General features: G+C 40.9%; 2 protein-coding genes across 3 annotated transcripts; both read left to right on the top strand.

Moving 5' to 3' along the window:
- Positions 1-7,243: 7,243 nt before the first annotated feature.
- On the top strand, positions 7,244-44,914 carry LOC124141622 (G-protein coupled receptor dmsr-1-like). 2 transcript variants are annotated; one of them, XM_048383248.1, is made up of 2 exons: positions 7,244-7,343; positions 42,983-44,914. In XM_048383248.1, the coding sequence occupies exon 2, from the start codon at positions 43,013-43,015 to the stop codon at positions 44,111-44,113; it is 1,101 nt and encodes a 366-aa protein (XP_048239205.1). In that variant the 5' UTR covers positions 7,244-7,343; positions 42,983-43,012; the 3' UTR covers positions 44,114-44,914. The 2 variants fall into 2 exon arrangements, with proteins under 2 accessions (XP_048239205.1, XP_046365609.1); XM_046509653.2 differs by lacking the exon at positions 7,244-7,343 and adding an exon at positions 36,416-36,499.
- Positions 44,915-49,330: 4,416 nt separating this feature from the next.
- Positions 49,331-60,578, top strand: LOC124141607. The gene is made up of 6 exons (XM_048383249.1): positions 49,331-49,405; positions 54,853-55,072; positions 55,393-55,420; positions 56,716-56,916; positions 58,771-58,889; positions 60,337-60,578. The coding sequence occupies exons 2-6, from the start codon at positions 54,869-54,871 to the stop codon at positions 60,469-60,471; spliced, it is 687 nt and encodes a 228-aa protein (XP_048239206.1). The 5' UTR covers positions 49,331-49,405; positions 54,853-54,868; the 3' UTR covers positions 60,472-60,578.
- Positions 60,579-67,603: the final 7,025 nt, after the last annotated feature.

A 67,603-nucleotide genomic window follows, 5' to 3' on the forward strand; every position in this document is an offset into this window, starting at 1 on the left:
TTCCCAGAAGGTCATTTTGACGAGTGTAGACATAATATGATATCTAGTCCTTTTAAAATATCACTTATGGGCTATTAGCTCTGTTGGAAATGTCCACTGAGATTAGCGATGATCTGTCAGCAATGAAATGGACATGTCAGACTGACTTAGCAATGAACATTCATGCGTTAGCATTGTGGTATCCTGTGTTTTTGGCCACCGGTGGGGCAGGATACGCTTTCCTTTTACGAACACCTGACATCACCTGACAGGGATTTATAAACAGGTTCATGATAGTCGAAATCATAAATTGACTCTGCCTTTAGAAGAGATGTTAAAAAAAGGGAGAGCTTAAATTTACGTAAAACCTACTCTGAAATGGTTCAGCATCCATGGTCTGGTGGTAGAGCGTCCGCACGGAGAGTGGAAGGTCAGGAGTCGATCCCCGGCCGCGTCATACCAAAAGACGTTTAAAGATGGTACTTGTTGTTACCCTGTCTGTCGCTCGGCATTAAGGGGCTAAAACAAGGACTGGTCGGCTCGGAGTCAGTATACTGTGTTTGAGTGGGGTATTCATGTTAAACTGCGGCATGGTATCTTACTGAGCTAGCACTATAAATCGGCATCAGTCCGGACTAGTACAAGCAGCCACACACACACGTGCATGCACGTCGCTATATAAGTGCAATAATTTTGGACGCGACGTTAAACCCAATTTCACCTCACCTCACCTCAAATGGTTCGTAAGTTAGCCTTCGATGACTACCTATAAATATTAGTGGTTCACGATCTGTCTTCAGTCCCGGCCTTGACTGGTAGCGCTGTCCTGCGTGACACTGAGCCATAAATAATCCTACACGAGTACCTGTCAGGAACCATTTATCTCACGACTGAAAGCGATTTGGATACGTTCTTAAACAACGAGTTGTACGATAAATGGTATATGACAAGCTCGAGTTTAGTAATCTGTTTCTTACACCCCCTAAAATCGAACTATTTTAGCATCGAAATGTCTGTTTTCATGATCGCAGTGGCGCATTGATACATAACATATGTGTGACGTCATCCAGCTTAATACCCTCCAAATAAATGTTTAAGTCATATCTCTGGATTATCAAGACTATGATGATAATGAAAACGAGATATTATCAAATACTCTAAAACCATAACGTTTCGACACAGACGATTTTGAATTCCACCGAATCATGAAAAACTTATCAATGAATTACAATCAGCCAGATCATAATCTGAGTAGCCAATCACGAACCTGGAATTCGATCTCACACATATGTGTGATACCAGTTATCAAAGATAGGTTTCTCACCAACAGACGTGTAAGAAATTGCGTTCATAGGCTCAACATTAGCATGTTATACATCATAAACTTTGAGTTAGCAGACAACCCCAGCAGTGTTTGAGCGAATTGAATTAAAGGAGTCAGCATCATGAGTGCCATGGAACAGGAATCCGATTCTCAATTCCAAAGAATTATTCTGCTCAGTGTGGTAAATGTATTCTATTAGACCCCAGTGTGTGACACATATCCTTTGTATGTGTTATTTCCTGTCCCCAGCGCTTTGAAATCTAATGTTCTTGACACCAAAAGTGTAGCGATACTATACTAGCGGTGGTATAACGACCCTGTGCACCATCAAAATTCATTGCTGTTGGTCTTTTTCAGAATCATGCATGATAATCACATATACAAACACTTTGTAATGATTAGCAATGATAACCCTGAAATTGTACCTGTCTCCCGGGCATTGCATGCATTCTATCACATGAGAAAGACATTCGTCAAACATCCATAGTGCACGTGGGGCCGAATCAGTTCAAACATAGTGAGTGAGTGAGTGAGTGAGTTGGGTTTAACGCCGCAGTATTCCAGTTATGTCACGACGTGTCAGTTTAATGTGGGAGGAAAGCCCGAAGTGATGCAGGTCTCAGACGTTTACCACCCACGAGCATGGGTATGGTGCTGACAAACCTAGAAACCTAATCGGGGCGAACCGGGATTCGAACCCACAATCATTGCTTTCTGGCGTGCTCAAGGGACGCAACTCTGCACAACGAATCGCAGCGACTTAGACGACTGGGCCACCCGATAATACTCGTAGAGGATAAGACAAATATATAACGTCAACGACAGAGAATAACCAGTCTCGATTATCCGACGAAACAGATTCATTGGGCGTAAAATGAAAAAAGATATGAATGGATCACTGAAAATCAGTGATGACATCAGGTTTAAAAACAACGACAAAGCAAAAAGTAAGGGCGTGAGTGAGTGAGTTGGTGAATGAGTGAGTGAGGGAGCATCAGGGTCAATCTGTGGTTCAAATTCCCGATCATCGGTTTCTGGTGAGGCCAGGGGCCTTAACTCTGCAAAGAGAAGACCACGAGACAGAAACAAACACCTCCACGCTCACTAAATCTCTTCTCCATCGTATCTCAATTGCGTAGATCGATGCTCATGATGTCAATCACTGGATGGTCTGGTCCATACTCGATTATTTACAGACCGCCGTCATATAGCTGGAATATTGCTGAGTGCGGCGTTAAACAACAAACAGACACACAAATAAATCTCTCTAACACTATTACCTACCAAAACGGTACAATTCCATAAATGTTGTCAAAAAAAATTTTCGAATTGTTTTTTGATAGTGGTAAACACAAAACGTTAACGCCAGGGGATGACCAGACTTAACTACCTGCAGACTCCACCGAGCGCAAAAGGTACACACGCGGTGAAAAACGTTTTCAAACATGCCTTGTTTTTCTTTTCATCTTTTTTAAATAGTTGCAATAGATCCATACCTTCACAGTGAACAATCAAGGGCATGATCATACGTTTTTCAATTCCTCAAAAAGTCTAAAAATGAAGCTGACAAATATTTCCACGACTTGTGTGACGACTTATTAAGACATTTTGAACACTTTGTAATACATTGTCGGTATGTAAGCCTCTTTCAATCCCACTTGTCATTGTAACGACACTAGTAAAAATCACCTATTGATCTCGTGAAAGGCTTTGCGAAAAGCTTTGTGAAACGCTTTGTCAGAACAGTATTGAATGATTACAAGCTTCGATAAAGAAACAAATCTCTCAAAGGTTGAGTTCAAACTTCAATGAAAATAGCACAAATTAAATGTTTCAATTATAGCAAAGGCACAAATTCATCACTTGGCTGACGTAAGTTCTGTTTATTTAACAATCCCTGCTTGTCGGACAGACAGACGAACATCTGAAATACTTGCAGCTAAATGTTTTTTTAAATTTTTAATTATTCTGTTGGTGATGTATTTCGCCCACAGCAGATATTAATATTCGTTTGTGTCAAAGTTTGTTTGTTGGATTACTTTGTATATTTGTTGTTTATGGCTGCATTCAGTAATAGTCATCACATACAGTGATGGAAAAAGGCTGACCGTAACCCCCCCCCCCAAAAAAAAAATAAAAAAAAAATATAATAATCATAAAAAAAAAATAAAAAAAATAAAAAATAAAAATAAATAAATAATAAAATATATAAAATAAATAAAGATAAATAAATAAATAATTAAATAAAAAAAATAAAAAATTGTTCAAGAAGGATATATGTCTTCTCCGTATATAAGATATACCTGACTGAAATGATCCTACCCGGCTTTTGGATTGACTGAGTGATCGACAAGAGCTACTTAGAGACGGTCGGCGATTCAGAGGTTGGGATTGGCATTCCCAGATTTGATAACAGAGACTGATGATCTAGAGACCGCGGGGAGATGGTGGTCACAGATATTGCTGGTCGGGGAACCACAAACCAATGTACGCTGAAATACATTACTGTCCCCTCATACCAAGCTCTATTCAAATGCTGGTATTATCAAAGAATAAGCCGCCTGTTACAGGCATGGATTCCTGGGGACTCGTATTCATTCTGTTATTTCCTCTGGGTACCATTCAGTAACACGATTTAGAGCCATTTCAATTTCAGAGAATCAAATAACAGCTGCCTGATTAATAATCAACATTTTGCAAATTATACACAGACGTCGAAATATACTCAACAACAAAAGTTCCTGTGACACCAATATTTTTGTGTATTTTCCAAACAAGTAAAGTTTGGTTTTCAATATTGGAGTCCATGTATGGAATCAAGTCACAAAAACGCAACTGCTACAGAAAATCATGCATTCCATGCAAAAGTTGGCTTTTATGCAAGCCCCACGCATTTCACTACCCAGGAATGGGTATAAAAACATGTGCGTTAACGGGATTCCATATGCATTGTTTAGCATCGTGCTGACAACCAGTCAGAAAAACTACAAAATTACGCAATTATTCAACATTACGAAATGCCACGCCTGTCCGAAAATGAGCGTCTGCGAGCCATTGGTATGTAGGGCTGCAACGATACACCTAGGTCACGATACGATACGAATCTCGATATTTACATCACTATTCGATACGTATCTCGATACGCTACGATACACATAGTGACAAGAGAAGACAAGAGATAAATGAATAAAACCTTATTTATTAAAATGAAAAATTAATGAAAGTGAATGAATGTTCATGAGTCATAAAATATATACTGTAATGAGTATTTTAACTTAATGAATCATCTGCTATTTCCATGTAATGGCTAGCAAACACAAAAGTAACAGTCCTACATATTTGTGAGTTCTGACTAGATGGTAGGAGTAAATACTAAATGTACCAGTGTCCAGTAACTAATGATTTGCCATTTTCATGTATAAAGGCAAAAAAAAACAATTAAAAACAATTATCTATATAGCAACAGCTATGTTATACACCATTTGAAAGGTCTAATCCTGGTGTTTATAAACATGAAAGTTATGTTTATCACATTATTTAAATAATGCATTGACAACGTAATTAAGTTAGTTGTAAATTAAAAAATGTGAGCTAACACATTCATAACGTCCAAATTAAGGACCAAGGAAGCGAAAATTTGACGATTTTGGGCAAATATGAGATTTTGAAAGATCTACTTATCATTTATTTTTTATTTTCATTGTTTACGTAATTGGAAAATTATTGTAAAAAGAATTATGAATAGTACCTGGTTTCACTCATTTCCAGATAACAGCAGCTGTCCGCTCAGTTACATGAAGAAATACCTCCGTTTTCGAAAGCTTCGTATGAATAACACGTTCGTCGAAGACTGACATATGACACATCGCTAGAAAGTTTGTTTTTTCATCTACACGCACGTAACATTGTCTGGAGTCTTTTCGTAGCTATAACATAAGATTTCATTGGATAACAAATGGTTTCTAATGACGCTTTCTTGCCAAAATCTGCTACAAGGTTCATGATTGGTCAAATTTGAGCACGTGACCTGAGGCAGGCAATCAAATTACAAATTTCTCGTGTGCGATGAATTTCAGATTTTTACGAAATATTTTGGTTAAATCGTGTTATTTTGAACGTTTTAAGCAGGAAATAGCGATCTATATTAAAAATATGGAGCTTCGTGGATGTATATATCATGTTAGGTTACAAGCTGTGACAAAGAATTTTCATGCATATATTTTGGCATTGAACATCGTGTCCGAGCCGAGAATTCGATGCGACGAAAGCCGAGATGTCATTTGACTAACATTACACGCGATCGCACGAAAAGATGGGAATAATAACTTAGCTGTAAGTTTGACAACCTTTAGATATATTTTTGTTGATTTTATTTATCACTTTGTATAATGTATTTAAAGATTTGCTTGAAACGTCTTTGTTTTGCTCTTTGACATGTTCGATGTGCACCCGTTGTCGAAGTATGTTTCCCAGAATTATATTTTCAATGACATTGCGGGAAATAGTGAATAACTTTTTAATATATCGATAAAAAATAATCAATTGATAGATTTAATAAATGAATGGTATGACAGGTAGGTTCCCTACGGACCCTGGGGACTCGATGCTTCTTGGCCGGTTTACCGGCCTACGGTGTTGAAAGAGTTAAAACACATTTAAAACGTATCTGTGATAAAAGTTTATTTACAAAAAAAAGAAAAGACGTACGTATATACGTCTTTGAAAAAACGTATCGTGAAAAAATCGAGATACAGCACCTCACAAATCGCACACCGTATCGTATGGAGTGAATCGCGATGCATCGGTGTCCCGGATATCGTTTCAGCCCTATTGGTATGCTTGAAGCATGATCGAGTCAACGTGATGTTGCAAGACAATTTAACGTCCACAGAAACACCATTTAGTGTTTATGGCAACGTTGGCAACAGACGAAAGTAGTCAGAGACCATCCTCGGAGTGGCAGGCCACGCGTAACCAATAATCGACAAGACTGGATTCGAACAACACACCTACGAAATCGATTCCAGCCAGCAACAGTGACTGCAAGAAGCATCCATGGCCTTCGATGAATATCTTCACAAACAGTAGGTCGTCGCCTCAGATGTACAGGGATTGTCGCCAGAAGACCCGCCAGACGACCCATTTTGACAGGAAACTACCTTGTCCATTCCATGAGACGAAGATATGTTGCTTGCATCGCAACCAGAGGTGGACACACACGCTATTGATTTGTAAATTGACATTTTTGCATGTTCATTTTTGTTTTTATGAAATCACGCATTTTCTGAAGTCAGTACGGCAAATTTACTTACAAGAGTCGTTTATCTGTTTCCGAAATTGTTTCAGATTTGGTAAAAAACATAACTTTGCATTAAATCTTAAATCAACAAGCACCATTTTAGCGTCTTCTGGTATGAAGAAAAACACGTAACCCAATTTATACTCAAGTATTTATCCTACCTCAGTGTGAGTATGTACGAAATAATCAAGTGATTGACATCATGGTCATCAATTTACTCAATTGGGATACAATGGCATGAGAAGTATAGGTCAGCGAGCCTAACCACCCGAGCCCTAACGACAAGCATAGTCGCCTTTTACTCCCTGTATCTAAACCATCGGCATTTCATTAATGACATCACGTTAATTCATGCTGAGGGTTTCTTTGAGTGTCGAGAAGAATATTCTCTGCAACCGAACCCGTTCACCTACATTTCTTAAGTGGATAACCTGACTTCTTGTCTCCTAACTAATAAGTTCCACCAAACACGGTTATACAATACAGTACATCTCACTCTTAACACCAAACCCAATTTCCGTCTTGGCTGACAACGCGCGTCTCAGTAATTATGGACCAAGGGCGTGTGCAAAGACGGCCTCCGGAGCCTGTGTAAGGAGACGCCCGAGGTATACGTGCAGTGACAGTGTGGGAGGCCAGCGGTGGGATGTATCTGCTTGAGAGATGCTGATAGCGCAGCAAGCAGGCCGAACGGACTTACCACCACAACAGCAGACCTCCATGCTTACTGTCCCCATCCAGGTGAGTGATGCCTTGAAACACGCGTAACACGTACACTGACGACATAACTGAAAACTTCTTAAGTGATTCAATGCGACGTTTCGGTACCTTTATCAAGCAAGTGATTCACAAAGTGTTCTCCTTTGCTTAAGTGTTTAAAAAGTCGACTTCTGCCTCAGCAACTTCGGCTGACCTGCCCCTTGTGTGTGAGCAGGATGGAACATATCTATTGGTATTTTTTAGAATTGATAAAATTTTTATACCTGGAACGCCAAAGTTGTAGGTAGAATGGGTTGTTGTTATACTGACGCCATGTGATGCTTGTTGATATGCAGGAAGTGGCATCTTGTCTTTTACGCTTAATTTTATATAGAAACAGATTTTAAAGAAATATATTGTTGCTTAAAGTACATTGTAGGCTGACAATTATCTTAGATCTGTAAACTCATCAGAAGACATATCTTGAAGAGGTCTTCATGACCATTGAAATTTGGAGTTAAAGATGTGGTGGACGGGGTATTTTACACACAAAAAAAACTCCTGTAAAAAAAGCTAAATACTTCGTAGGACAAGTTGGATGTCCTGAAAAAATTGTTTTGGGTTTAAAATTTAATTTCCGACTTCTTCCTGCATGTTTTGGAGCAGTGGCCGAAGAATGTATCATGTGCAGGAATGTGTATAGTCATTAAGTAGTTATTGTTAACAAAAAAGCGGAACATAAATCCTAAATGTCGAGATTCGATTTCAGAAATTAACAAAATATCAACAGTACGAAATTCATTTATTGAAGTAATGACTTGTTACGCGTGTCACTAACCACTTAAACACAATCTGAATTTTCAAACTACTTTCATGGTGTGTGTTTGTTTGTTTGTTTTTCAAAGCCGCACTCAGCAATATTCCAGCTTTATGAAGACGGTCTGTAAATAATCGAATCTGGACCAGAAAATCCAGTGATTGATATCATTTGCCTCGATCCATGCAATTCGGATACGATGATATGCATCAAGCCTGACCATCCGATCCCGTTAGTCAGCTCTCGCGACAAGCATAATCGCCTTTTACGGCAAGCATGGGTTGGTGAAGACCTATTCTACCCCGGATCTTCACGGGTCTCATGTGTGAGTTCCTTGGAGGACGAACCTTAAAAGAATAACGACCCAAAGTAAATGAACATCATGAACACAATTATTCACTAAGTATAGATTTTGACAGGTAGGCGCCACGTTCGCCACGAAGCGAATTTGCACATGTGTCTAAATGACACCTGAATTGTCATACTACATTTGTCTATCTGCCAATTAGTGAAAACTTAGTTTGAGTTAAAGGGCTACAAGGAAATCGTTACTTTAATCAAAAGTGTACATCATATAATTTCTCATCAGATTAAATGTTACGGGATTCATTGACGCTATTTCTCCGAGAGAATTTAAAATCAATTTAAATCAATTTTCTCTCACACAACAAGCAATTATCTAGATTTGAACTTCGGAAGTAGATTTTGTCAAATTATTCATTGTCACCTCCGGCTTGGTTGCAGCGAGCACAACGCTTATAAATGAAATCGATATGCATTACACAGATCGGGCTCATATTATTATGGATGTCGTTTGAAGATGCTCTGCATTTTCTATTGATATGGAAACACCAGGCAATTATCAGACATAATGTGTATTTTAACACCCATGGTTAGAATGAGACGCTTTATTCGGTGATTCGACCAGCATGGGCATTCTTAAACCAGTCCACAACTTTATTGGCAAGAGCAAAAGATTTGACAGGAAAATTAGGAAAAAATGTTTTGTATAAAAGAAACAGCAAGTTCTTTCCAAGGCACCACAAATTACAACTCACGTTTACGGATTTAATTCCAGGCATTGTACATTTTTTTACATTTTTTTACATTTTTTTTGTTTAGCATTAACTTGTGTACTTTACCAGCTGTTGCAAGTTGTGCTCCTGTAGCGGTATTTGCACAAGCAATGTTGCCGGTTTACAACTCCAAATTTCAGTTGTACGAAATACAAAATATCTTAAAGTTGGACTTTCGACGGACAACGCGTAGTTTTAACAGTACCATAATTTAAAGGAATTCAAACAGTTCTAAATAACAATGCATGTTTGAAGGAGTGAAAACATGCTTGGTATTATCCGTCATTGTTAGCAAGTCTTGTCAAGAACGAAAACCACAAGTGATCATCATTGTACAAAGAGGTCTAATCACATAACTAAGTGTCAGCCAGGCTCACTAAACGCACCGTGATGCCATTCTTGTCCCAGTCTTCAACGCTCACTCATCTAATTGGGAAAATTACGTACTTATGTGTTTACATACAACGTTACAAAACAAATTACATCCGGTGATAGTCTGACAAAGCCAAAGGGAAAGGTCACAAAGGGTGATATGTTTGCTAATGCGATGTAACTTCAATACTAAAAGTAATGGAAACATCCTGTCTTTTATCGATGCGACCGCTTTATCCCCGACCGTTCTATGCGACATTCGGATGTCATTGTAGTACATTTATAAACCTCCTGTGACCTTGTCCACTGTTCGCCTAGCGGGTTAAATCTCATAAGCGGGGATTATAAATAATTGAATATGACAGGCATCAAGTTGACAATCTCATTAAAATCAGATCTTAGTTCTCGCTACCGACAATAAGTTGACATAAGCCAATCAGATAACAGCTTTCTCGCGTACACGTACAGTGTATATGGCACAAGTTTCAAACTGGCGACTTCTATTTCAGACTACGCCTCGAAAACTATTTTGACTTCTTGATTCAAAATTTGAAAACTGAACAAAAGAACATTCTGGAATGTCTAATAGCTTGCCCAGATTGTATGGCAGTTCTTCCAACGGGCTATGCAAAGTTTCTTCCGTTTATTTATTATATGTTTATCCCATGGAACTACGAGGTTGACGATGATGTTGACGATGATGTTGACGATGATGTTGACGTACAGCCCGTAAGGGACCGAACATATCAAATATCAAATGGTCGGTCTCCAGCTGTCGTTCAGAATATCTCGTGCTAACCTTTTCGAGGCTCCATGATCAGAAAACACATTCCGATTGTCACTTTCTTTCTGATCCTATAAGGGACGTTCTGATTGAGCGGATAGAAGGTGACGTGAAACGTAATGGGATGGCCTAAGGTCTTTGCTTAGCGGAAGCGAGGAGTAAGATCTTATATTAATGAGGTTGGCAGACAAAACCGTTGTGTTAGAACAAATTCATTATTATCTGATCTGCTACTGCGATACGATACCTCTCGGGGGTAAGATCGCACGACGCCGCCACGGGAGGACGCGTCAGGTGAACGGCTGTCAGCATCATGGCTGATAATTCTCGGTACGAGTGAACGGGGCATTCAAACCAGCGTATCTGACTTGTGTGTCTCGTAAACGAAATGAACACGACAGTTCCGAATGTAAATAATTAAGAACGCGACAACACATCGCTGTGGATATTTCATACATCAGGTCGTTTCTGAGCGTCATGGTATCTACACTCAAACTGGAGTTCCATGTAAGGAATATTTGACTTATGTTTATGGTTTTCTTTTGTTAAAATCGATTTTTTTCGAATCGCGGTAATAAAGAAACGAAAACGAATAGTTTTAGAAAGCTGACATCTGATTGGTGTAAGAACCAACGCAACCCTTTGTAGTTGGACGGTCAAAGCTCGCTGAGGTTGGTTTGGTTGGTTGGTTTGTTGTTTTACGCAGCACTCAGCAATATTCCAGCTATATGACGGCGGTCTGTAAATAATCGAGTCTGGACCAGACAGTCCAGTGATTAATATCATGAGCATCGATCCACGCAATTGGGATCGATGACATGCATCAAACAAGTCAGCGAGCCTGGCCTCCCGATCCCGTTAGTCGCCTTTTACGACAAGCATAGTCGCCTTTTACGGCAAGCATGGGTTGCTGAAGACCCGGAATCTTCACGTGAGGAATCACCTTATACCATCTCCTATGGAGGTATCGTCATACCTTGATAAGGTATTCGTTAATAATGTTATTGTAATTGTAACAAATATAACCTGTGTACGAGGCCCTCGTATACTAATTGTTGAGGCTGTCCGTGAAAAAAATGTTTTAAATAACTATTCAAGCAAAGAAAAGACAAAATCAAAATTTCTAACTGCCTATGCATTATTGAATTAAAAATCGTCTTTTTATGTCAGCTTTTTGCCATCTAATTTCAAAATGTTATTGTTTATACTCTGACAAGGAATACTTCGAGAAGGGCAGGAGTCTCTGTTCTGTCTGTCACGAAGTTGGTCACGAAGTACGAATGGCAGACATGTATCGCATCGGAGTAAAAGATCTGGTTGTAATGAGATTTGTGTTGGAACGACTTGACAAATCAGTTGGTTTCAGATTGACGCACACTTTGTTCCCATGACCTTCCTCAGACCGCATTTTGTTCCTCAAGGATTACCGGACAATACCCGTCCTTGTAAATCACTGTAATATACGCATTTGTGTAATCGCCTATGGTAATTTGTATGCCAGGGCCCGCTGGGATTCAGAATCAGATTAACGTTTATGCCTGTGCTGCTTTGAAAGCTGTCGGAGATACGGAGATAAGGAACGGGTGAATATACTGTGTTTCGAGGATGCCTCAGAGATTACAAGCGTTTTCGAATTATCTGCCCCAAGTAATGTTTTTTGGTAAAACTTTATATTATTTTACGAGATTAGTGATTTACATTTGCGGTTGAATATTCCATATTCCCCAGTAATTATTTCTGACAAAATGAAGAAACACTTGGTTTTCCCATATTACGAGTTAAACATTATCCATCGATCCATTCTATTGTTAGGACGAGGTCACTTTAACCGACTGTGACGTCATCAACAATAACAACGTCGCTATTTGCATTTTGCAAACAATGTAAAGAATGGAACAATTAAATTATATGTGTTATTTAGTAATTGTAGTAATTTAGTCCTATTGGACAATATCTGTATTTGAAAATAAGAAAGATAAAAAATTTAACCAATGGAACAATTGGCATGAATTAGCCATTCATTATGAAGCAGTACTCATCATGTTCAGGAGATGGAATAAATTACCCCTGCTAGAGCGCAAATATACTCTTTGTATCCAATATTGCCAATGAATATCATTACATTTTTATGTTTCGATATTTTTAACGAAATCTCTATCTTCCTAAATGCTATTCAGTTCAAACGAATATTTTAGTTTTCAGTCTCTTTTTCAATGTACAAAACTCGAAATCATGTAAGAAATATGATGAAATGTGTTAAATCTTCCAGGAAACCCCTTCCGTCATCATGTAATTTGTATTTGTTGTGCGTTCGTATAATACAATTCCGTAATAAAGATCTAGATGTGTTCTGTTCTCAGTGAGAGCGATTGAACAGTATTACACCGATACCCTTGCGTAACGATAATGGCAATTATATTTGTATCTATTTTAATTAAAAAAAGAACACAATAAAAAATAGTTGGAAGGTTCGAATTCAGAGCTTTTGTCTCCACATACATACGTAGTATTAAATGAATTAGCTGCCATAAGCTAAACTTGGGCCTGTTTATGAATGTCACCGTGATCTGAGGCGCTGTAATTAGTTGTGTCCCTAAATGGTACCAGAACCGCTAATTATGGATTGGAATCCCAAGTTTCACTCTGATTATGATCTTTGGTACTCGTGATTTTAACAATGGATAAACGTCCAAGACCCGAGTCACCTCGGACCTTCGATATTAAAAAAATTCGAGTCATTGTGACATATAATCAATTGTGTTCAAAGCTGCCTGAATTTTTGTCACTCACTCATCTATAAACGTTTGGTCACGGTTTTGTCAAATCTGTCTATGTCAACATAAACAAGTTAGACTCAAAACAGATGGCCTCCATTTTATACGTAAGCATTCAGATACTGCAATACGATGAGTGAGTGAGTGAGTTTGGTTTTACGCCGCTTTTAGCAATATTCCAGCAATATCACGGCGGGGGACACCAGAAATGGGCTTCACACATTGTACCCATGTCGGGATTCGAACCCTGGTCTTCGGCGTGACGAGCGAACGCTTTAACCACTAGGCTACCCGACCGCCCCTGCAATACGATGACATGCACTTACCAATTCGCCTGACCACCTGATCCCGTTAGTCGCCCCTTACGACAAGCACATGGGTTGCTAAAGATATTCTTGGTATTAACGTTAACGGAAGTACGGCGGCCATGTGCAACCCAACTTTCTTTCATCGCACCTTCGCGGTGTGGAACTATGCTCATACTATCAACCTTTGGTTTACAGGAACGACATTTTCCATATGTCATTGGTATAGGTTGAATATTGCTGACAAAGGCGCCATACTAGATCCGCTCAAAATCATTATTATGACATTGACGAATGCTTAATTCTGATTGGTTAAAAAGAGGTTTCCTTCTTGCTCCGGAAACCTCTTTCAAATATAATAAGTCTTTTCACACACAAAAAAACGTGCGTATGAATATATCGATAACCTACATATCGATTCATAAACAATGGCTGCAGATTGATCACCCATAGGAACTGTAAAACGTATCGATATTTCCTCTATTACAGGCTTGGTCTCTAATACAAGCCAGGTCTCTAATGCACGCCAGGCCAACGGCACTCGCGAAATTAATAGACGGCCTAGCGTCCAATAGAGGAAATACGGTAGTTTGAGATTACAAGTCTGTTGGGGACAAGCAATTTCCTCATTGAAACAACCGACAATGAAAGTAAAATATAACATTTTAAAAATGTGTTTGAAAAATGTTGTTTAAATTATTTTTTTTGTGATCGATATTCGTTGCCATGTCCGACAACCGCCACAGTTAGCATTTGGAATTAGGGTATTTGAAAGTCCACCAGAAAACACTCCTCCCTTTGAAAGTCCACCAGAAAACACTCCTCCCTTTGAAAGTCCACCAGAACACACTCCTCCCTTTGGAAGTCCACCAGAAAGCACCCCTCCCTTTGAAAGTCCACCAGACAACACTCCTCCCTTTGAAAGGCCATGAAAATAATGCCCCGACGTCACTGAAGTAACAGAGCAGGAACTTGATCATAACAAAACTTGTTGAAATTCAATATCAGAACACTACAATGAAGCCAATCATACACGACTACCTGTTTCTTTGCAAGAAATGGCTGGGTCCTAACAGTGCCCAAGGATTATTTGTGAACTTTCTGTTTAGAAAACTTTGTCTTTTGAACACTTATTTTGAACTTTTCAAGCCAATGTAAATTTTAATGTTAACTTTAATGATATTTTCAATCCGCTATTTTTGTATACTTTGGACAGTGTACCTCACTTTGCTGCTTTTCCGGGCCCCAGTAGAATACGCCTAACGCTATTATTATTAAAATATATATTCCAACCAAACCATTGAATGTTATTGTTGAGTGTTTTGAGCATACGCCTGTGTGAGAAAGTTACTTTGCCCTAGATACAGCTGGTGGCCTTATTGCTTTCAGTGTACTGGTACAGAACATAATGGTCGAAACGTCCACTGGGACCAAATTATCATAATTTGTTTTAAAAGCATTGGCTTTCATGGTGTGCGAGTTCATTGAAGAACGAACCCCAATAGAATCAAGGCTGAAAGTATATGAACATCATGAGAATTACTCACTAAATATAGCATTTGTAGTCACCACTTTCGCCACGAAGCGAACTTGCACATATGTCTAATTGTCACCAATCACTCTCCTTCCTAAGAAGGGATGATCAGCGGAACCGACAATTGATCTCACAGGATACATGATAAATGGGGTTAATTCTACCACGTTACTCCATGAATCGTATACTAGCACCAAACGACCCGTGAAGATCCAGGGTAGAATAGGTCTTCAGCAACCCATGCTTGCCGTAAAAGGCGACTATGCTTGTCGTAAAAGGCGACTAACGGGATCGGGTGGTCAGGCTCGCTGACTTGGTTGATGCATGTCATCGATCCCAATTGCGTGGATCGATGCTCATGATGTCAATTACTAGATTGTCTGGTCCAGACTCGATTATTTACAGACCGCCGTCTTTTAGCTGGAATATTCCTGAGTGCGTAAGAGGAAGTTTACCATGGGAAAGTTGAAATCCCTCTTGTTAGTCAGTGTTGTGGAGAGGTTTTGTCACTCTGAATCTTTATGCATAAAAACTGAATAGGAAACAGGTGAGGTGGTTTCTTAATCAGGTGGGTGAATCAGTCGAGTGAGTGAGTGAGTAAGTATGGTTTTACGCCGTTTTTAGCAATATTCCAGCAATATCACGACGGGGGACACCAGAAATGGGCTTCACACATTGAACCCGCGTCGGGAATCGAACCCGGGCCTTCGGCGTGACGAGCGAACGTTTTAACCACTAGGCTACCCGACCGCCGCCATCGCAAACAGAGGACCTGATTTATGGGATATATTGTACATTGATAACGTGTAATCAAGTAGGAACAAATATAACATAAAGACTATACGAAAGTGTTATTTTTATGTTATTTCTAGTTTTGTTTCAATGTTACCAAAACATCAGAATGTTTTGTAAACTGCTTGCTTAATATTTCTTTTCTCGACCAACAACCTTAACGCTTTGTTTGCATGTGGGGAATCGAACCCAGGCCTTCGGCGTGACGAGCAAACGCTTAAACCACTAGGCTACCCAACGCCCCTAAATCAGTCGAAAGAACTGGCTATTTGAACGATATCAGATAAGAGATATACCTGAATTGTTTTCTTTGATTTTGCAAATTCGATTCATTTGCATATAATTTTTTAATTTTACGTTTACACGATATACGGCTTTTCCATTGGACGAGAGGTCGGTCACATGACCGCGAAATTGACGTTCATAAGTGTATGAACGACACAATTTGACGTTCATACGTTTTTCACGAGACCGTGTTCTTGAAATGACGTAAACACTGACGGACTACTTCCACATTCTTGGGGAAACCCCTGGGAATTCCCTAGCATGAAAACATACATAAACATTATTTCTGATCATTTAGAACCTTTAATCTTGGTCTCAGCATTTCAGTATACATTGAGAAACGTAAGAGGGCTTGACTGCATGATTGTTCACGAATTTCCTCGCTACGGCCCATCCTTATGAACAAACGAAAAAATGCACATCCAAACTATTGTCAGTATCTACTCGATCTGTGTCTAGGCTGACAGTGATTGTCTCCAGCAATCTACGAATTTATCTTGGTGTCTGTTTAACGCATCTTTAATCACCTTTCAATAATCGGTCAGTTGGTCAATGATGACTAACACATGTAACCGCCACAGGTTCATTAACAACTTCGGAAATTCTCCCGTCACGTTTATCGTGTCGGCCATTTTGACGTCTTGTACTTGATGTAAATGTATTACGACGCGCTGTCATCGTGACTGACTTACTGAGTTAGTTCATTACAGACCTTTCTCATCTAATGGGGATATTATATGAACACATGTGTTGCGTAACATGTTTCTGAAGAGCAAGTTCTGCATCCATACGCTCATGTCACCTCTCATTTTGGGGAACTATTTTATTCCGCGATATAGCTGGTTGTTGTTTGGCTATCAGTGTAAACATGAAGTCACACGTACTAAATAATAAAATTGTGTTTAGATATTGGCCTACATCCTTTGAGGTAAGAAATTGGGATAAAAATTATAAGAATTGACTTTCACTTTGTGTGAGTTCATTGGAGTATGAACCTTCATACTCCAATGAACTCACACAAAGTGAAGGTCAGTTCTTAAAAAGAAACATAAAGGGTATCACATATTGTGTCCGTGGGGATGCCTGCGTCTTGCCTAAATGTCTTAAACCCAAATGTTATTAATTAGGAATTCCACCATTACAAATTACAGATTTCACCCTTTTAGATGAAATTTGACATATTTGTACTTGGTTCCTTCCTGAGATTGCAAAAAATCCACAAAATCCTGGGTTTTGAGAATCCACATGATATTAATTCCACTTTTCTCAAATACTTTCTGTGAGACAGCCATTCCTTGCTGGTTATGTAGGAGTATGGTTAATATTTGAGTTAGAGACTTAATGCGCTCGAAGGCGAACTTCTTCAAACTAATGTAACTTTGTTGACAAATTCGGATGATAATTCAGCTGTTTTTGGCAATAATAGTGATGTTTGATATTGAGGTGCTGGGGTTTTATATATTTCCCAAGCTTGAGCTTGAGAAGAATTTATCATGCTTCAGGTTCTTAAAAAAATTGTCTGCCACACAAAATACATTGTTGGAAATTGAGATTAAGGCTCAAAGTTTTAATGAATTTTTTTTTCTGGTTTTGCAGCTGTAGCTGAAGACATATGAAATAATTTCTTGTTTTGTTTCCATACTTTTTATGTTTGATATTAACTTTTAAGGGAAATACGAAATATATTCAACCAAATGAAGCAACTACGTTCTGTCTTCTTGGTAAAGCCAGGCAGAGGTGATTGAGTCTTACCACTAGCACTAGACCAGGAGGAGGATATAGTTAAATCTGGGGGGAGAAGTTTGGTTTGGTTTCTCAAGGTTCATGTGTACAATTATTTTCTCATAAATCTTTCTCAATTATTATCTTTTAAATCGTCATGGGGGCACGGGTGGCCCAGTCGTCCAAGGCGCCGCGATTCGCTGTGCAGAGTTGCGTCCCTTGGACACGCCAGAAACCTATGATTGTGGGTTCGAATCCCGGTTCGCTCCGATTATGTTTCTAGGTTTGTCAGCACCATACCCGTGCTCGTGGGTTTCACCGAAGTGGTCAACGTCTGAGACCTGCCTGACTTCGGTCTTTCCTCCCACAATTAGCTGACACGCCGTGATATAACTTGAATACTGTTAAAAGCGGCGTGAAACCCAACTCACTCGCTCACTCCCTCAGGTAATGTCACCCTAAAAGTTGAATGCAGCATTTAAATTTAGTCTCCTGATAGATCGAAGAATTGCCACACAATTGTCCGTCATGGCTGCTAAGAAAGGGAGATAATTCAACTGAACAAGCGAGATAACTCTTCGAGTACTCGAATACAAATTTACGCCTCCAGTAGTCATTATAGAAAACCCGAGTAACCAGTTCAAGCACCAAAACGTGCATACCAAACGAAGTCTTCGAATGAACACCTCACAGGGGAAATATGCCATCATGTACATGGAAGGAACAATGACTAAAGTAGGTCAATACTGCATGACTTTAATTGTTGTCAGTAGTTGTTAAAAGGGGTCTTGGCTCGGGACTATTGGTAGTCCTAGGGTATTGATTCAAGTTGTTCCAACACCACCTGTCTGCGGACTCAAACTTCGTGATGTATTAACAATGCGGTAAATGATTACATTGAAATATAAAACATCAACGCCAGAAAATAATCAGTCCCGATTATCCGCCGAAACAAATTCCATTTGGCGTAAAAGGCAAAATAGCTGTGAATATAATATGAAAGAATCACCAAAAATCAGAGATTACACAATGTTCACCAAAGGGTAAGGAGTTTAAATGTCTGGGTCCCAAAATTTCTTTTCTTAAATGAGGGAGTGAGGTTTTACGCCGCTTTTCGCAATATTCCAGCAACATCACGGCGGGGGACATCAGAAATGGGCTTCACACATCGTACCCATGTCGGGAATCGAACCCGGGTCTTCGGCGTGACGAGCGAACGCTTTCACCACTAGGCTGCCGGACCGCCCCTCTTTTCTAGTAAATGTCTCATTACTAATTACATGATCTAGACCAGGCAATGGACATTAGACAGTGCCCTGCACCGTGCAGTAAGACGGCTACTTACGGCTGTCCAACATTGATCTCTCTTATAGAACACTGATCATCTATTCAATCAAACAATTACCCCCATTTTCACCCACTCAGCTCTAAACACCTTTATTCAATCTTCTACATAACTTTATTTCGTGGACTGAACTACTTAAGAACGTATTCATCGATTCGGACTGCGTAATAAGAAAACGAGAAAAGGTACACATTTAATTTGAACAGAGGTTCAGTGTGTGGGTGTAGAGTTCAGTGGTAAGTAAGATGGCCAATCGATTATGTTATGGAAACGGCACGCCATGTACAAGCTGAAAATACCCAATTCTGATCTCTTCTATTAAGGAGACGCTGTTGATACCATGCGTATATGGGTATGGATAGGTCATTTGTACAGCCACAATCGAATCAAAGGGACTAACCGGGATTAGAATCAGGTATGAAACAGCATCAGCTGGAAGACATCATCGGGTTGCAGATGCAGGGAACCAGTAAGTTGGTATAATGACTTCTTTTGATTGCAGAATCCCTGTCCAATGTAAAATACACCTAAGCCTGAGGAAGAAAATAAGATGTATATAAAACGTCAACGACTGAGAATGACCAGTCTCGATTATCAGCCGAAACAGATTCCATTGGGTGTTAAAGGCGAAATTGCTGTGAAAAGTTTTTGACTGGATTCCTGAACATCAGTGTTGGAGTGTTGGAGAAAGGGGTACGCATGTCCTTTCCTACAAACAACACCCTCAACTCAATTCGTATAGCAAATAGTATGTGTTTGTTGACTTGCGCTCACAGGAGTACTGCTGCCACGCGACGGCGGCCTGTTGAGACACCAGACAATCAAGTCAACCATAGTTTCAACTTCCCGAGGCAAGGGAGTTTACTGACTAACTGGGTGGAAACTGGTCTTTTGTAGTCAGTTAACTCCCTTGCCACGGGAAGATGCCACAGTTTGAGAATACAAGATGTTTCCCAGAGGGGGACAGGCGGTCGGAAAAAGAAAGAAAATGGGGGGAATAAGTTCCTTTCTGCAGAAATCAAGGTAGTCAAAGTTGACAATGTGAAACCAAGGGCTGACGTACAGCCTCAAGGCTTTGACGGCCCAGACCAAATATTTAACAATATTTACACATGTGTCTGTTCGAGGTTACACACAACCAAATGTTTTCCCATAGACTTCTGTACTAACGTAATGATTTTTGTTTGGCCTTAGAGCAGCAATAAAAAAAATAAAAATGACTAGCTTAGTCAGCTCCTTTTCCGAGTACCGGAAGCTAAACACACCACCCCCAGTTTCGCACCAAATGTCACCTACTTGAAAATAGCTGTGGTCACATTCAGCATAAGTCATCATGTTGAAAAAGACAGTACTAAATATAGAAAAACATGGTCACTTTTAATAACTGGATGGATGTACATTTGAAAGACATAAAAATCTTACAGAATATCCTCCAATCACAGCCTGCAGATATCTCTCGATCTGCACTGAAGGCTCCCTACGAAAACCGCACTGTCCAAACTGGTTCTGATTTGGTGTAGTTGAACCTCGACTACTGAAATTGGTTGCTGAAATTTAAACGCATTATGGAAAAGGATCTAAGAGGAAAACACTAGTAGATAAAAAAAGAATTTATATTCATTAAACACATTCTACCATTGGCCGACGTCAAGTCATAAATGCTGCATACAACAGATTCGAATCACTTCTAAAATCACCTATATTTTTAAACAAATATGTCCTTCGACATGCAGTCAAATGGGACCGGTTACTATTCCTTTCAACGTAAGTAGGGGGTCTTGAGATATAAATGGTATATACCAATTGCATACCACTTAGTTTATCAAATGTATCAAGGGGCGGTCGGGTAGCCTAGTGATTAAAGCGTTCGCTCGTCACGCCGAAGACCCGGGTTCGATTCCCGACATTGGTACCATGTGTGAAGCCTAAATCTGATGTCCCCCGCCGTGATATTGCTGGAATATTGCTAAAAGCAGCGTAATACCATACCCACTCACTCAAATGTATCACGCGATATTTCGTCTAAAACACCATGGGCAGTTTTGCAATCGAACACTTCTCTATCCCACGGAAGTAATATGTTTTAAGGTCCGTTTCCTTTATATTTGTATGAAGTATGAAATGACAAAATATACATAGTATTACAAATAGATGGAATCACTGTTAATGTTACCACATTGGCGCATTGTAAGTGAACCAGGCGTAGAGGTTGGTGAAGGAAGCTTGAACAGTGTGTGATGGGGTCAGAGTCAGCTTTTTGTAGTATGAAGTCATTTTAACTTACGGCTGTTCCCAAACTCCACAAATAACAGAGAGCCCACTGTGTGACTGCCATTGTGCCCATGTCCTTTCTCACCAACACAGCTATTTACCACCACAGTGAGTATTTACCACCACAGTGAGTATTTACCACCACAGTGAGTATTTACCACCACAGTGAGTATTTGCCACCACAGTGAGTATTTACCACCACAGTGAGTATTTGCCACCACAGTGAGTATTTACCACCACAGTGAGTATTTGCCACCACAGTGAGTATTTGCCACCACAGTGAGTATTTACCACCACAGTGAGTATTTGCCACTACAGTGAGTATTTACCACCACAGTGAGTATTTACCACCACAGTGAGTATGTACCACCACAGTGAGTATTTACCACCACAGTGAGTATTTACCACCACAGTGAGTATTTACCACCACAGTGAGTGTATACCAACACAGTGAGTATTTACCTCCACATTCTTTTTACCACCACAGTGAGTATTTACCACCACAGTAAGTATTTACCACCACAGTGAGTATTTACCACCACAGTGAGTATTTGCCACGACAGTGAGTATTTACAACCACAGTGAGTATTTGCCACCACAGTGAGTATTTACCACCACAGTGAGTTTTTACCACCACAGTGAGTATTTGCCACCACAGTGAGTATTTACCACCACAGTGAGTATGTACCATCTCTATGAGTATTAACCACCTCAGTGAGTATTTACCACCACAGTGAGTGTATACCAACACAGTGAGTATTTACCTCCACATTGTATTTACCACCACAGTGAGTATTTACCACCACAGTAAGTATTTACCACCACAGCGAGTATTTACCAAGACAGTGATTATCTACCACCTCAATGAGTATTTACCTCCACAGTGAGTACTTACCACAACAGTGAGTATTTACCACCACAGTAAGTATGTACCACCAAAGTGAGTATTTACCACCACAGTGAGTATTTACCACCACAGTGAGTGTATACCAACAAAGTGAGTATTCACCTCCACATTGTATTTACCAACACAGTGAGTAAAACCATACTCACTCACTATAACGAACTACGGTTATAACGAACTAAAATGTGTGGTCCCTTTGAGTTCGTTATAACCGTAGTTTACTGTACTTGTCCTGCAACATATGCCACAGCCTTGCTGCTATCTACTCCACACATATCAGGCAACAGGAGGATTCATACACAACTAAAACTGGAACAAATAATGGCAGCATATATTTTGCCGATTTTACAGCTCCTTACACCGAAACGGCATCGCGTAATGTAAGTCACATTGCTATACCAGTTCGTACACGGTATTCATTGCCATGTACCGAATTGACATTTAATAGACTATTCCCGACTCTGAGTTATTTTGCAATTCATCGTTCTCATTTGGAGCCAAAAGGACTTGTACTTATGATGACGTGACGCAGGGAGCCGACGAGAGTTCACCTGGCAATATGGCAACCTACAAATCTATGTTTGTTTTCACATTGTGGTACATGATAAACATGGCAGTAAGATAAATTAGTTGAAGGCTTATCCCTTAGGGAATAAGTTTGACGTACCTCTGTGTGGTCGTGTACCCCGAGCCGATGGGAGGGTATCAAACCGTAGTCGTATTCCCCTTTGGATAAATGAAATATATGGTCGCATAAAAAATCTTTGCTTTTGAACGATTCCGACTCTATCAGGAGCGTGTGTTTATGATAAAGTTTTCGTTATGTTCATTGTAATTCCTGCATAGCTGAATTGGTCACGTGTTATTGCATTTATTTCCTATTTTCCAAATTAAGCCGCGCCCACCGAAGCGGACTACTTTTATTGTCGGGAATGTCGGGGAATCCCAATATGACAGTAAAGGGATTTCCCTTTTTGCTCATGTGTACCGTCATGCACAGGATATTTAGCGAAATTCATGCATATACATTGTCCAAATTACCCTTTGAGACCGAAGGCCGAGAAGGAATGAAACTGCAACTTTACAGGCTCGCTCTTCTGATTTTCCCCCCGCTCGCCTGGGTTCCACAAATTTCATGTCTTCGGGTTTCATTTCTAACAACAGGTCCTATGAACTTTGTTTTGATCTTACTCTCCGTTGATTGGCTACTGACTTAGTGGGCGTGTCACGTTATGAGCATAGATCACCTGATTCATGTCACACCACAGCATATTTTCCTACTCCAGAAATGTTTTTTTTGTCTGCCTTGATGTATAAAACTGTTGTTGGTTAAACTATTGTACAAACCACATGTTTTCGTTGTGGAATTTACGCGGCTTCATTCAGTTTGCACATCGGTGTTTCGATTCATACCTCAATGAACCGAAAAGAAATCCACTGTCAATCCTTAAATGAATCACTATGGAATACCTATTATACCTGTAAGCGTATCCGGCTCCCCCGGTGGCACTCATCACAAACACATGCAAAGGCAGTTGTTCACCAAAAAAACAATGGAACATATGGTACAAGTCAAAATAGGGAATTGCATCGGACATCATTTTGATCACTGATGCCCTCTGCAGGTCCACAATAGATCATTTTGAAAGGCCTACTGAGCAAGAGTTGTATGATGCCCCCTGAAATCTTCGTACAAAGAGCATTCTCAAGTTTACCTGAAGTGTTTTGAAATGTAGACACCAAGGACTGGAGCTGCTGGAATATTGGTCGACATAAATACCCAATAGACTATTGGAAAGTTAAGTCCTCCCACTTGTTAAACAGTCTTGTTTTTTTCACCCTGAATCTTTTAGCGAAGATCTAAACATGAAACCGATGAGTCTGTTTCATTGCCTCTTTTATCTCTGGTCCAGGAGGGTAAATCACTGGAAAGAAATTGGCTGTTTCGCCGTTTTTGAACGGTATCAGATCATCCGTTTGGACCATAATGTCAATCAAGTGGTTCACGGAAATGATTGCACGTCATCTCTTCATAGCGATTTTCTAATAGCTGCGTAAGAACAGCTATTCTCCGATCACATCACTAAGTGGCTTCTTCTCTTTTAAATTTACTATCCAACAAAGGACGAGGTAGCCCTTTTTGAGATATGCATAATTTGTTACAAGGTGTGTTCTTATGAAAGAGAAATAACTTTGTTCATTTCAACAATTTGATGTTTGGGACTTGCAACAGCTCAACATGCATAGGTAATGAACGTGTGTCAGAAAGGGCATAAGGAGGTCAGGCCAAAGCTGATTTTCATAGGATAATTAGATAATAACAGTAGAGATGTATGGTAAAAAATCACCTTGCTCACACTTGCATAACACATACATGTATATAAAACTGAATAGGTGTTCTGCTGGATTTACCACAGAATTTAGTCATAGGATCTAAAAGACAATGTTCTGCACACCTGAATATATATTATATATAGACAGCGTTTGGCACACATATTGAATAAAACTGATGATCTGATAGACAACGTTCTGGCCTCGTGTGTATATGATCTGATAGACAATGTTCTGGCCTCGTGTGTATATAATCTGATAGACAATGTTCTGGCCTCGTGTGTATATGATCTGATAGACAATGTTGTGGCCTCGTGGTTCGCTTGTCACGCCGAAGACCCGGGTTCGATTCCCGACATGGGTACAATGTGTGAAGCCCATTTCTGGTGTCCCCCGCCGTGATATTGCTGGAATATTGCTATAAGCGGCGTAAAACCATACTTACTCACTCACTCACTCACTCACTCTGGCCTCGTGTGTATATGATCTGATAGACAATGTTCTGGCCTCGTGTGTATATGATCTGATAGACAATGTTCTGGCCTCGTGTGTATATGATCTGATAGTAAATAATCGGAGACGATATTCTGCACAAGTGAATATATGATCATTGAGAGCATGTTCTTCCAACTTATGTATACACTCTGGCTGACACAGGTATATAGCATATTTGATAAGGTCAAGTGTTAAGACATTGTGTTCATATTTCACCATATTTGTTTGTTTGTTTGATTGTTTGCACACAGCAATAGCACAGATAAATAACCACACAATCCAGTGATTGACATCATGAACATCGATCTACGGAACTGGGATACGATGAAATGCGTGAACCAAGTCAGCGAGTCTGACCACCCGATCCCGTTAATCGCCTCTTACGACTAGCATACTCGCCTCCCTGCCATGTTTCACGTTACCTCTGTACAGTGACAGGGAACGTCAATTTGTCGCTTTGTAGTGATCCCCAATCGGGATTATTTATATGTTTGTCGAATCGCCTCAGGAGGCAATTTACTGAACGCGATATCATTGCTAATGGCGTCAACCGACGTTATAAGCATGCGAGATCAAGAAGGTCGAGGTTTAATTGGAAATGTCTGAAAACACGTGTCACTCCGGTCGTCTTACGCATTTAGCACAAACTGAGACCTGCCAACTGATGTGTTGAGCCTCTTCATGTGATAGTAATGACTCCCCGATCTTCACGACTTAATGCATGTGGGTCAAGCAGACGTCGAACCTGCAGAGAAAACCTTGTAACAAGACCGGAGCCTTTCAAGAACTGACGCTGAAAGAGGGGTATCTTGGGATAACGTCGTGGCTGGAAAGAAAAATTAAGACTCAAAATGACAAGGTCGAATCTTTGGAGAAATCCTCTTACAACACTAGATATATTATCCATCGGTATGCAAGGGATATGACCTGTCCGTCTGCACTTCCACCGATTGTCCGTCTGTCCAATTGCCCACCTGTCCGTCCGATCTTTTCGCAAGCATAACTCAAGCACTTCACTATTCCTTCATGAAACTGCTCATATGTCAATTAGGCGGTGAACTAGTTCCTCTGTTTAATTTTCATTTAACATGTTGGACTGGTTGGACTGGTCTCAAATGCAGTTGCAAGCGAGTTTCGATGGAAAATACCTGGATACAAACAAAGCATTGAGGTTGTTGGTTGAGAATAGAAATATTAAGCAAACAGTTTACAAAAACTTTCTGACGTTTTGGTAACGTGCCAACAAAACTAGAAATAACATGAATATAAGACTTTCGTATACTCTTTATGTTATATTTGTTACTACTTGGTTACACGTTATCAGTGGACAATATATCCCACAAATCAGGTCCTCTGGTTGCGACGGGGGCGGTCGGTAGCCAAGTGGTTAAAACGTTCGCTCGTCACGCCGAAGGCCCGGGTTCGATTCCCGACGTGGGTACAATGTGTGAAGACCATTTCTGATGTCCCCCGCCGTGATATTGCTGGAATATTGCTAAAAGCGGCGTAAAACCACACTCACTCACTCACTCTCGTTGCGACGGTTGTTTTCGTGGATGAGTGAACACCATTGGCAGCAAGTTCCCAGCAATACCATGGCGACCTGTAATATTGGTCAGACAAAAGTTGTAATATTTAGTAAGGGTGGTAGGACAGGTGAGGTGAGGTGAAATTGGGTTTAACGTCGCGTCCAAGATTATTGCACTTATATAGCGACGTGCATGCACGTGTATGTGTGTGTGTGGCTGCTTGTACTAGTCCGGACTGATGCCGATTTATAGTGCTAGCTCACTGAGATACCATGCCGCAGTTTAACATGAATACCCCACTCAGACACAGTATACTGACTCCGAGCCGACCAGTCCTTGTTTTAGCCCCTTAATGCCGAGCGCCAGACAGGGTAACAACAAGTACAATCTTTTAACGTCTTTTTGTATGACGCGGCCCGGGATCGAACCCTGGACCTTCCGCTCTCCGGGCGGACGCTCTACCACTAGGCCACGGAGGCGGTCGGTGGTAGGACAGCAAACAAGGAAGTATGGTCAATGATAATAAGCAGCTAGAAAATGTAAATAGTTTTAAATAACGGGGTTTACTATTTTCATCAGATGGTAGTTTTCCCCTAGTACAAAAACACTATCTGAACAAGCAAGTAAAACATTATTTGCTCCACTTTTCTCGAGACTAACGGGATCGGGTGGTCAGGCTCGCTGACTTAGTTCATGCATGTCATCGTATCCCAAATCTGAAGATCGATGTTCATGATGTCAATCACTGGATTGTCTGGTTCAGACTCGAATCTTGCTGCGTGCATAAACAAATATGTCTTAACACTTGACCTTATCAAATATGATTTATATCTGTATATGTCAGACTCTTATTGTTGACATGAACAAAGTTATTTCTCTTTCATAAGAACACACCTGGTTACAAATTATGTATATCCCAAAAGGGCTACCTCGTCCTTTGTTGGAAAGCAAACGAAAGTTAAGACGAGAACTAACCAATTTGTGATGTGATCGGAGAATAGCTGTTTTTATGCAGCTATTAGAAAATCGCCATGTAATGACAAAGAAGAGATGACGTGCAATCATTTCCGTGAACCACTGGATTGACATTATGGTCAAAACGGATGATCTGATACCGTTCAAAAACGGCCAAATAACCAATTTCCTTCCTGATAAAAGAGATAAAAGAGGCAATGAAACAGACCCATCGGTTTCATATTTAGATCTATGCCTAGAGATTCAGAGAGACAAAATCCCATCTCTCCCAGATTCTCAGTCTCTGTAGTCAAATCTGGAGCCCAAACTATGGGTCTGAGTTCTTTTAAAGAAAAACACCTTGCAACAATGTAATTTTTGTTGCAGGCAATTCCGGTCTTTTTAAACAGTCTGGAGCATTGTTCTTCAAACGTTATGAAATATAGACACCAAAGGCTACAATGTAACTGGTGGGATATTGCTCGACGTAAAGGGAAAGTTGAAGTCATATTGACCTTTTGTTTCTCAAATCTAAATGTGAATCAGATTAATCTCTTAGACTGGTGTCCTTTATGTCGAGTTCAGATAGGTAGCGCAAATATGAGGGAATTGACTATTGGACATTATTAAACGATATAAGAAAATCCACATGGTATTAATTCACGTGTCCCATGTACTTTCTGTGAATATACAGTCCTTGTAAAGATATGTAGATAAATATAAAGATGTTATTAAGCAGTATGGTTAATCTCCAGAAAGGGATTTGGGGGTACATTAGCTGAACTCAGCAATATCTCCCTCTTTGTACTTTTTTTAATTGACCTTTGTAATGATCCATTCCAAAAGATGAAAGGACAGGACTACATGTTTTAGCGTCAGGCCAGTTGATAGCACTGATGCGTGGGGTTTGTCAGATTTCGTCCTTACCATACTTGCCTTGGCAGCAGTGGTCGTTGCTCACGCTAATTATCAACGGACTGGGTCTGGTTCTCTGCCTCAATGAAGGTAAGGGATTATGTACTTTCAAATGTCAAATCAACTCGTCACAGAAATTTCATAAATATGTAACGCAATTCAGTATTCAGTTATTCATTATAGGTAATAAACAATGTCATATGACGGTGGCATGGTTTGCTTTGGTCATGATCTGATAAGGTTTGATGTAAATATTCGACAGCAAATGAATATTGAACAGAATAGAACAAGAAAGTTACTGGTATCACGTTACAAAAAATGACGTTAAGTTTTCAATATGAATACATGATGTTTGTCAAGTTATCCCTGACATTCATATATTAACGTCGCGTGTGTGTGTTGGGGGTGGGGGGGGGGGGGGGCGGCTGCTGGTACTAGACTTGTCCGGACTAAGCTGATTTTAAGGGCTAGCCCACTGAGATGCCATCCCGTAGTTAAACATGAACATCCCACTCAGATACAGTACAATGACTGTGAGCCGAATTGTCCTTGTTCTGGTTCCTGGCCTGAATAGCTACCTCTAAGCAACGTTATAACGGTAATAAAAAAGGAGAGTTGCTAACTCAACACTTTGACAAAGATAATTGGCACGATGCAAGTTTTAGCTCAAGATGCATAGACAGGCAATTAAGTCGGTCGAGATCAATTGACAATTAAGAGTTAATTATTTCAACACTCTAATTAGTGAATAACTTCAACGGGGTTACATAGACTCAGAGGGCTTATCCTTAAAGCAAGTCTCTTGGATAATAAAATAGACGAAAATGTAGGAGGAACGCTATAGAATGGCGAGCTGAACAGAGTGTGTTTTCAAACATAGGGACGACCTGAATAGCGAACTAACTACTAAACCAATAAGGGAGATGCAGCTATCTAAGGGTATCTGTAACGATTAAAAACTAGATATGTACAGTTATCGGGGTGACCAAAAGTACCATACATAGACTGTATAAGAGAAATATCTACATGGACTTAATAATCCCGCTACTCATCGAAAATGAATGTTACTACAACATTTTTCATACAGGGATAAGGTAGAAAACATATATGAGAAAACATGTATCAAATCAATATTTGATAAAAGTAGAAGATAACACAGCTAGAGAATAAAATGTACGTGTACCGACGTTACAGACCTTAACCAAACAGTTTTTATGATCCGGTGACACGCACATAGATCTCAAAGTTTTTCTCAAAGCTAGCACTAAGCCTGATGCTTCCTTTACGACTGTGGATTAATTGACCAGATGGTCAAAACTGTTAACATCCTCTTGAAACAGAACGGCGCCGCATCCCTTGTCGCAAGCAACTACGGTGAGCTTGAAAGGCTGATCGAAACCTGGGTCCCATACTGGCCTCGAAGACAACAAAGTTCTTAGGGTTTCTACAGCAATGTCACACGGCTCACTCCACACGAACTTGGTGGAAGAGCGCAGTAAGAGTGAAGTTTGAACAGAAACGGTGGTAATATCCTGCCATACCCGGGGCCCAGGAGACGGCGCACTTGTTTCTTTGTTTGTGGCTTGAGAAAGTTCATGATGGCTTCCATATAAACCCTTGCCATCCGACCATGCGACCTAAGAAACTCACCTTGGCATGTCCGAACTCTATGTTTATCGTTAGGTTGGCCAGTTGGAGTCCATCTAGCACTTGGGTAGAATGGCAAGGTGATCTTTCCAGGAGTAGGAAGGGATGATTACGTCATGAGCACGCTCGCTTAGGGGATGTCTGCCAGATCTAGATTCATTGGATGCTGAAACACCGCTGCCGCCGTCTTCAGACCGAGGAGCATCAAACGGTATCGACATGGTCCGTCTGGGATGGCTATGGTCAGTATCCTCCTCGTGCATTCAGGCAGAGTATCTAGTAAATCCCTTGAGAAGGTCCAGCTTCATTATATAGATTGTGTGCCCGGTGCTGTTGATGCAGTCGTTGATGCGTGGAAGAGGATGTGAGTCGTTTCTGATGTGAGCATTCACCTGTCTGAGGTCGGTACAGAAACGGAACTGATTCCCAGGCTTGGGCATCCTCAGTCTGTCATTGCCATAAGTATGTCTACCAAACGTACCACGGTTGCAGTGACTGAAATTACCATTACTACGGAAACCTGCACTGCGACGAGAAGAACCTGTACTTGATGAGTGAACCTTGTGTACTTGAACATGATTGTCTGACACCTCAGCGACTTCTGCCAACTTCCCCACTTTCAGATCTGTCAAGAGAATTTTCAAACCAGGCGGCAAACTATCTGTGACTTCTTCTAACACCATTAAATCTCTAAGCTCAGACAGCTCATTGGTTCATTTATCAGACAAATTGCCCTTCTTATCAATAAGCTTGAGGCCTCAAAAATGCTGACGATATGTTTCACTCGTCACCTCATGAGACCTGACAATTGCTGATATAACCTGTTGGTAATTCCTGGCTTGCATATCATCCAATGAGTTACCGTATATTCGACACAATAAGCGCCAAGGGCACTATCAAAATTAGAAATAGGGGGCTCTTATAAGAATATTATTTTGGTGAAAAACAACAGGGTTAAAAGATCGTAAATTTCGTGGTTTATCCTGACAGCTTGAAATGTTTATATACGACAGATGCATTTTTCCAAAATCTAATTTCCCACAATTAAGGATGCATATAACACATGTATTATACGCGAATAAATAAGTCTTGTGTACATTGATCAATCGGAAGGGATGCTAATTGGGATTGTTCACTAGCCAATATATTAGCAAATATCGCCGTGGGCGCTTATTAGAGCGGGGCGCTTATTACGTCGAATTCGGTATACGTCACAGTCGCCTTGCCATTACATTTAGACTGAACGAGACTATGCCAATATTCCTACGGGCATTGTAACTCTCCTGCTATTCTTTCAAACTGTCTGAAGAAACCTTCTTCCCGGACTTATCCCGGACAAGCAGTCTTTTATCGTGACTCAGACTCAGAAGCACTATCCAGAATTCTACCTTGTCTAACTTCTAACTGTTTTAATCTGAAGTCATGTTTCAACCTCCTTTCCCCTCTTTGAACCTCACCTTCAAACCCCCTTTCCTCTAATTCTAGTTTCCTCAACTCTAACTGTTCTAAAAAGGAGAGACCTACGCTATATGCATCAATTTCAATCTTATTCTGATAGCTCGATAGGATTCAACTATAACTCTGAGATGAACACCTCTCTCATTTGTTGAATGCTTTAGCCAGACTGCAAATCTACGTGGTAATTAGCAGTCTTTTCCAACAACGCATCCTCAGAATCGAACAGCGAAAACATGCCACGACTGACGGAAGCCCAAAGCAACAACGCCATCGGCCGACGGCATACAGGATTTTCCACGTATCACCAGGCACCGTTACAAGACTATGGAACCGTTATCAGACACGCGGGACAACACGTGACTTTCCTAGATCCGGTCGATCATGTATCACTACTAGAGCACAGGACGGATTCACACACCTACATTACTTACGTGAAAGAACCACCACGGCCAACTCTACAACTAGTTAAAATACTATTAAGGATTAAATAGACTAAAAAAGTCCTAATATGACTTCAATAAGAACCGTTTTCATCAGTGTTTCTGCTGTTAAAATCCGTTCACGCAGTCGACTACAATGTACTCGTACATTTTTGGTTTTGTTAAACATCTCAGGATACCAGGATGGCGTAGTTTATCAGCCCAGACAGCGAGGAACCGTCTACGCACTGAAGGTATTTGCGCTAGACGACAAGTTTCAGGGGTCATTTTGAGGACTTGCAATAGTGTCAAGGTCATAGAGTTTTGCCACAACTGCGATGGAGACAAGTTTGGTTTAGTGATGAGTCAAGTTTTATGCTTTGCTGTGAGTATGGGAGACGTCATGTTTACTAGCGTCGACGGGAACTTTAAGCCCGAAACAGCACACATGAGTGGACAGATTTGGTGGTGGAAGCGTGATGATGTGGGCAGCCATCTGCTACACTGGTAGAACAGACTTGGTGCAAGGTTAAGGGACATTTTACAGCACAGCGAGATTCTTCGGCCTCACATGGCAAGACTGACAACAGTCTTTTAGAGGAATCACAATATACAGGTCCTGCCATGGCCCTCCAGGTTTTCAGATTATTAACCCAATCGGACATTTATGGGATGCACTGAATCAACGACTACGAGCACGTCAGCAACAACCACAGAACCTCCGACAGTTGGCACAAACACTGCAGGCAGAGTGGGTGAATATTCCCCAGGCCACAAATCTGAGTGCTTCCATTGGACGTCGATATCAGTCAGTGTTGGACTCTTATGGTAGTCATACAAGATATTGAGCATAGGTGTCCCTCTTCTTGAAAATCTACTGTTCCATATGGATCCTGGGTCAATGACAATGATGTGTGTCAATTTTGAACATTCGATTACCATCTGTTGAGTATTTATATGGTATATAAAATATACATCCTAAAACACTTTTGCATTTCTTTTTTGTGCAGAATTCAATTACCTCAGTTGCCTTGGCAAACTCGCTCTCCTGACATGTCGATCAGTAGTTAAACGCCCCTGAGACAGCATTGATCGCCAGATGACTTAACCCTCCTGCAAGCAGAACTGAATTAATACAGGCATTAGCTATGGGAATACTGGCGCCGCATACCCAATGAAGCATTCCGACGTTTAACGTCCCCCGTGCGGTCACGTCTTAAAACCAATTGGGGACACACACGATATTGACTGTGATCTTTTGAATTCCATCCATGCAGAATGACTTTAATCTCAATCAAAATGTTTAAAGTGACAACACACCCTCATGTCATTGACCTCTCGTGTCCTGTAGCTGAAAGAACATTATGATTTTGTATCATTTCTGTTCATTGGCGTATTACATGATTACAAATGCTCTTTTATATCTCATTGTCAAGCCTTGTATATAGTTTGGTATAGTTTGCTTTGCTCGTCATGACGTAAATGATTTTGTTTCATCCTCCCAAATAACTTCATACTCGGCAGTCATTTTTATTGCCAAAGGAAAATAATTTTCCGCGTCACATTATCGTCGTCGTCATCTATGAAATGACGTTGTATTAAAGAGCCGAGTTCTATTGTACCCAGCTGTTGGTATTCGTGATGGAAAATCCTCCCGCATAAGTTTTGTTTTCAATAAATAATATTTAAAAAGTCCTACCTCCCTCCGCAATTTGGTGGAAAATCTGCAAGAGAAACATTTGATTTTTATATGAAGCCGTGTTATTGTTTTTGTGTTGGGCCGGATAGTCACAAAGGTTTTTGTGTGACAAATATAAATATTAGTGTGATATATCTGCGGTCAAGTATATTGTCCGTTCGAGATAGTGCCATTGATCACGAATAAGACATAACGTATGATTACAATCGATCATTCAAGCTTTCTCAAAGTTGTATGTGGACACGTGGAGGACATTTCCAAATTTGACGCATCAGTGACAAAAAGGCTGTCTGATGCATTTCTCCACTTTTACTTATACTATATGTTCCCGTGTTGTTTTGTGCAGGTGAACAATTGACTTGCCTTTGCATGTGTTTGTGACGGTGACACCGGTGGGGCAGGATGTAATTACCATTTCGCGAACACCTGGTATCACAACTATTAGATAGTTTTTCATATCCACATGCTCATGACAAAAATGCAGTCAGAATCGGACAATGACTTTTCAAGATTAAGAAACTGTTATTGAACAAGGGGGTGCGCTATCCCTATTGCACATACATGTGGAAGTTTGCAGCTATTCTCGGCCAGAATAAGGTAGTTGAATTACTATGAAGGATTAAATAGACTAAAAAATGTCCTAATAAGTCTTCAACAAGAACCGCTTTCCATCCGTGCTCCTGCTGTTAAAATCCGTTCACGCAGTCAACTACAATCAACTCGTAATTTAAACATCTCAGAACATATTCATCACACAAAGGTTACACATTAATGCAAATTCTAAAATAGCCTAATAAAGCTAAAGTTCCTTTCCACGCCCCCCCCCCCCCCCCCCCCCCCCCTTTCAAATGACCCACAACACGTTTTAAGGTTTCAAGTGCCCCTCCCGCAACCACCACACACACACAGAAATATCAACAGCGATGTGTATAATGTGTATCAGCCAAAAAAGATGTACATATATATTAATTTAATGGTTGTCTGACCTACATGTACATGTGTATTAATTTACTGCTTTATGTTTTTTTCCACAAGGTTAACGAAGTCAATATTTGAGTCATTGTTTAACGGATGAACGATTTTTTTAACAGTTCGGCATTAATTTAACAGCTGCCTCCAATGATCACTGAAACAGAATATGAAAACAGATGTTCTTTAAACATTTGAAGTAGTAATATATTACCTATCAAACATACAAAAACATAATTATAAGTGGTCACAGCTGAAATTGAAAATGACTTACTGAGTCTGGTATATTCGTATTGTCGACCGACCTTCTCTCTCTATATATAGCTATAATATAACATCGACACTTTTTTCTGCTTATTGATTCGCCAGAGCGAACCTAAAGGTCCAAAACAACTTTTACATCCGTATCAAATTTTGCCCTACAGTTTATTCAGTTAATATTATTTTTTTATCATTTAACCGACAAACCCAGAAAACTTCACACTAAATAAAACAATTAGAATATTGAACTACACAAATATACACTACTCCACGTTTGAAGGGATACTTTTATCTTTAACTCATACTATGTCAAGTGTATATATAACTATAATGCCATCTAATTATCCCTATGCAAAGTTGAGTGGTATAGTTTCACTTCTACGTCTCTAGAAGCAGTCCGTGAAGCATTACATATATCTGTGCGGGTTACAGCCGTCAGACAATAGTCCACTACGGTGGCAGATGACCATACAATGACCGTTCTTGATCCTGAAGGCAATTGGACAAGCTATTCCGAATCCCTTCGTGGAAAGAAGCGCGCATCAATCATGATCAAACAGTGACCACGTAGGTTAAGCCTACTGCATCCCTAGGATATACGCTGGTCTGTAGGGATGTGTAATAGATAAACTGTCCATGCTATATACTCGTACCTGGCCATGGCCTATGGCTGCAGGGCGGAAACGTCATCTGCGGGAAGCGTTTAAGGCTAATCTTCAACTTGTGCAAGACCTGTATGGTAACCCCTCGCGTTCAAGATTATTGTGTGTGTGTGTGTGTGTGTGTGTGTGTGTGTGTGTGTGTGTGTGTCTGTTTGTGTGTGTATATGTGTCTGCGTTAACGTCTTATGTCCGACGACAGAACCACAAGAGTCCACAAGAGCACGGAGCGATCCAGATTCAGAATTAACTTCCTACCCCAACAAAGTCACTGATGTACACGTATCATCTCAACATTCTCCATGATGGAGTTTAGACCGGGAAACAACAAAACTTTGGTAATAATAAGATATTTTTCCTAAAAAGGCAGAATAATACATAAATTAATTAATATTAGGTTCATATTGTATCATTGCAAACAAGAAAGATACATACTTATAAGCACTACTTATCTTTTATCACAGTAAAACAGTATAAAACGCTGCACTCTGTGTAAATCAGCGTGCACAGCAGTTTGTACGTATACAACGCCCTGAACTCCATCGTTCATCGCAATAATACAACACAATAACAGCCAATCACGAAACAGTATTCCACTGGTGGGCGTGATCTACAAAAAAATCTGTTTGCGAAGCATGAACACAAACGCGATTGCTTGGCTTAGCCGATCTAATGGCATGGACTCACTTGCAACTTATTTACCAATTCATCAAATGTTTGAGCGCATCTTCTGCGCACATGTTAGCAATATGTGTTCGGGTCAGAGAACAGATGCGGCATAGTGTGACGGCCATGGTGGTGTTACGAGGTGACACCGATCCCCGTGATGTGGCTAGTGGTCGCTCTATGTCAACGCACAAGTAGTGAATGGTCAACAAAACGTAAGTCCAACACAGCTGTTAGATTATGTTGTGATTGCCGTCATCTCAAAGACATGTATGTTATTTCACTATGACTCAGGAACTGTTTGTTTGTCATTTAATGGATGACAACTTCTCTATTCCATCATGATTTGACGTTTCTTTATAGACTCTTATACCGCTGTCAAGCACGAAGGATAAACGAAATCTCAGCTTCGCTATAACCGAACAATAACGTTATACATGTAACTGCGAGGGAAATACCTATGGAATCTTAGAAGGGACATTGTCGCGTTGTCCCATTGGCGGCCTTATAAAAACAAGCAACAACTGCAAAATAAACCAAAGGGCGACAATGGGACAACGTGACAACACGACATTTTAACCATTTGTCGCATTGTCGCGCTTTGAATAATATTTTTTTATATTTTCAAAGTCACAATGTGTCGCATTGTCGCATTGTCGCATTGTCTCATCAAAAATGTGTTAAAATGCGCGACACGTTTTGCTTGTTCTTGTAAGGGCGACAATGCGACAATGTCCCCTCTAGGAGTCCATAAATAACCTTTATGAAACTGTTGAAGTACGGTCGGTGATATGCATACAGATGATTCAACTTTGTCTGAGATCTAAAATCTATGTTTTAATCTAACTTTCCAACTAAAACACGAAGCGGGTTCATAGCATTGTGAAATGGCAAGCCTGCTGAAGAATGATTGATGGAAAAACAATGCAAAAGTTATAGTGAGTGTGTGAGTATAGTTTAACGCCGCTCTTAGCGATATGTCAGCAATATCACGGCAGGGGACATCAGAAATGGGCTTCACACATTGTACCTATGTGGGGAATCGAACCCGGGTGTTCGGTGTGACGAGCAAACGCTTTAACCACTAGGCTACCCGACCTACCGGAAAAGTTACAGAACTCCCGATACATAATGAGGACCGCCTCCGTGGTCTAGTGGTAGAGCGTCCGCCCGGAGAAGGTCCCCGGCCGCGTCATACCAAAAGACGTTAAAAGATGGTACTTGTTGTAACCCTGTCTGGCGCTCGGCATTAAGGGGCTAAAACAAGGACTGGTCGGCTCGGAGTCAGTATACTGTGTCTGAGTGGGGTATTCATGTTAAACTGCGGCATGGTATCTCAGTGTGCTAGAACTATAAATCGGTATCAGTCCGGACTAGTACAAGCAGCCACACACACACATACACGTGCATGCACGTCGCTATATAAGTGCAATAATCTTGGACGCGACGTTAAACCCAATTTCACCTCACCTCACCCGATACATGATAGTTCGAATTGCGCGGTAAACACACAAAAACGTACCAGCAGACATTCCTTAAGTTGCTCGTGTTGTTCTTGTGATATTTGACAACTTAATTAAATTCAGATGTTTTATTCAGAGATGTATCACTCTGTGTCTTCAGAGACGCCAACATATATCATTTGAGATTGCAGTGGTCGTTAAATGTCAATGTAACGCACGAAGATTGTGATTTGCGTGTTCTTAGTCACTGCATAGAACCTAACATCACTTTTCACTTTATGAATAACTGTTCTGAACTGGTGATAAAAGCAAATTATGTCGCATGGTAAAAACGGGTTATTTGACAGGTGGGCCGTCGGCGACCAGATGTGACTCCAGCAGTTCCTCCAATGCCTAGCTACATGTCAAAACGTGTCATTTAGATACTTGTTTATAAAGTGAAGTCGCCCCATGGGTATTCCTGACTAGGCCTGGTCCTCAGCAACCTATGCTGTGTCGTCCAGTCTTGAGTATTAACAACGCTAAGTACGACAGTAAGCAGACAGACAAGAACGCTTATGTCATTAACACTGAAGGCTTAGGTATTTTGTACCTAGTTGATATCCTTTTTTTCTTTTCCAAAATGGTTTGTTTGACGTCATGAAAAAAACAACCAAACTGTTATAATGCAGATCATACATCAAATAAATCATACCTTGCGATGCTACAATAGACAATGTTCATACACCAGATAATTGATAGCTCTACTGAAACATCTCTGTCATTTGTGTGGACATACCTCTGGAATGCACATGATAAAGTTCAGACATGTTAACGATAGAATAAGTATCCTCTATCACGATTCACTGCCCCAAAAGGGGCGGTCGGGTAGCCTAGTGGTTAATGCGTTCACTCGTCACGCCGAAGACCCGGGTTTGATTCCCGACTTGGGTACAATGTGTGAAGCCCATTTCTGGTGTCCCCCGCCGTGATATTGCTGTAATATTGCTAAAAGCGGCATAAAACCAAACTCACTCACTCACTCACTGCCCCAAAATCTTAACAAAAGGGACTGGCAAAGAGGAAATCCACCGACCATGAATGGTCTGTTGGAGAGATGGGAGGCCGCAGAGGCCAAATAACATGGCTGGTGGGACCACCAATCGTTAATCGGTTTAAGTTTGGGAGGGGATGCCGTCAAAGACAATTAGATTTTGTTTGCTGTTTAACGCCGCACTCAGCAATATTCAAGCTAAACGACGGTGGTCTGTAAATAATCAGACCAAACAATCCAGAGATTAATATCATGAGCATGGGATACGATGTCATACATCAACCAAGTCACTGACCACCCGATCCCGTCAATCGCCTTTTGCCGATGAATCTTGTTGATGAATCGTCATCGTTACAACCTAAGGGACCGCCTTCGTGGTCTAGTGGTAGAGCGTCCGCCCGGAGAGCGGAAGGTCCGGGGTTCGATCCCCGGCTGCGTCATACCAAAAGACGTTAAAAGATTGTACTTGTTATTACCCTGTCTGGCGCTCGGAATTAAGGGGCTAAAACAAGGACTGGTCGGCTCGGAGTCAGTATACTGTGTCTGAGTGGGGTATTTATGTTAAACTGTGGCATGGTGTCTCAGTGAGCTAGCACTATAAATCGGCATCAGTCTGGACTAGTACAAGCAGACACACAAACACACACACGTACATGCACGTCGCTATATAAGTGCAATAATCTTGGACGCGACGTTAAACTCCACTTCACCTCACCTCGCAAACTAAGGTTACGTTTCAGGAACGCATACCACTTGTTTTATAGCCATAATGCCGAGCGCCAGGCAGGATAACAACAAGTACCATTTTTAAATGACCATGGTATGGCGCGGCCGGAGATCGAAATCCTAGACCACGGAGGCGGTCCGATTAAGTTTATAGGTCTGTCGGCACACATACCCGTGCTCGTTTGTTTCGTCAAAGTGGTTAAGTCTGTTTGTTGTTTTACGCCGCAACAAAACGTGTAAACTATTTTCAAGAAATCTAAAGCCAACTGTGAAAACTGTGGTGCACGTGAAATGTATGCCCTGTGCCTTTCGCACGCGCACCTCTACTCGGTTTATGAAATGCACGTTCCAGGGCCAGTCAACAATTCATATCGGACCAACTCGAGGACATTTATCAATGATATGAATATCAATTTATCATGGACGAGTGAGTTAGTTGGGTTAAACGCCGCTTTGAACGGTATTCCAGTTATATCACGGCGTGTCAGCTTAATGTGGGAGTAAAGCCCGAAGTGATGCAGGTCTCAGACGTTTACCACTTTGGTAAAACCCACGAGCATGGGTATGGTGCTGACAAACCTAGAAACATAATCGGGGCGAACCGGGATTCGAACCCACAATCATAGGTTTCTGGCGTGCCCAAGGGATGCAACTCTGCACAGCGACTGGGTGACTGGATCACCCGTGCCCCCAATTTACCATGAGGAAACATTACCCCGCCCTTCCGCTCTACGGGCGGATGCTCTACCACTGGACCACGGAGGCGGTCTTTAAACAAACAAACAAACAAACATGAAAGTTTTTATACAACGTTAAAACCACAACAACAATTTTTTACAATAATTCTTGTAAATCCAACAGATCATCAACCGATATTTTTATATAATGCAAAGATTTCCGCCATATTCAATGGTTGTGAGCCGTCACATGTCATTGCACCGGTCTGATAATTTACGACATTGCCTTGAGGTGAAATGGGGTTTAACGTCGCGTCCAAGATTATTGCACTTATATAGCGACGTGCATGTACGTGTGTGTGTTTGTGTGGCTGCTTGTACTAGTCCGGACTGATGCCGATTTATAGTGCTAGCTCACTGAGACACCATGCCGCAGTTTAACATGAATATCCCACTCAGACACAGTATACTGACTCCGAGCCGACCAGTCCTTGTTTTAGCCTCATAATGCCGAGCGCCAGACAGGGTAACAACAAGTACCATCTTTTAACGTCTTTTGGTATGACGCGGCCGGGGATCGCCCCGGACCTTCCGCTCTCCGGGCGGACGCTCCACCACTAGACCACGGAGGCGGTCACATTGCCTTGAGACTGGAAATTACCCGAAAGTGGTAACTCCAAACCCAACCAATCAGATGTCTCCGTTTGTTGTAACCTTACATTCGTCACCACTCGCCCCTTTCCGTAACCTGCAAGAAGAGCTATTCGGCTTGTCCCTTTCACGTATGGTAACCCTAACCTAGCTTTATTGTATGATAAACCAATTATAGACTTGATGTGAAGTCAATACCTCGTCCTCGGTCAATATTGATTTTTTCGGGTCCGCATAATAGGTATTGACCTCATATAAAGTCTATAATTGTACAGAGTCAGGGACACCATAGATCAGGTCATGGAAGGCGAGGTGGTAGACAGACAAGTCTATAATTGTACAGAGTCAGGGACACCATAGATCAGGTCATGGAAGGCGAGGTGGTAGACAGACAATTTGAATACAAGGGCACCTAAAAGGACCTATATATCAAATGTTTCAAGTAAAGAGTTAATTACCTGATAGCGGAAAACGATATCACATTTTTCATTTCAAAATGGTAATTATTGTTGAATAATAAATATTCAATTTGTAGCTGTGCATTTGATTAAATAGCAAATATAAAGTAAATACAGATCTAAAATAATTATTAAACAAACGCGAACGTGCCACAGTTGCTGAACGGTGTAAGGCGTTAACCGAAGCCCGAAAACCTTCTGAACTTTTCACTGCCTATGAATACATGTGGTAATTTGTTTGGCGTGGTAGCCTGTTTTATAAAAATATGGAATATGGACTCAAAGCGGAATAAAACAGCAATAGGTTTCAAATAAACGTTGCAAAACCAGAATACAACACAAAATGATTATGTTTCGGATTTTACTAGCGCTTCGAGGGGAGGAGATTTCGCACATACCCCGAAACAAACAGAAAAGCTGATGCCTTTAGTATACACACATACTAGAAAACGTATATACGAGACGCACACGTGCATGTGCACCCAATGACAAGTGGTACATTCTGTATTATACTCTATTTTTATGCGCAAGTATATGTATGAACCCAGACAGAAATATTTATACAGGGAAATGTTTTATTTTAGTATATTTTATCAAATCCCTGACTTTTGGATTGAAATAATATCGATTTACCCCTATATATCCAGAACGAGTGAGTGAGTGAGTGAGTTGGGTTTAACGACGTTTTGGACAGTATTACAGTTATATCATGGTGTGTCTGCTTGAAGTTGGAAGAGAGCCTGAAGTGATGCTGGACTTTTCCAGCTTTGCTTAAACCGGCGAGTACGGGTATGGTTCTGACCAACCGAGAAACATAATCGGGGTGACTTGTGGGGATTCGAACCTGAGATCATGTTTCTGACAAACCTGAAGGGCGCGTCACTTAACAGCGCCTTAGACCACAGGGGTATCCTTGACTGAGATGTATTTAACTTGTTTGTGTAAATGAAAACTATGGAATAATGTAAGGGACATTCTCGCGATCTCGCATTCTCGCGATCTCGACCTTTGGAAGCGAGCTAAATATGCCCAAAACACGAGAATGCGAGGTCGCGTTCACGCGAGATTTGGCCAAAATCTCGCGTTCACGCGATCTCGCATTCTCGTGTTTTTGGTACATAGCACTTTTTGTCAAAAGTCAACAGCGCGAGAATGCGACGTTTGGACATGATGCAAAATCTCGCGTTCTCGCGATTTCGCATTCTCGTGTTTGAAGCATATCTACCTCGTTTCCATAGGTCGAGATCGCGAGAATGTGAGATCGCGAGAATTTCCTTACAGTTATCCATAGAAAACCGCTGAATAAAAGTTTTGCCTAAACATCAAATACAGCGACGACATTTATCACTAATCACTACATCGTCTACATGGCGTCAATACTGAGCTGACCCGTGAAGATTCCGGGGTAGAAAAGGTCTTCAGCATCCCATGCCTGCCGTAAAAGGTGACTATGCTTGTCGTAAGAGGCAACTAACGGGATCAAGTGATCAGGCTACTTGACTTGGTTGATGCATGTCTTCGTATTCCAATTGTGTGGAACGATGCTAAACACTGGTTGTCTGGTCCAGACTCGATTATTTACAGACCGCCGCCATATAGCTGGAATATTGCTGAGTGCGGCGTTAAACAACAAACAAACAAACAAACAAACAAACAAACAAACACTGAGCTTTTTCCAACTGTGTTTCAGATGGGATAACGGGTCTGCTCTCTTCAGAAGATGGAACCGCTCAACATGAATACGAGCTTAATAAAGTACGGCAACACGTTGAACACCACTTCGAATATGACGACAGGAATCGTGACCAGTGACGTCAGTACAACTGAGTATTCCAATGCTCTGAGTGTGATTGGTTCCATGGAACGCTATTATATATTGTTCATACTGGTTCTCGGTTTCCCAGGCAACCTCGCTAGCATAGTGACCATCCTGAAAATGTCCCGGCTGAAGTCCTCAACATTTTACGTAGCAGCTTTAAGTATCGTTGACAACGTTGCTCTCATACTTAAATCAATTTTCATGGAGCTTCTACATCACCCAAACGCCTTCTCGGTCGCTGGATGCCGGTTCATGTGTTTCCTTGGGCTTGTAACAGCTGCCTTTTCAAATTGGATTCTGGTTGCCATGGCGACAGAACGTTTTATGGCCGTCCGGTTTCCTCTGATGGTTGCGAGCATCTGGACATTGAGGCGAACGGTTGTCCTTACGTGTATCATATTTTCGTGTCTCTGCGCATTACACTTGCATATTTTCTGGACAATGGTGAACTCCGTCAACGGCTGTGTCTACTCCGCCGACTACACCGACTTCACTACCGAATACTGGTACTGGATCAGCGCATCGGTGTACGCATTCATCCCCTGCACCGTCCTCATCGTCTTCAACTTCCTCATCGTCTACAACATTCAGCAGTCCTCCAAAATCCGCCGTGACTTAGCCGTGAACACAAGCTGCTCAAATAAAGCCAAGCGATCAGGGTCTGGTTGTCATGACAACCACATCACGATTATGTTGGTCAGCGTGACCATTGTGTTCGTCATACTGACCATTCCTCGCTGCGTCGTCATGCTCGTCATCAAAGGTGGGCCCCCTCAATCCTCCCTGGAACAGGTGCAACGACGTTTCGTTGACGTGCTTACTTCCATGTTCGCCGATTCCAACCACGCCGTGAACTTCTATCTGTACTTCTTCGCCGGCAGGCAGTTCCGTTACCAGTTCCTCAAGACGATGTTTGGTCACCGACGTGAGAGTAACAACTCCAACACCACGAATAGGTCGACATTGGGGAAGGAGGAGGACCTGCACATGATGGTCAACTGACCTGTGACCTGTGACCTGTGACCTGTGAACCTGTGACCCACTTTATGAGAGGTCAATATCTGTTTTCATTAACTCGCAAAGAGCAATATTGACCAAAGACAAAGTGTTTGCAGACCATTGTGACATCATCACTATCCAATGACATCATAAATCTCACTGTTGATTAGCTTCCCTACTGGGGCCTACGGTGGGACAGGATACGCTTACCTTTTATCATATGTATTTGATAGTGATTCATAAACACATGCTCGTGATATAGTCGGATTTCTATTGGATATGGAAAGGGTTTTATCGCTTTAAAAACACTTACGTCCTCGTACCATGAAGGTTCCTATTCTAATTCTGTGAATGTCAGTCCAAGTTATTTTATCACTATTTTCAAACTTCGAGGGACGCGTCGTAATACAAAATGGCTGCAACGATAAACCTGACGGAAGTGATTTCTGAAGCTGTTAATGAACCTGTGGCGATCACAGGTATTCGTCATCATTGTCCGATTGGCAGATTATTGTACGGTCAACGGGCAAGCGGTAAAACCTCTTACTTCATTTAAGATTAAAGGGTCTAAATGATCAGAAACAGCGCTTCTATATTCATTCATGCAAGGGAATTCCCAGAGGTTTCCTTAGGAATGTGGAAGTGGTCCGTCAGTGTTTCCATAACACAGCCTCGTGAAAAAATGTCAGTTTCAAGGTCATGTGACCGACTTTACGTCTAATGCAAAAGCCGTAAATAGTTTCACATTCAAACATGCGCCTTCGTCCAGTGTGAAGTAATTAAAGTTAGCGTCAATATCTGGTATGAGCTGGTACATGTTTTTTTGTTATTTAAGTTAGATGTGTTAATATCGGGGATTATACGGGATTAAAAGCTGTACGTTTATGTACACGCTTCGACTTTCAGTCTCGTGGTTTAGAAACCCATTCAGCTTTACCTGCCTTACATTCAAATCCCGCCTTACACACAGGCTACAGATTGGTTTGTTGTCATGGACTGAGGATACCTTATCTGTTAATATCTCAGTATTATGGATCAAAGGATTTGCCAATCTGGACGCCATCATAATCTATATGTTGATACAGGAACGAGAAGAGGCATCAAATATTTATTATCCTGTCAGAGGGAATGAACATAGAAGATCAAAGCTGTGATCACTGATTTCCGCGCATCATTCCGTGTCATGTTTTTCTTTGAAGTGCGTTTCAATTGTATAGCGTAGTGTCAACTAACTGTTGGACGAATTGTCAAAATGACTCAAACTGACAAAACACGTAGGCGGTAACCAGTTTGGTTTAATTCACGAGCATGGGTCAGGTTGAAACAGATCATCCGGGTTAATCGGATTTGAACGCAGGCCTATTTCACCATTGCAGAAAAGGGACGCAACTGTTGTGGGGCTTTAGACCATCGGTCGGCATAGCCTGTTGGTGAGCTATACTACTTAAATGAAGTTAAGGAACCCCAGATTTATTCATATTACTGCAGCTAATCTGTCGTGGCATGACGGGTGATAAACAGTCTGTCCATGTAAACAGTCTGTCCATATAAACAGTCTGTCCATATAAACAGTCTGTCCATGTAAACAGGCTTGAATATTAATAAATATTTCAACTGTTTGACTGAATCAATGTTTTGCCCTAAGAAAAGGTTCAACACTGGTCTGAGAAGATGTAATTGAATTTAGGGCAAACTAGGGCCACAAAGAGTTATACAGCCTGCAAACACATCACTCCAGTTCATACAGTTGAACAGAGAGATAGTGTGTTTGTTTGTTTGTTTATTGTTTAACGCCGCACTCCAGCAGCATTCCAGCTTTATGGCAGCGGTCTGTGAATAGTCGAGTCAGGATCTGACAATCCAGTGATTGACACCATAAGCATCGATCCACGCTACTAGGATACGATGTCATGCATCAACCAAGTCAACAAGCCTGACTACCCGATCCCGTTGGTCGATTGTTACGACAAACATAATCGCCACAAAATCAGGAATAGTCTGTTAACGGTCAATGTGGTACGCAACAATGAATACCCTATACCCCCAAATATATGCTGTTGTTATTTTATAACCATCACGGTAAATAGTTCTTAAAGCAACTATACCGACCCGCAAAAGAAACGTCACCGTGGATAGATATATGAGAAACCTTATTTGTCCAAACACTGTAAACATACTTTGAGACATACTAAAAAGATGAAACTTGGCAAAACTGATCATCAAGGTTGAAATTAAAGTGTAAATGTTCTTAAAGTAAAACACAACACTAGTCTCTGAGAAAATGGCATCACAAGTCAGTATCTCGTGTGTCAGCCATGTGCATTGATGACTGCCGTGCAACGTCGATACATGGTATGGATGAGGCGGTTGATGAAGGCAATATACACTTGACCCCACACTGAGGAACGCCTGACGCAGATCAGCTGCAGTTGTCGGCCTCGGTCGGACGTTATTCCGTCTTTGAATCTCGTCCCACAAGTGCTCAATGGGATTTAAATCGGGACTGAAGGCAGGCCACAGCATGTTTCTGATGCCATTCTGCTGGAGGAAGTCTCTTGTTGCTCTCGCAGTGTGGGCACGGGCATTAGCATGCTGAAACTCGTGGCTACGGCGACGTGCCAAATGAGGTATGGCATGTGGTCTCAATACTTGATCAATGTACCGAGCTGCTGTGACACCATTGCCTCTCCCAGGACCGATATTCTGGAAGACCACAGGGCCGACCCTCTGTGCAAGACCAACTCCACCCCACACCATGATGCTCGGACAACCCCAACAAGTCTTTCTCAACAATAAAAGCATCCGAATAACGTTCCCCACTGCGTCGCCAGACTATCTCTCTGCCATATGCTGTTGAGATACAGTAACGGCTCTCGTCTGAGAAGAGGACTCTTCACTGCTGGTGGCGCCAAAGCCGGTTCTGTGTTGCCCACTGAAGATGGTCCCGGCGATGACGTGGTGTCAGAATGGGTCCCCGGTGTGGCCTGTGACAGTGGAGCTGTGTGCTCGTCAAATGTGTCGTTGGTGTGTCCCCATGGTCTGTCGAGCAGTTTCCACAGCAGTAACAAAGCGATCTTGAAGATGCTGTCGCACAGTCTGACGATCCTGACGTCGGGTGGTGACCCTTGGTCTTCGACTACGTGGTCGGTCATCTGTAGTGTTGGTGGTCTGGTACAGTTGCGGGAGCCTGTATAAGGACCTTACGTGGACTTGAAATGCATTGACTACTTGCCGGACGGTTTGTCCAACTTGCAATCGTCCAAGGGCTTGGTGTCGCTGATTTCTTGTCAATCTTGGCATATGGTAGCAATTCAATAACGAATGAATGTTATCCTTACTTACTTACTTACTTACTTTGGGGATTTAACGTGCGCTTTCCAACTGATGCGTATTTCGCACACGGGAATGTTATCCGATCTGGGTGGAATTTTATAGGGCAAGAAATTGGGGAACGCATGTGCAATTTCAATTTGCACGGAACTCACGTGCATCGGGTTACCATGGCCGTTGCCGTGATGCGTTTGGGCGATCGGTTTTATTGTCATCTGCTTTGTTTTTCTATCATCAAATTTCATTTTTCCGGACAAGGTAATGTTACATTTTAGAAACCTTGACAAAAATTACCCAGATATTTAAATGACAACTTTTCATGCAATGTTACTTGGGTGACGTTTCTTTTGCGGTTCAGTATATCATGGTGATATGTGTACAAGGTGAAATCTTGAACGGAGGTGGCACAACGGTAGGAGGTGTAAACACGTACTGCACGTGCTACACAATGGTACAGGGAATGGCAGCATAAGAGGGTTCGTCTCATGATAATTGTGATCACATTCTGACTAGTTCATGTCACTGACCTCGTCGTCGGAATTGCTTGTGTCACTGCTGATTGTCATAACTTTGGGTAGTCCATCTCGTGACCAGTATTTTGACTCCTCGTTGACGACTTTGGTAACGCAACGCTGCCATGTCTTCATTGTTACCCGACCAAGGGATTCATTTACTAGCTTTTCAACATCCCGCAATGTAAACGTTGTGTTCAATAGTCCAACGTCACTTTTGGCGATGCCCCATATCAACTCTATTGGGTTCAGATCGCAGTGGTAAGTCGTAAGACGGTGTGACCTTGACCTTGACCTTTCATGTAATTGCCAACCATACACACGGGCTCAGGTTTGTTAGATTTGATGATTTCATAGAGTTGAGGTTTTGTAGCCCTGAAAGGAAAGGTATTCATCCGTTGCAGCCACGTCACCATATCTCCTTGAAGGCTATTAGACGTCGGGGCCTTGTTGTCTGGATCCCGCATACTGTGATGCGTTGTCCATGATAATAAGGGACTTGGCAGGCAAATCAGGACCAATTTACTTTTCACCCACTCCAGAAGTACCTTGCCGTTCATATATGTGTGGGAGTCCCTGTTGGCCTTGGCCTTGGTTGAAGTTGTTACAAAATTCCACATAAACTCTTATGGTTGGTTGGTTGGTTGGTTGTTAAACGCCGCACTCAGCAATATTCCAGCTATATCACGGCGGTCTGTAAATAATCGAGTCTGGACCAGACAATCCAGTGATCAATATTATAAGCATCGATCCACGCAATTGGGATCGATAACATGCATCAACCAAGTCAGCGAGCCTGACTACCCGATCCTGTTAGTCGCCTCTAAGGACAAGCATAGTCGCCCTTTCCGGCAAGCATGGGTTGCTAAAGACGGGACGAACTCTGAGGGAGGACTCTTGTATACAGCTTTCTTCCATCATCTGACACAAAATATATATCACCATCATCACCAAATTCAACTTGTCTTCAACTAGCAACCCAGTGGGGGGACCTACACAAAGAGTGAGTGAGTGAGTTAAAATTTAACGTCGCATCGGCAGTATTGCAGACATATAGCGACGAGACCAAGTTAATACATTCACAATTTAGTTATTTATGCAAAGTTTTATATAAATTTTTTTTTTTTATGAAACATATTTGAGCACAACATTATCACGTATACAGTTTTAAAGCAACAGATGTGTTTTTCCAGTGACAGCTAGGGATGTTATTATACACCTTCATTGGCCTCGGTGCACGATTTGATACAAACGATAGTTCCACTGTATTAAACATGTCATTTTACAACCGTTTTAATGTTGATGTGTCATAATTATGGTGTATTTTAACTTCCAATTTGCATACTGGACATCGTTATATAGAGAAGCAGCTTTCCACCCCCAGATGACTGCCTGCTGAAACTGTCATTGACTGCAGACTGCCTGCAGAAACTGTCATTGACTGATTGAAAAGGTAATTTTCAGCTTTCTTTTGTTTCGGTAGATATTGGCAATACGCTATGTACGGTGGCCCATAAGGGACATGGAGTCTGTATTTCAATATTTTGATGTTTCACTTACTTTTATCGTAACCTTTTGCAAATTAACACAATTTGTCATACAAATATGTGATAAATCATGTATAAAAACAACCGAAAACATGGAAAATGTACTTTCAAGTAGCTATTGAGTCGCTGAAATTTGAAGCGAAAATGTCAAAACTAAAATGGAAATGTCAAAAACCAAAACGAAAATGTCAAAAACCATAACGAAAATGTCAAAAACAAAAGCGAAAATGATGTCAAAAACAAAATGAAACCACAGGAAACTATTTCCACCACGGTGATAATATTCCCACCGCGGTGTAAATAGTTTTCACCGCGGTGGGAATAGTTTTCTGTATTTTCATTTTAGTTTTTGACATTTTCGATTCACTTTTCAGCGATTCAATATCTTCTTTATACATGATTTATCACATATTTGTAAGACAAATCGTGTTAATTTGCAAAAGGTAGCGATAAAAGTAAGTGAAATATCCAAATATTGAAAAACATATGGACTCCATGTCTCTTATGGGCCACCGTAGCTATGTGTACACAGGTATAGTAAATACATATATCGCACGTATATTTAACATTTTGATACAGGGACTACAAGATCGTACATTGCCTATGTGGTGGTTTTGATAGAGTGTCTGCCTTGACAGCAGATCGAGGCTCGTCCTGATGGCCACGCCAGCTGTATTTTGCTGCAGAAATGTGCATTAGATATCTACCTAATTTTCTTCAAATGGTAGTGTTTCATATTCAGGTATTTACATTCAACAACAGTATGCAATCTCTAAGGTGTACCTTTTCCATTTCTTTACATTCATTATTATCTCTAATTGTTTTCACAATATAGAAGTAAACGAATGATTAAAACATATTTTGAAGAATGATAAAAGAACGGATAACTATTCATAATGAAAACCTGCTCAGCTTGCAATGCCATATAATCAATGGCGTCAGATAATTTCAGTAACTTACAAACAAAATTACTTGTCTTTTAAAAATAGAAACAACTTAATTTGTTACCTACATAAACGTATTATTTAAAATTGGCATAGCTTGAAAATTGTGATTGGTAAGTTGTTGACAGTTATGACCCCAACATCACTTCTTGTAATTAGATTGTGAAAAACATGTATACAACTGACAAAAATAAGTGAACTAATAATTAGAATGCATGTGAGGAGTAACTTCACAATACCGTGGCGTTGGATTTCAATGCAACGTCTTATTGGAATGTACGTTTACATTATGCATGAACAGCACGCGGTGCGCATGCGCACAGAAGCCAGAGTGTGAGCGCCTATGGGGGAAGTCACGATCACCAATGGAATTGAGCTATGTACACACTTAAAAGCGTGGTCTAGTGGTAGAGCTTCCGGGGTTCGATCCCCGGCCGCGTCATACCAAAAGACGTTAAAAGATGGTACTTGTTGTTACCCTGTCTGGTGCTCGGTATTTAGGGGCTAAAACAAGGACTGGTCGGCTCGGAGTCAGAATACTGTGTCTGAGTGGGGTATTCATGTTAAACTTCGGCATAGTATCTCAGTGAGCTAGCACAATAAATCAGCATCAGTCTGGACTAGTACAAGCAGCCACACAAACACACACACGTACATGTACGTCGCTATATAAGTGCAATAATCTTGGACGCAACGTTAAACCCATTTCACCTCACCTCACCTCACCTTAAAAGAGAGTATCCAAACGAACAGACAAAACGATGAATTGCTCCAATATTTGGCAAATCAAAAAGTGCAATTTTTCGACTCTGTGAAACGGGTGCTGTTGCAATGAGACGTTGGCGTATCAGATCTAAAACGACACCTTCCTATGGACAAGACACTCTCATTTATAGAGAAATACGTTCAATGACAGGAAGAAGAATTCCAACATCTACCATTAAAAACAGGCTCTATGCAGCCCACCCAAAACCAAGGCGTCCTGTGAGTGTTGTTACCACCACAACTCACCACATCAGCTAAGATTGGGGATGGCCAGGCAACACCAGAGACAAGCTGTGCGTCAATGGTGGTTTTAGCCGAACCACAGATGGCAGAAAACTTTTGTTGGCGAAGGTAGTGGCCACAGGTATGCCTAGTGTAAGTCAGGCGAAGTGATTTGGTCATTGTGAATAGACATTTGACACAACATTCGCAAGAATTATTGGCAGACATTTTGAACTTGACAATGCTAGACCACTTCGTGTTCAGGTCGTCAGCGATTATCTCCGCCGAGAATGTAGACAGACATTGGACTGGGCCGCTAAGTCCTCTCATGTGTCTCTACCAGAGCATCTGTGGGATGTTCTTCGACTGAAGAGCGTACGCCAGAAACACAGCACCCGCCAACGTAGACCATATATGGGTAACTCTTCAGGCGGAATTGTGGGCAATTCCAAGGTGAGGTGAGGTGAAATTGGGATTAACATCGCGTCCAAGATTATTGCACTTATATAGCGACGTGCATGCACATGTGTGTGTGTGTGGCTGCTTGTACTAGTCCGGACTGATGCCGATTTATAGTGCTAGCTCACTGAGATACCATGCCGCAGTTTAACATGATTACCCCACTCAGACACAGTATACTGACTCTGAGCCGACCAGTCCTTGTTTTAACCATTTAATGCCGAACGCCAGACAAGGTAACAACAAATACCATCTTTAAACGTCTTTTTGTATGGCGCGGCAGGAGATCGAACCCCGGACCTTCCGCTCTCCGGGCGGACGCTCTACCACTAGGCCACGGAGGCGGTCAATTCCAAAGGCAACCATACGCAAGTTAATCAACATTATACCATGAAGGAGTGGTGCATGTATCGCCCAACATAGTGAACACACCAGATATTGATCTAACCGCCCCAAAGTAATTTCATTTCATCATCTCCGTACTTTTTGTAGGTAGCGACATGTAAATAATCTGAACAAAACAATCCAGTGCTCGATATTGTGAGTAACGATCTGCGCCGTCGATGGCACGCCACCATCACCTGATCCATTTGGTCACCTCTTCCGATCAGAATAGGCTGTTGGAGACCTATTCTAAACCATCACGGTGTTATTTGCGTCGTCCTTGTTATGACAACCAACACAATCCGTATCGTGAATATTTCTTGCTCCGTAGACCGCCTCCGTGGCCTAGTGGTAGAGCGTCCGCCCGGAGAGCGGAAGGTCCGGGGTTCGATCCCCGGCTGCGTCATACAAAAAGACGTTTAAAGATGGTACTTGTTGTTACCCTGTCTGGCGCTCGGCAGTTAGGGGCTAAAGCAAGGACTGGTCGGCTCTGAGTCAGTATACTGTGTCTGAGTGGGGTATACATGTTAAACTGGTGGTATCTCAGTGAGCTAGCACTATAAATCGGCATCAGTCCGGACTAGTACTAGCAGCCACACACACACACATACACGTGCATGCACGTCGCTATATAAGTGCAATAATCTTGGACGCGACGTTAAACCCCATTTCACCTCACCTCACCTTGCTCCGTAATGGCAAAGTTTGTTCTTGACACTAAGAAGAGGGATTTGGAAGATAATACATGATTTGGGTCAGATGTATGTCAAACACTAGATTCTTAGAATATATAGCACCAGATGGTATTGCATTGTTCCTCTTTTATTGCTGTGTCAAGGTGTCCTACCCCTGGGAGAGAATATTTTACGGACGCTTCTCACGTTCTATATTCCAGGTCAAAATCGTCACATTTGGGATAATTTTTCTTGCCTTTGTTTCATACTTCCGGAAAAAGCACATGTTTACACGAGTGGTTTCTGCGCCTGAAATATGGACTTTTTCTCAATACTCAAGTGCTGACATGCACAGGCTTCTCTGTACCACGGGTTTAGGTCGATTAAAGGTCGGAATACATACATCTTTTCGAATACCTTTTCATGTAAGGTATATCAAGCAATGTTTCCAAAAATGTATATTGTGACCAGTTCCTTCATCGGGTTCCAAAGACAAGAACGAAATCATTTGCTGACAAATCTTTCTCTAAATAAGGACCTTTCCTTTAGGAAGAAACTTCCACTTAGCCTTTGATCTGAAGGAGGACATTTAGTCTTTACAAGTCAACTCAAAACTCACCTTTTCCCTTCAGCGTATGCTCAAGAGACAGAGTTGACCCATCAGATATTAGAGCTGTATGTATGTATGTATGTATGTATGTATGTATGTATGTATTGTTATAATCAAATCGAATGAATTATAATTGAAACAATATATACTGAACCGCAAAAGAAACGTCACCCCAAGTAACATTGTATGAAAAGTTGTCATTTAAATATCTGGTAAATTTTGTCAAAGTTTCTTAAACTTAACATGACCTTGTCCGGAAAAATGAAATTTGATGATAAAAACCTCCAAAGCAGATGACAATAAAACCGATTGCCCAAACGCATCACGACAACGATGTTCGTGAGTTCCGTGCAAATTGAAATGCACATGCGTTCCCCCATTTCTTGCCCTATAACAATCGGTCCTGAGAGAGGCAGTGGTGTCACAGCAGCTCGGTACATTGATCAAGTCTTGAGACCACAAGCCATACCTAATTTGGCACGTCGCCGCAGCCACGAGTTTCAGCATGATAATGCCCGAGCCCACACTGCGAGAGCAACAAGAGACTTCCTCCAGCAGAATGGCATCAGAACCATGCAGTGGTCTGCCCTCAGTCCCGATTTAAATCCCATTGAGCACTTGTGGGACGAGATTCAAAGACGGCTGAATGACGTCCGACCAAGGCCGGCAACTGAATTGCGTCTGGCGTTCCTCAGAGGGCTCAAGTGCCTATTGCCTTCATCAACCGCCCCATCCATTCTCTGATCCACGTTGCACGGCAGCCATCAATGCACATGGCGGACACACGAGATACTGACTTGTGATGCCATTTTCTCAGAGACTAGTGTTGTGTTTCACTTTAAGAATATTTGAGCTATAATTTCAAACTTAATACTCAGTTTTGTTTCAAAGTATGTTTACAGTGTTTGGACAAATAAGGTTTCTCATATATCTATCCATGGTGACGTTTCTTTTGCGGTTCAGTATATTTGCGACCTGGGTTAACTGCTTACCTCACGGAATTCCCCTACTTTCGGTGCAGTTGGTTGGTTGGTTTGTTGTTTTACGCCGCACTCAGCAATATTCCAGCTATATGACGGCGGTCTGTAAATAATAGAGTCTGGACCAGACAATCCAGTGATTAATATCATGAGCATCGATCCACGCAATTGGGATCGATGACATGCATGAACCAAGTCAGCGAGCCTGACCACCCGATCCCGTTAGTCGCCTTTTACGACAAGCATAGTCGCCTTTTACGGCAACCATGGGTTGCTGAAGACATATTCTACCCCGGATCTTCACTTTCGGTGCAGATAAGGACTTGCAACAATGCTGCTGTTCGTTGCTGCTATGAGCACCATGTTGTGTCTCCACCTGTCGGTTCTCGGTGCTGCTGGTGATAGAGACGCCCTTCTATACAGGGTGGACATCTACTTGCCCCCGAAGGCGGGGAGGGACGAGACGGCGGACATACAGCAGATTAAGGAGACAGTGAAAGGTCTAAGTGACATCAAGGTTCTCTTTTCATTTAAGGTCTGTAAAATTATGACAAATTTGTTCATTATGCACAGCACATCAACGATCACGTGTTATGCTCCTGCTTTATGGCCTTTTGTTTATAAATACCAAGGACTAATTACAAGGACCGCACCATCTATATCGCTTCTAGTTAATGGTTGAGTATTTTAAATTCAAATCAAACACACAGATACACAGACGTATGTAGATAAACTAATGAAGGGTTTAATTTCTAATTGTAAGTAAAATGGATAAACAAGTGGACTTTTGAAAATGCATAGATCTCAGCAAATGTAGCACCATGTTGTATTAATTTAATATTATTGGTTTAACAGGAGCTTGGAAATCCAAGGATTATTCTTGGTAAGTCCTTAATGTACCGTTGTTATACATCTATCAAGAATCTTGTAATGCCATTGTACAACGTGACGATACATTACGTTTGAAAGTAGACCCAAAACCATGTGACTGACACTGACCTCGAATATTGACTCGTCACATGACCTGTCATGTGATCAGTATTGACTTTTCTGCTAGAAAACAAGATGGCGTCTGGTATAAACATGTCATGGTTCATCAGATTAGTTACTGCAATCAAACAGGGGACTGTTCAAAGGCTTCATAAGCTTGTGTATTTTGGTACAACAAAAGAAATAACCACTCTTGATGAGGTCAACATTCGCAAACAAGGACCCTCGGAACCGACCTCTTCAATGGTATGACCTCGGTTCAGTCTTGTCTTCTGAATCTCAGATGCTGTGTACACCGAGTTTGACGTGTCTGACGGTGACGTCGAACAACAACTGGGCGTATCGCTGGGCGTATTGCTGGGCGTATCGCTGGGCGTATCGCTGGCCGTATTGCTTGGCGTCGGGGCCGGAATTTGTGCTCCCTCAACCGGTTGCATATGGTTCTGCCACTAGTTGGTCTCAAACCAGGGTTTTCAGAGTTGTTAATGTGGCAGTTGGAATCCATTCCTTGATGCATCAACCGAATATGGATGTCTTGTTGACGTGACGTCACACGTGGACGACCGGCCAATGACAAGTCATGAATGTTGTAGAATGTTGACCTGTTGAAAATAAGCCTCCAAAGAGACGACTCTGTGTTTTGGTGAACATTAAAAGGTCTGGCAACTTCGTTTTGTACCATTCCTGTTTGCAATATACCAAGGGCAGATATTCGTTGATTTCAGCAAGCCGTGGCATTGCATAAGCGATATTGATGGTCAAAAAAAAGTGTTTTAAGAGCACTTGATAGCTAAACATTAATCGTGTGATGTTCACATTACAACACCACGTGCATTATCGCGCCGTACCAATAGGGAACCACAGCCTTAAAGTCGAGGAGATTTCTTCATGAATTAGAATTGAAAGATGCATTTTTTATTTCAAGAATAATGTTGTTTTTGAGTTAGAGAGATCACAGGTCCACAATTTTATGGAGGTGCTAAAATTACAACATATAGAAATTTGTAGACAATTTCCTCAGTTTCTCTATATTGTAGGGGAATAGAATAGATTTGTATGTTACTGTAACATTAAAAGTTCATAAAGGCTCTTGTTCACATATAAGTAGGACATAAAAGTCATCCTAACAAGTTTGATCAAGAGACATTTGGGTTTATAAAAGTATAATTCTGAATGTACACGTTTCAGTTCTTGACGTTGAGAAAGCATGCAGTTGGCCCCAGTTGACTGGTTTTCTATTCAGCAAGGGATATGAGTTCAGCGTCACATCCCTCTACAGCTGCGAAGACTTCGCCAAGGAGCTCGGCCTCAACCTGCCTAAGGACATGTGGTCATCATTTTTCGAAAATCATGACCTTCTCATGGACAGGAAGATATTTCCTGTAGGAGGTAAACACAGCCGGACTTGTTCTACCTCATGGAAGATTAAATGGTTTGATAAGTATCACCTCGACATTCTGAGAATGATGTAAATTTTTGTTGAATATATTGGAAAATATGTACTGAGGTACGCGCCTCGACTGACAATATCAGTTAACATGTGAATTTGAAGGACCTAATTATACTACTCAAAAGAAGTTAAGGATCACCTGATTCTTTCATATTACTATAGTTAATCTTTCATGCCATGACATATTAACTTTACCAATATGAAAGAATCGGGTGATCCTTAACTTCTTTTGAGTAGTATATAAGCGACATTCAAAATTTCGTAGTGATAATTAACAGCTTTTTCACATAACAAGTTCTGTTACAATCTGGGAATCTCTCCCGTCCCGTTGATTGGAATTAACATGAATGGTATTTTTCGTATGAAGCAGTTCTTATCATACACGTTCGTCAATGATCAAAAGTATTAAGACGAGTTTAATGTTGTTATATTATGAGATGTTATTGATGGGTATTTTGAGCATAAGTAATGTGTCAACTCTATATGTCATGCATTTCAAACATGATTTTTCCGCGTCATGTTATCGCGACGTTTCTCGTTACGGTGATTCCATGTTATTGCGATAGTGCAGATTAATAGACGTGAAGAATGCCGTGAGGTAGTGGTGAAATAGTGAGTGAGTGAGTGAGTTTGGTTTTGCGCTGCTTTTAGCAATATTCCAGCAATATCACGGCGGGGGACACCAGAAATGGGCTTCACACATTGTACCCATGTGGGGAATCGAACCCGGGTCTTCGGCGTGACGAGGGAACGCTTTAACCACTAGGCTACCCGACCGCCCCGTGAAATAGTGAAACGAAAGTGAGAATAAAGTATGCTGAAAGTCATGTGAAGGTGTTTACTCATATCTAAGATGTGTGCTCTGTGATGTGGTACATTTCACTGAAGAATCATTTGCCAACTTGAAATTTGGAAATGTTCCGTGAGTACTATTCGTTTGTAACGCCATGACAATCAAGCACTCAGACACAGTATACTGACTCCGAGCCGACCAGTCCTTGTTTTAGCCCCTAAATAACGATCGCCAGGTACGGTAACATCAAGTACATCTTTTAACGTCTTTTGGCATGACACGGCCAGGAGATCAAACCAGGGACCTTCCTCTCTCTCCTCTATACCACGGAAGCAGTACCGCATTAGATGAAATATAAACTGACAATGCAAACACGAAAACGTCGTTTTTTTCCCAGTATTTGGACATTGGACGGAAAAACGACTAAATATTCATTAAAATTGATTAATTGGCGAGCGTCTAGAAAGTCTCCGGAAAAGGGTCGAGTTCTTCAAGCGTAAAATGGACGGAAAAACGATGCTTTTTGCCCCGCCTTGTACAAATGTTAACCGCCAATGAGATGGCGCTGGTCCCCCGACGCACGTGATGCCTAAGACTTCCTTTTGGATGCATTAGATTTCGTATTTCTGGCATGCCTTGCTCTAGTATCAGTCGCGCGTAGTGCAGCGAGATTTGCTGATAAGCCAGTTTTAGGATATGTAACATGTTAAAGGAATTCAGACACGCGCCAAGAAGTCAAACCAAACCATGTTACCAAGTTTATTGTGATAACATATCTTTCCGCTATGCACCGTTACCTCTATCGGATAATGGGTTGTGTTTCATTTGGTTATAACAGTAACTATTTTTTATCATGACACGAACAAAAGTTTGTCTGTCAGCTTTCCCGCTCACCGTTTATTTAGTGCTTTGTCACGAAAATGATAATAACCAATATTGAACTGTTATACTTCATAGCATACGTCATCAATGATCTCGGCAACCTTCATATTCATTTCAGACTTGTCAACTCTTGAGTACAACGAAATGCTGAAGTGGACGTTCGCGGGAGATGGAGCCCTTCACATATCCGGACAGGAACAAGCATGCTTCCGAACTCTCGCCGAATATCCGGTTGAAGTGAGCATCTTTTAGTTTCATTGTCTTATTGCGACACACCAATCAAGTATAAAGGTTGACTTGTGTTTGTGACAGGTGTTGCCGAAGGAACAGGAAAGGTTCACCTTTTTCCGAACACCACTGACTTGATAGAGATTCATAAATAGATGCTATTAATAAAATCGGAAACAACGGACTCTGCTTTTGTAGCGATTTTTGTAGAATTATGGATTTGTTAATTTTGTTTATGTAATATAACTATTACGTTACATCTTTTGTTTTACATTGATTGCTAAAAAGTGCTTCATATAGCATATATAGGTTGAAATTTTCAACGTTTTCCACACGTACACATAATATCATTGATTTGTAAATATGAGCATATATATAAACGGTATTCTAAGATGAAAAAATGGTAAAATGCAATGCTATACAATTTATTCTTGATGGGTTTCACAAATAGGAGAATAAGCAACCGCATGTAATTGGTGATGATTTAAGGATTTGCCAGAATTTGGCCGTCGCCACTGCACCTTACTTTTGAATCCATGCGGTTCTCGGATATCTTAGGTTTATCATGTCATGCATAGCTCTATTAATGCCACTGTGGATATACATTGATCTGTCACGTCAAGGGTACGAATGCAACAGAATCCTTTCCATATTCATAAGAAATGGCTTCTATAAGCAGAGTCGATTTCAGTTCCGACTATATTACGAGCATGTGTTTATGAATCACTGTCAAACAGTGATGATACCAGGTGTCATCGAGATGTACGGTGGCACAAACACATGCACAGGCAGGTCACTTCTTCACCTGAAAATGTTCTAAAACTGCTTTTAGCTTCACCGAGGTCTTGAAAGAACGTTTATAAAACAACTTTTGAACAAAAGTCGTGTGACGCTCTTTTGATTTTGGAAGGAAGAGCATGTTCGATTGTACCTCAAAAGTTGTTTGTGTAATTTGTGAGTTTAAAGGTAATTTATTTTTTACAGGTTTTGTGATACGGGTTGTGTTCTTAAGTGTCTGTATTTTTTGATGTTTGAGACTGTAAAGAATTTGTTTTCTGTCTTTGATTAACGGTGAGGTGAGGTGAAATGGGGTTTAACGTCGCGTCCAAGATTATTGCACTTATATAGCGTCGTGCATGTACGTGTGTGTGTTTGTGTGGCTGCTTGTCCGGACTGATGCCGATTTATAGTGTTAGCTCACTGAGATACCATGCCGCAGTTTAACATGAATACCCCACTTAGACATAGTATACTGACTCCGAGCCGAGCAGTCCTTGTTTTACCCCCTTAATGCCGAGCGCCAGACAGGGCCACAACAAGTACCATCTTTTAACGTCTTTTGGTATGACGCGGTCGGGGCTCGAACCCCGGACCATCCGCTCTCTGGGCGGACGCTCTACCATTAGACCACGGAGGCGGTCGACTTTAATTAACGATAATGTTAAATACATTTCAGCTGATGTACTTCGGTCCCGTTCGCCAACATGGTATAGAAGTACTGGAAGAAAATTTGCATGGACCTAAGTACTTCCATAATACAGTAACACGAATCGAAAACCTTTATTCTTACCCTGAAGGCTGCCAAAAATGAGACCAAGAATGATGTGCAGATTCTGTGTTTATTTGTCAGGAGACATTCAAGGTTTGTCGAGGTACATTGAATTGCATAAATAATAATATAAGAGGTACTGCACAGTTGCCACATGTTTTCTGTTTTCTGTTCATGAGTTCAAATCGAAGGGGTCTTGAATGGTTCTTGTTTATTCAAGCCTGAGTGAGTGATTGAGTGAGTGAGTTGGGTTTAACGCCGCTTTTAACAGTATTCCAGTTATATCACGGCGTGTCAGCTTTATGTGGGAGGAAAGCCCGAAGTGATGCAGGACTTAGACGTTTACCACTTCGGTGAAACCCACGAGCACGGGTATGGTGCTGACAAACCTAGAAACATAATCGGGGCGAACCGGGATTCGAACCCACAATCATAGGTTTCTGGCGTGCCCAAGGGACGCAACTCTGCGCAGCGAATCGCGGCGCCTCAGACGACTGGGCCACCCGTGCCCCCTATTCAAGTCTGAAACAGTGAAGACACAAGCATGATAAAATAAACTTCCTGTCCATACAGCGCCGAATAAGGCGTATTTATCTGCTACATACACGTATGAAAGAACGCTAACTGTAATGAGTCATCATCAATAATAATTCACATCAGCTGTAACTTACAAATTTTCCCCTTCAACAGCAAAGAAAACCGGCATTATGCCCACCACGCAAGTACGGTTATCGCGCTTGCTCACAAAGAACCATAACTCTTATTGACTGTTAATTTATGACGTCGTGAATGTCAACATGCACGTAATACTGGTTCGAGTCGCACCTATACACTGTAACCTAAACATATTATTTTTTAATTTTATTTTTTTACTTCATGTATTTAAACATAACAAGATCAAAATATTCAACACCTCTAATATAAGAAAGTACTTTCTTAAGTACATGAAAATGAACACAATATCAACTCAGAAGCCCATACAAAGTAAATACGTGTACATTAATGTTGTAAGTGCAACAAGTTTCCTCGCATTATGATATATGGAAAGTACCATACATGATTGTCACAATTTAGGGTTTGCTGACAATTACTTACGATCAGTAGAACCTTTCAATAAAAAAAACACTTTGTATAATTCTATTGAGCGATTACCAGAGATTATAGCAACCCTTTTAGTGTTTGATCGCCGTGGATGCGTGTACATACACTTTCTCGATTTCGTTACACGATTGTTGATTGGATGATGCAAAGACACATTAGGCCAGCCAACATGTAACTCAGAAATACCAGGCTGGTTTGGCAAGGGTATAATCTGACATTTTCATGTCAGATAAATCCCTTGCCTCGGGAAGATGTTCATATTGAAGAGATAAACGAGGTGGTGGAGTTGTTAATAATGATTGTTCGTTAAACAACGACCATGAGTCAGGTATTTCTTATATAAGATAGGAACATTATGTACAGCCTCGTTTATGAAAAGGGGTCAAGTTTAGTGTTTCCTGAATATTCCTGAACAAACATCAAAACAATGTAAAATGAATATATATCTTTTATTCTCAAAAATATCGTCCAATTTAAGTGTTAGTGTCGACTTCTCAATTGTAATTAATCTGAGTGAGAACCCAACTAATACCAAAGAAATGGTATACAGTCAACAATTATTATATTATATAATTAAGTTTTACTGTAAAGTAATTCAAATGTCAGTACACAAAGGAGTGGCGGTACAAAATTCGATAGTAACACAAGTACAATGGTAGTATACAATGTGAGAGCTGTGGTACTAATATTGACCTAACAGCAACAGTTGTCAAGCTTTCAAAATAGTCCTAAAGTACTGTCGGAAATGCTAGAAAAATGCTTTTTGCCTGTTAAAAAAAATCTTCTCGAGGCAAGAGTCCAGTTTCCACCCTTGCCGATCTAGGCTGGAATTACTGGGCTCGATCGTAGCGCCACCAGTGGCTATTACAAGTTATGCCCCTTCTAAGTCTCTCCTATGGACCAATCAGATTCCACCTCTCGTATCACTTGTGTTTGCTTCACACAAAATGATGGCGCCCAGTTAAGACGATCTGTTCGATAATCAAGATCTATGTTGTGATATACATCGTGAAATGCATCAAATCAAGTGAGTACCTTGATTAAAAACATGAACGATCTGCTGACAACGAGTTGGCGGTGCACATGCTTTGCAAATCCTGCAATCGACCAAAATCTTCACAACAGTTTACGAACCGGATTTCGATTTCGGTGCGCGATTTTGATTGGACTATGCAAAGACTCGTTAGTCCACCCAAAATGTAACTCCATAATACCAACCTAGTTTGGCAAAGGTGGAAACTGGACTTTTATAGTCAGTTAACCCTCTTGCCGCGGGAAGATGGTTAAAAAAGGATATCATTCTTCACAGACTGTTGTTATTGAACTATCGAGTAACTACCGATCGACCTACCTGTGGTTTGAACTATTTCAGTCACAAGGAGTCCTATCGACAAGTTTACAGGAGACAAATTCGAACGAAAACAGGAAGTCCAAAGATGGCAGTCTGAAACGGACGATAGAAATATGCGCACGTGTCTCCGTTATAATGATAATAATGTAGTCTTCATAATATATCTAATCCACACACAAAAATCATATGGAGAAAATTCTAGATGTGCATCTTCTGAAATGATAAAATTACGCTGTGTTTGTTACATTACACTTGCATAGCCATAGCCATGGTACACGCCATGGAGTTTGTACTGGGAAATGTATACCCGTTGTTTACACTTTAGAGAGATAGAGGGAAACCATTTAGTAATTTAGATAGGGTGAACCGAGCTGTCCAAGCTATGGTGTTTTTCAATTTCAATAAGTTTACGGTATGATAAATAAAACAAAACAGGTATAGGGGTGGTCTCAAAAACAAAACTGGGACGTAAAAGGATATTAGACAGCTTTGATACAGGGTGATTAGGCGTATAGTGTACAAGATCAGAGCAGAAGGTAACCCTGACTTGTAGTAGAATTTGGGAGGAAATTAAAGATACAATTAATGTTTCCCGGACTGCACTAACCATTGCTCTCCAAGAGATGGGATTTCGATACACTGCACGTGGCGATGACCGAGCACTTTTCAGGGGAAAATATTCCATCCTGTCTATGAGGTCACGTCATCTCCGGACCATTTATTAATATCACAGTCCAGATAATTTACCTTGATGAATCATTCCACTGACTACTTGTGACTATCGGCAGATGAACAAAATGCACCAATGGTACCATCAGGTAAAGGTAATCGTGTCATTGTTTTGCACGCCGAACCTATGATATGGGGATTATTGATGGATGTGTGCTTGTTTTCGAGGCGAAAAAGAAAACTAGTGATTCTCATAAGGATATTATAGATTGGTTGGAACTTCAGCTGTGGCCCATTTCAAACAACGTCAGTGTCATATAGCCATGTATAACGCCAGTTAATGTAACATCCGGTAATCAGATACTGTCTCCTAAACCATGAGTAGCCATTGTCGACTTCAGACCATATGAAACGAAAGTTCAACTCATGGAGAAAATTCGGCTGAATAAGAAACCAGTAAAGTTCAAGACATATTTGCTGGCGGCACAACAGGGCCACGATGCTTGAGTTCGCCAGTCGGACATTTTGAGGCCAACCCTGCTGTGCCCATCTTGGCTAAGTGTAAAGGGTTCGTGGCAAGACATAACACAATATTCAAAAGTACAGATTTATATAGAAGCCATCAGCGGAGATAAATGCTACCTGAAGAAACCATATGTAGAACTGCAAATACCTCTTTGCTACCCCATAAACGCTCATCAATGAAGTACAATAACAGCAATATTTTGAGACCCCCAACTCGCTGACATTTGCACCTGTGATAATGCACGGGCCGGTGTGAGGTCATCACCTCGGGATAGGTGTTAGGTAATTATCTCAGTTTATAGGCTAGTTTATCATCATTTTACCTGTGAAAAAACATTCTAAGGGTAAACACAATGTCACTTAAGACAGGATAGATTAGGTCAATTTGCGTTATTTTGATATATGCCCTTTTTATAGTCCTATGACTTGTATTTATTAAATGAAGCCAGTAAAGCATTTTTGTAGCATTTCCGACAGAACTTTGTTTAAAAATGTTTGTCTTTACACAATCGCATGTCTAGATGTAATGCCCCCTTATATAGTCTTAATCCCTTCTGGAAGGTTCCCTACGGTGCTTGATTTGACTACATGTGCTACAACATTGCAGAGACAAGATAGACACAATTTTATGGATAACAACTTCTTTAATACTGTAAAAAGCGACGTTTCGGTATAGATCCTTGTACCGTTGTCTTGCTTGACAACGGTATAAGGATCTATACCGAAACGTCGCTTTTTACAGTATTAAAGAAGTTGTTATCCATAAAATTGTGTCTATCTTGTCATCCGCCAACTTCTAAGTAATGCCTATCAAACAAGTTAACATTGCAGAGGATTCCCGACTACACTTGACTAAACCAGCATCTAATTATAAGTATAGAAGTTTTCACAACACTGCTTACATTAGATACTAACACTTGGCAACTAATTATGTTGTTATGAACTTCTGAATCTTAACGAAACAATGTAATACATTTACAACATTATTTAAGGTCAGATCAGATCACACTGCCATTTTACATCTGATAATTTGTAAAAGACATACTTAAGCCAGAACAACACCAGATATTATATACACCCCCCCCATTAGCATTACCTATATCATATAACTGCTTCAATGAGTGGCAATGTCCTCATGCACATGAACTGTCCATCTGAATGGCTTTCGTATATTTTGTTTCAACAGTGATACTAGTCTCAAGTTTCTCAACTACGATCGAGTGAGTAATCTTGGCGCCCGATAGACCACGAGTAACACTCCGTTAAACACATTTACACGCATCTGATAACTCATACAATGCGTGAAGCATTTGATCAGCTAAGGACGCTTCAACACACACGTGTAGCCTTCCATCACACCTGTTGAATATTGTTTATTCACAGATTAGGACGCAGTCACTCACATAATAAAGTTTACACTCGGTCATCAACACATACACACTATCCAGAAAATATACAATACATTTAGCACTAAGCAATTGTTAACTTCGACAGAGGAAATTTTAAATTTGGAAAAAACTGTTCATTTATTTATTGAAGCATGTCTGTCTGAATTTAAAACTGACGAATGTAATGTACATAATCATCAAGGTACAATGCGATGGAAAATGCCGTACAATGGAATGTTTAGCCTATCTGTGCCAATCAAACCCGTATCTAAGAACTCAGTCAGCCTCATGAAATCAGCACCAAGAAAGCTCCAAGACCCCATCTCCATATCTGGAGGGTGAATGTGTGTACCAGCAAAGTAAAACTCTGAAACTGAACCAGTTTAAGGATGACCTACTAATGAAATTATGGCTTGATTCTAAAACCTGAAGACAGTTCATTCCTCATTAGCACATGATTCCAAAGCTCCATAAAATCCATTCAAAGAGAGATATACTGCATCAATGTACCACCAAAACTCTCTCAAAGACTAATCATAATCCTCAATAGAATAAAGGAAGGACGTTCATGATATAACCCGAGACAATGTCAGACATGTGTAATTAATACGTGTGGATTCTCGAAATTCTGAATGATTTTGTTCGATATTTCGATCTGTATAAAGATTCAGTGACAAAACAACATCTAGAAGACTGTGTTACAAGAGGCATGATTTCAGTGAAGCTTTCAAAAGCTTAACGGTCGACGTGTGGGGGACATTTCCAAATTTGACGCATCAGTGACAAAAGTTATGGCCCATGCAGTTCCCCCTTGAACTTCTACCATATTTTGATTGGTTTTCTTTCCGGTGAACAATTGACATGCCTTTGCACGTGTTTGTGACGTGAACCACCGGAGGAGCAGGGAACGCTCACTTTTTCTGAACACCTAGCTGTTATCATCACTATTTAATAGTGATTTATTGCACTGTGATTAGCGACGTGCCTTGTTTGATTTTAGTTTGATAAAGTTACATTTGAAAGAGTAATAGTTGGAACGATGTAAAAGAACTTTTTCTGAAAAGAAACTTTATTTTTGTCTCGCATATATAAATGATTATGAAACTCATTTTAAAACATTCCTAACTGTAAATTATTACACTAAACATGTATTATGGTATTCGGGAACAGTTCTAAGAGGGAATCACTCTGCATGCAAGAGTGGTTTACGTGCCCTAGAGCGCTTGCGCTCCCTTCCTTCAGCCGCTAGGAGTCGAAGGGAAGGGTACAAATCCAGCTCTGTCTGACATATTTACCCACACAGAATTTCGCTGCGGTGAACCGTTGAACCATATCCGCGAAGCGTGTCTGTCTGTCGAGAACCGGGAACATGTCTGTCTGTCGAGAACCAGGAACAGGCCTGCAGCATATCGTTATGCAGGAAACTTTGACCCAGTTTCTGTGCAGCAAGATGAATATTTAACGTTTCCGTCTACAGGAGAAAATATTACTATTGGGGAGGTAACTCTCATAGAGAAGTATGGTTAAAAATAACAAACGCACTCACAACGTTATGGGTTTCAATATTGACAATATCTGCATGTTACCACTGATCTACTTCATTATAAAATAATGTTACAATAATGCAGCTATTACTTTGAAAATAGGTTATGAACAAAATATTAATAACTTTACCACTGTGTATCCCACTACCACTGCGTCAACTCTATCCCTTTGTTCTTTGAAAGCAATAACAGAATGTTTCAGGAAGTCAATGTTGTGAAAACATAGTACTAGATTTGTTTTCATATGTTTGTTTTCAACTTTTTTTATAACATAAATATTCAAACTGAAATGTGCCATATTCTCAATCCTGATTCTGAAGGTACCACATGCAAAGTACAATTTGTTTGACCTTTTGGGTTACACATTTTGGTTTATGACAGTATTGGTACTTGCATCAATAGGTAGGAATGCTACAAAATTTATTTTCGCCGTGATTATCTTCTTCATCAAAGTTATCTTGTAAACACAAGCTCGTGAAGTGTGAAGTCGTACTCGTTCAATGCACTCTGCTTTAAGTAAGTGTAATGAACATATGAATAATATGATCACAACTACTACATATAACCCCAATGACAAATCCACGAACATCAACCGA

The sequence above is a fragment of the Haliotis rufescens genome, unplaced genomic scaffold (genome assembly GCF_023055435.1).
Source record: "Haliotis rufescens isolate VD_foot unplaced genomic scaffold, xgHalRufe1.0.p SCAF_46, whole genome shotgun sequence".
NCBI classification, from domain to species: Eukaryota; Metazoa; Mollusca; class Gastropoda; order Lepetellida; family Haliotidae; genus Haliotis; species Haliotis rufescens.

Bases quoted from the DNA above. Each gene is read 5' to 3' on its own strand.
- LOC124141607 (XM_048383249.1), top strand. From the start codon at position 54,869: ATGCTGCTGTTCGTTGCTGCTATGAGCACCATGTTGTGTCTCCACCTG. The intron at 55,421-56,715 runs GTAAGTCCTTAA...TACACGTTTCAG, and splicing joins AAATCCAAGGATTATTCTTG to TTCTTGACGTTGAGAAAGCA. The intron at 58,890-60,336 runs GTGAGCATCTTT...AATACATTTCAG, and splicing joins TCGCCGAATATCCGGTTGAA to CTGATGTACTTCGGTCCCGT.
- LOC124141622 (XM_048383248.1), top strand. From the start codon at position 43,013: ATGGAACCGCTCAACATGAATACGAGCTTAATAAAGTACGGCAACACG.